Below are 72,089 nucleotides of genomic sequence, written 5' to 3'. Positions count from 1 at the left end.
GACCAAGAGGAGTCCTAACCCACCACTACACACTCAACCCGAGAGGATGGAGTAATGAGGCTCACGCCTCGGTATCCAAAAATCACCGCTGATGGATAAAATCTATCAGCAAGAAGAACAAGCGCTCCGAGCAAGTGGTCCTCAAGTGGTCCTGTTTGCTGCTCACTGCCGGGGGGCTGTATTTAGAGGTCGTCTTCATTCCATCTGCACAAATTCCTGATTTGTGCAGTGTTTGCTGTGTGAGGGCTTCATTGCGTAAGGATCCACTGGCAGTCCGGTAAATGTAAGTCCAACAATCGTGACCTTTTACGGTAGTTGCCTTTAGCGCTTGATGGGCGGATCGTAATATTATTGTTTCACTTTCAATCACACTTTGAGAGGGATACTAACTTTTTTCTTTGACATTCAAAGCCTGTATTATTACTGTGCCGAGTGGGCGAAATCTCCTGGAGTTTCACGCGTACCGCAAGTCCTGCATTCTCGCCTTGTTTTTTTTTTTTTTACCTGCAACTAAGAATTGTCCTCTAGCTTTTACCACACCTATTGCGCACAGACAAAGGGCAAGGGGAGGAAAAAAAAATAGTTACGCGACACCCAGCAAAAAAAAAGAACAAAAAAAGATATTGGAAAGAGAATAAGCACTAACCGTATATGAGCACTGTGCAACGCGTAATTTGCTGTGTGCCGTGCTCTTGAGTTCCGCTGATATTTGTAGTCTATTTTCTTTTGCTCACACCAACAAAAGACTGTGTCCAGCTCTGAGGCTGAAGGCGGCCGAGAACAGCCCGCGCAGGCCCTATACCCACATCCCCTGCGTGCATGCCTGACACTACCAGACCAGCTGCTCCTCGAACGCTTCCTTTTGCTCCTACCTAATATTTCTCATCTGCCAGTTCTTGGCTTGCTCCTGACAGCTCGTGGGCAGCCTAGTAGGGTTAAGAAAAATCACTGCTTCCTCGCAGCACTCCTCCAAAATATGGCTGGTCCTTTGAGGAGTGGAAAAGTGAGATCTACAATAATGAACAATAAAGATGTAATGACAAACATTCACGAAGATGGCTGCACAGAAGGCAATCAAGGCAGCTTTTTAGACAACAGTGGGGAATCGGAGCACGTTGTGTCCATTCCTATAAGCTCCCAAAAACCCGATGCTCAAATCCCAGAGACTTACGGTGATAGAGAGACTGGAATTGAGAATAAACTGCCCAACGTATTTCCACTTAAGGCTGTTCTTGATCCTGAACTCTCTATTCAACAAAGCTTTTTAAGCATAAAAGATTGCCCTCACGCCCTTAGCTGGTCCCCCTCGAAAGGAAATTGCCCACCCATTCCACACTTTGACACATCTGTGATGGGCTCATTGGTGAGCACTGAGCTGGATAAACGCATCGGCATATCTCTTGATCCTTCGACCCCCAACCAGCCAAGGGGGGAGGTATTGACAAAGTCCATTTTCACAAACTTTTTCTTGAAAGTCCTTTAGATCCCGATGCAGAGTTTCTCCAGCCCCGTCGACTAGACCGACCTTCTGATAAACCTTTTGTCCCTTCCCCAAAGAGCAGGAGTTCCACTAAATATGAAGTGGATGAACCTGATTTTAGGCAAAAGATGCGATCATGTTGTAGCCCTTGCCCTTCACCCCCGCCTGGAAATTTCAACTTTCCACTCAGGTCGGTCCCTCCTTTGAACTCTTCATTCCTCTAAGAACACCAGGAAGCAGAAGCCTCCTTTCCAATCCTAACACGGATCATAAAGGGCATGAGCGCACACATCAGGACATAAAGATCGTAAACAACAGGCTAATAGATGTATTTACAATAGTAAACAAACTTACTAAGGACCGTCTGAATATTAACAAAATTGATCTAATTTCTGACCGTCGCCAAACATATAAACCATCAAAAGGCTCTCAGACCACTGAAAGTTTCTCACACGAAATGTCCACCCAAACAGAGCCTCTTGTAGACTCGTTAAACAAATTTGTTCAACCAGAGGCCTTGCATTCTACTTTTAATCGACCTTGCAAAACCTCTGAAGATGTTGCTCTGATGGAAAAATTGGCCAATCAAAATTTAGCTCAATCAACAATATTGGAAGCGATTTATACTCAATTAGAAGCTTTTGCTACAAAATCAATTCCCACTGACTACCCATTAAAGATCAAATCACAAAGTCGAGATAAACCTGACAGCCCCTCTACATTGATAGATAGAATAGAAGAAGATGCTTGAGAATTTCCCAAAAGGCTGACATGAATACAAACACACAGGATACAAATGGTGACAGTAATCCCAAATACTCTAAAATGAAAACCCAAAAAAGTTTGTCTACCTGAAATAGAAATCATTTTGGCTCCCAAGAATAAGGAAAAAGTAAACCTGGGAACGCCCCGGAGGAGGCAGACCTCCGAGAAGAGGTTACGTTGGACCTATCCCAATTAAACGAAGCAAGTAAAAAAGCTTTGGGGATGGACAATAACATAAATAAACTCAAATCCCCCATAGCCACCATTCAGAATATAACAAAGGAAGAGGCCGAGGGCGTTTTTACATGCCCAAGGAAGGGTGGACAATTGGCTACTGCCACCCTTTCCTCTTTCTTGAAGTCAAAGACTTATTCTAAAAACTCAAAGGGAAAACAAAAAACCTTACAGGTAGAACAGATATCAGATATCTCTCAAAAAAATGTACTCTACTTTTTTTTTGAAAAAGTTAAAAAGCAACCCCATTGAAAAAGAACAATCCAATGATCAAACATTGCTAAGAAACACTGTATTTGAGGACAGGGAAATGGTATGTCCTCTCACGGACTACCCCTTACATGGATCTTTGCCATCTAATCTTGTCTCCTTACCTTCAAAAATTTTGAAATTAGAAAGTCTAAAAAGCCCTTGTCGAAATTTGGAGGACAACAGTGCTCACCAGATTATTGCTGGTAACCTCCCCAACACATTGGACTCTAACCACCATCATAGCCCTTCCCCTGACACTCGGACTGAGCAAACTCCACTTTTAGAAGTTAATGAAGAAGGAGAAAACAACAGGAAGATTTCCCACATCATAACCTCCGCACAAAAAGATTTTCCGAAGTTGGAACAGCCTGGTGAGTCATCAATTGAGCTGGCAATGAATGGATCAGGATTGTCAAGAACTCTTAAAGTTTGGACTGACAAAGAAACTGAAACTATGTTAAAAACAATCCTGCAATCGTTACTCCATGAACAAGAGACATCAAGAAATACTAAGGAACTGCCGACCCACACGATAAGGTCACTGAAACACGAGCCGCCAGTCAAACTAGGTGAAAGGTTCCCAGACCACCCAAGACCTCCCAAAAATCTCATTGTAATAGAAACTGAAATCATGATAACAACAATCGTGCAGTCGTTACTTCAAGAACAAGAGACAACTAGAAATATTAAAGAAGGGTCAACCCACTCGACAAATGTTTTAAGACACGGGTTGCCTGACAATTTAGGAGCAAAGTCCCCAAGCTATCCAACAAACATTTCTCAACCAATTAATAATCCAACGGGGAGAGAAGGTCTAGATAAGGACCATTTTACAAATCGGCCTCCTTCCCAAGTTTCCACGCGCGAGAGAGGGTGAGCTCTTCCACAAGCTCAAATAGTTAGTAACCTATCCAAAGTCAACATGGACCAGACACAATGGAGAAAACCTATTCACCACGAGTATCCAAGTGTCATCCTATATTACTTATTTGAGCATGATGGTCTGTCCTCCTTAACGAGGAGTAGAGTCCTTTCACTCTGTAATGAGAACGATCTCTTCGGCAGACATCAAACTGATGAACTTTATTCACCGAGAATTACTTGACTGTGTCCGTTTGGTTCTATACACTAGAACCATGTATGAAACATTCTTGGCAGCCACTGATGAATTTAATACGATGGGTTATGATTTGATATCCTTTCTCAAAGACACTAGACCGACTTATCAAAGTGAAAACTCGAGTAACGGCATGAATCGACCAAGCCAAAAAGTCAACCAACCTAACCTCACCGCACCAAATAATGAGGAAACAAGTTGGAGATGGTTAGCCTTATCCCTGAGAGACTCTACTGCCCAATTAAGGGACATGAAGGCCCCTCCTTTTTAAAGTTAGAACTTTCTCAGTGCTCTCCTGGAATTCCAGGGGGCACATGAATCTTTTACATTTGCATGAAATCTGTAAAAAGCTTTCTCAATAATCGGTAATCTGTCTCCAGGAGGCCTGGATGACAAGATCCTTCATATTAGACGGCTATCAATGTCATCAGGATATGGCCTTGCAAGGCCCTATGGGCCGCCCCTACGGGGGTTTACTTACGCCAGTACTGACTAAGGACAATTTAAAACTTTGTAAATGCAAATTGGTTGCGACAGGTATTTTATCCATACTTTTGAATATTGTGTCTCCCAAAGACACAGTCTCTCTACTAATCATTAACATCTATTGGCCTGCTAAAGCCAATCTAGAAGATGCCTTATTACTTCTACAGGAACATGTATCAGATGAAATGTCCTACTGGGCTGGTCTGCAAATAATGATTGTCGGCGACCTAAACGTGGACCTCACTCCTTACATATACTCAGAACAGGAATCGGACTCCTTCCATAACTTGTCATTCATTGATATAGGGAATGACACCAGAAAACTAAAGCAACGCAAGCAATGGCTCACATTTTTACGGACTGAGGCCTTTCCTCACCCTGTATAATCACAACTAAGGGCTGCGCCGTTCCCACCTGGTCAAACAGGACCCTCTCCTCAACAATAGATTATATATTTATCTTGCAATACTTACTGGACTCAGTCGTTAATTGTGAGACGCTCAAATCTAAATACAGTGACCATAGCATGCTCGGGATACCCATACTGTTAAGGGCACATTACCCAGAAGAGCAGAGAATTTCTACAAATTTTGAAGTTAATCCGTCAAGAACAAGAGTAAAATGGCATGAGGGTAACATCAAGCTAGCCTACAGGCTCTTTCTAAAACTTTTAGATAAAACCACAATTAAAGAAAAACAGATATTTTTGGATAACAACAATTTTCAGATCTTAGTAGGATCCACCTTAGAGACAATTCTAACTAAAAACTCCAAGAAAGTTCCAGCAACGACTGGCAAGCACCATCATATCTACGATGAGGTTGTTGGACAAAATAAATCCAGTCTTCAAAAAGAGATTAGGCTACTTAATAGACTATCCCCTGACTTAAGCCTTTGTAAAGTCAAAATCAAAAAATTGAAACAGAAATATCAAAATTGGTTAAGAGGTTATAAACAGTCTCTTTACCAAACTGACAACGAAGGAATGATTTCTGCCCTAAAAGACAACTCCTCGTGACAGTTCTGGCTAGCTATCAACAATTTGGAAATGCCACAATCCCGAGTACAAGCTAGCCCAATTTCTGAACAGGGTTGGAAGGGCCATTTTGGTCTGATTTATAATAAAAACAGACCCAAGCAATAATTGCTCCAAGTTACTATCTGCTCCATGGCAATTATGTTTTGGTGTTACAGACATCGAGACCCGAATAAAGTCATCAAACTCCTCAAGAGCAGCAGGACCAAATGGCCTTTCAAATGCAGTTTTCAAATCCAACTCGACGAACTTGGCAAAGGCCCATCATTTTTTATTTAAAGACATTATTGCAACAAGAACCATCCCAACAACTTGGCATTTATCGTATATTATTCCGATTTTCAAAAAAGGCGATAGGAACTTTCCTAAAAACTACCGCCCAATCGCCATACTTGATGCAGACTCTAATTTTTTTCGCGGGTTTAGTACTTTTAGAAATAAACCAATGGATGAATATCAACTCCATCTTAAGTCCCTTTCAATATGGATTTAGAAAAGAAATTGGACAGAAGCCGGCGGCATCATCTTAACAACCCTCCAACTTCAAAGTCAGAAAAAGATGCCACTCCTGTATATTTAGTGGCCATGGACCCAAGTATGGCATTTGATAGTGTTGATAGAAATATACTCTGGGGGAAAACTAAATTCTTTGAACATCCCCAAAAACCTCTTATCGATTCTAATCCAGCTTCATTTCCATTCTCGAGTCCAAATAAGACTAAAAATGGATCGTCTTCTCTCGAATTCGATAGAAATTCAGAATGGCCTAAGACAGGGTTGCCTTTTTGCATCAACCTTATTCAACCTCTATGTATTGGACGTGGGGAACACTCTGGACAACAGTGCTTTTATTCCCCCTAAAATAGGCCACACGAAAGTCGCATGGATAGCTTATGCCGACGACTTCCTCCTTTTAGACCAGTGCCTGATAACATCTTCCTACACATTTACATGAGCCAACAAACCTACCATTAATGGAGCCAAAACTATTATCATGACCCTATCAAACAAAAAGGGCACTCAATCTGGGAAAAAAACACTCCTGGGTTCTGAACAATGAAAAACTGTGCGTACACTCAGCAATGATATACCTGGGCTGTCCAATTATTGACAAACATAGCCAACTGTTGTATCGAGAACATCTTATAAAGAAAGCAGGGCCTGTTACAGCACAACTAAAAAAAGTGGATAATACATTTGGTAAATTTTCTATTATTCCTTTGCTGCACTATTTTAAACTAAAAGTGACCCCTAAATTGGTCAATGGGACAGACATTTTCTCAGAGGAAGCTGTGAAAGAACTGACCAAAGTTGAGTCAAAAATATTAAAAAGAATCATGTACGGCTTCCTAAATCAGTTCCAGTAGAAGTTATACAGTACGAGTTAGGCCTACTGACTTGGTCTTTCTGGGTGTCATGGCGAAAACTATCTTTATATAGAAGATTAATCGGCAACCCAGGTGATAACCTATATAGAATTGTAGGCAAAAGCCTAAATAGCGGCCAACCAGGATTAGACCATTTAATAAATCTGGAAGCAACGTGTGAGAAACTTTTCCAAAAACTAGGAGTGGAAAAGGAGACCATGTTAACGAATCCGATGCATGTAAAGAAACTGCTACAGAATGCAGATTGGGCTAACGCCTCCGCAAAGGTGGCTGGCTTTAAACTCTATGGTTACTTAGTAACACACCAGAAAGCACAGGACCATTTGGAAACATACCTAGTGAAGTACTCCTCTCGTGCTATGCGCAACGAGACAATGCGTTTCCGCTTTAACGTGTGCCCCACCGGCGAGATCTTAGAAATACAATTTGGCAGATCCCTGAAAGATGTGGGAAAAGTTGACTTTTCCTGCAGGTTCTGGCACCATTTAAAAAACAAAGAAACATTACATCACCTGCTCATATATTGTAAGTCTCTAATGACAGCAAGAATTGAATATTTTTCTAAGTTTGTTAATTCAATGGAGTTGGTTATATCTGACATACTATGGTGGGAGATGCTCCATGGATCTGTGATTTCGCTTAAGATAGCAGTCATTCCTTTTTTAAAAAAATGTTTGCAATATTTTATAACTCATTATTGTTTTGTCATTCTGGACTCCCAAATAATCTATCTCTGTGGAAACGGTGTGTTTAGCGCCCTTTGATAATAACTAAATGATGAGGTTTCTCCAGGACTTGGAAGAAAGGAAACACTGCAATGAGGAGTTTATGTTTATGTCATTTTAAGTCATAAATGCTGTATTTTATGTCTCTTATACTTTTGTAAAGATTTGTTTACAAGCCAAAACAATAAAATAAAATATATATCTCTGCCTTTTATTTAGGTAAAGTGCACACATGCACTCATATTGAGCTCCTCATAAACTCTTTGCACTTTGGCACAGCCAGGCTCCCACTGCCAGTGTGAAAGCGGAGGGCAAAAGGGAGCACTGCGCCACACACACAGCAAACGTGGAGCCCGCCTGCTCTTTGCTGCTTCATAAAGCCAACAGAATCCATATGGATCAGCGGCGTGAAAGTGCATGATGCATGCCGGCGTAAACGCTGGAGCATGTGCATGGCATGCTGGCGCAAAAGCTGGAGCGTGTGTATGGCATTCCGGCGCAAATGCTGGAGCGTGTGCATGCATGCCGGAGCAAACGCCGGAGCGTGTGTATGGCATGCCGACACACACACTGGAGCATGTGTATGGCATGCCAGTGCAAGCGCTGGAGCGTGTGTATGGCATGCCGGCGCACTCGCTGGAGCATGTGCAGGGCATGTTGGCGCACACACTGGAGCATGTGCAGGGCATGTCGGCGCAAACGCTGGAGCATGTGTATGGCATACCGGTGCAAACGCTGGAGCATGTGCATGGCATGCCGGCGCAAAAGCTGGAGCGTGTGTATGGCATTCCAGCACAAATGCTGGAGCGTGTGCATGCATGCCGGAGCAAACGCCGGAGCGTGTGTATGGCATGCCGACACACACACTGGAGCATGTGTATGGCATGCCAGTGCAAGCGCTGGAGCGTGTGTATGGCATGCCGGCGCACTCGCTGGAGCATGTGTATGGCATGCTGGAGCAAACGCTGGAGCATGTGTATGGCATGCCGGCGCAAACGGCGGAGTGTGTGTATGGCATTCCAGCGCAAACGCCGGAGCGTGTGTATGGCATGCCGGCGCACCCACTAGGGTGTGTGTATGGCATGCCGGTGCACACGCTGGAGCGTGCGCATGGCATGCCGGCGTAAACGCTGGAGCATGTGCATGGCATGCTGGTGCCAACACTGGAGCATGTGCATGGCATGCCGGCGCAAAAGCTGGAGCGTGTGTATGGCATTCCGGCGCAAATGCTGGAGCGTGTGCATGCATGCCGGAGCAAACGCCGGAGCGTGTGTATGGCATGCCGACACACACACTGGAGCATGTGTATGGCATGCCAGTGCAAGCGCTGGAGCGTGTGTATGGCATGCCGGCGCACTCGCTGGAGCATGTGCAGGGCATGTTGGCGCACACACTGGAGCATGTGCAGGGCATGTCGGCGCAAACGCTGGAGCATGTGTATGGCATACCGGTGCAAACGCTGGAGCATGTGCATGGCATGCCGGCGCAAAAGCTGGAGCGTGTGTATGGCATTCCGGCACAAATGCTGGAGTGTGTGCATGCATGCCGGAGCAAACGCCGGAGCGTGTGTATGGCATGCCGACACACACACTGGAGCATGTGTATGGCATGCCAGTGCAAGCGCTGGAGCGTATGTATGGCATGCCGGCGCACTCGCTGGAGCATGTGTATGGCATGCTGGAGCAAACGCTGGAGCATGTGTATGGCATGCCGGCGCAAACGGCGGAGCGTGTGTATGGCATTCCAGCGCAAACGCCGGAGCGTGTGTATGGCATGCCGGCGCACCCACTAGGGTGTGTGTATGGCATGCCGGTGCACACGCTGGAGCGTGTGTATGGTATGCTGGGGCAAGCGTTGGAGCGTGTGTATGGCATGCCGGCGCAAACGCTGGAGCATGTGTATTGCATGCCGGAGCAAACGCTGGAGGGTGTGTATGGCAGGCCGGCGCAAACGCTGGAGCGTGTGTATGGCATGCCAGCGCAAATGCTGGAGCGTGTGTATGGCATGCCAGCGCAAACACTGGCACGTGTGTATTGCATGTCGGTGCAAACGCTGGAGCATGTGTATGGCATGCCGGCGCACACACTGGAGCATGTGCAGGGCATGTTGGCGCACACACTGGAGCATGTGCAGGGCATGTCGGCGCAAAAGCTGGAGCATGTGCATGGCATGCCGGTGCAAACGCTGGAGCATGTGTATGGCATGCCGGCGCACACACTGGAGCATGTGCAGGGCATGTTGGCGCACACACTGGAGCATGTGCAGGGCATGTCAGCGCAAAAGCTGGAGCATGTGCATGGCATGCCGGCAAAAACGCTGGAGCATGTGCAGGGCATGTTGGCACACACACTCGAGCATGTGCAGGGCATGTCGGCGCAAAAGCTGGAGCATGTGCATGGCATGCCGGTGCAAACGCTGGAGCATGTGTATGGCATGCCGGCGCACACACTGGAGCATGTGCAGGGCATGTTGGCGCACACACTGGAGCATGTGCAGGGCATGTCGGCGCAAAAGCTGGAGCATGTGCATGGCATGCCGGCAAAAACGCTGGAGCATGTGCAGGGCATGTTGGTGCACACACTGGAGCATGTGCAGGGCATGTCGGCGCAAAAGCTGGAGCATGTGCATAGCATGCCGGTGCAAACGCTGGAGCATGTGTATGGCATGCCGGCGCACACACTGGAGCATGTGCAGGGCATGTTGGCGCACACACTGGAGCATGTGCAGGGCATGTCGGCGCAAAAGCTGGAGCATGTGCATGGCATGCCGGCAAAAACGCTGGAGCATGTGTATGGCATGCCGACGCAAACGCTGGAGCATGTGTATGGCAGACAGAAACGGAGCAGCGGAGACGCAAGTTCGTTTTGCCCCTCCTCCTCCCATACAAATGGAGTGAAAGGACGAAAAGCTTACGCCTGGCACAAGGCTTTTACACACCTGAAATGAGCGCCATGCCCGCTGCCACAACAATGGATCCAAGAGACATCACTGGGGTCTAGCAGTGGAGGTCTTAAGAAAGGAGGGGTCTGGAGACTAAGGAAGGGGTGGACCTGCACTGGGGACAAGAATTGAATGAATTCAAACCTCTGTGATGGCCGGGGAAGCAGGTAGTGAGGATGAGGAGGGGAAGCGAGGATGAGGGGAAGCAGGTAGTGAGGATTAGGAGGGGAAGCGAGGATGAGGAGGGGAAGCAGGTGGTGAGGATGGGGAGGTGAAGCAGGTAGTGAGGATGACGAGACGAAGCAGGTAGTGAGGATGAGGAGGGGAAGCAGGTAGTGAGGATGAGGAGGGAAGCAGGTAGTGAAGATGAGGAGGTGAAGCAGGTAGTGAGGATGAGGATGGGAAGTAGGTAGTGAAGATGAGGAGGTGATGCAGGTAGTGAGGATGAGGAGGGGAAGCAGGTAGTGAGGATGAGGAGGGGAAGCAGGTAGTGAGGATGAGGAGGGGAAGCAGGTAGTGAGGATGAGGGGAAGCAGGTAGTGAGGATAAGGATGGGAAGTAGGTAGTGAAGATGAGGAGGTGAAGCAGGTAGTGAGGATGAGGAGGGGAAGCAGGTAGTGAGGATGAGGGGAAGCAGGTAGTGAGGATGAGGAGGTGAAGTAGGTAGTGAAGATGAGGAGGTGAAGCAGGTAGTGAGGATGAGGATGGGAAGTAGGTAGTGAAGATGAGGTGAAGCAGGTAGTGAGGATGAGGAGGGGAAGCAGGTAGTGAGGATGAGGAGGTGAAGCAGGTAGTGAGGATGAGGAGGGGAAGCAGGTAGTGAGGATGAGGGGAAGCAGGTAGTGAGGATAAGGATGGGAAGCAGGTAGTGAGGATGAGGAGGGGAAGCAGGTGGTGAGGATGAGGAGGGGAAGCAGGTAGTGAGGATGAGGAAGGGAAGTAGGTACTAGGATGAGGAGGGGAATCGTGCAGTGAGGATGAGGAGGGGAAGCAGGTAATGAGGATAGGGAGGGGAAGCAGGTAGTGAGGATGGGGAGGGGAAGCAGAATACCAATGGTTCAGAATAACAAGAGTCAAAAGGTTTGGGGGAATATCGGAAGAGGGGGTAGGGGTCACACAGATAGAGGATGAGGGAGGTCTGGAGTGGAAAGGGGGAGGGGAGATGTGATGATGGGAGGGGGAGGAGCGATGACTGGCGGGGAATGTTTACTCCATGGAACTGATGAGGGTGTTTCTATCACCTGTTATGAGACCTGGTATGTTATGCTTTCGAAAATCAATAAAAAGAATTTTAAAATAAGTGAGCGCCACAGAGTCATGTGGAAGGTGGGAATGGCCTGCTGTGTGCGCAGGCGCAGGGGAAAGGCAGCTGAGCTGCCCAGCAGCCCCACCCCCTGCACCCCGGCTAAATAGGGCAGAGAGCTACACTTCTTCCAGGCAACACTGACAACAGCACCCAGTGTGCGGCTGTTGAAGAGGAAAGCAACGCCCGACAGGTTTGTATATTCATGTCCTCTAAAATATCAGATTTCCTGCATCATTTATTTGTGTACTTTGTAAGACAAGCACATCATACAGTGTGGCTTTTTCTAGGACTTAATAGGGTGACCTAAAACTAGGATTGCGGTACTACTACTAACATACTTGGTGGTGAAATCCGGGATTCCCCATTTGAACAACTTGTGTGGGCATGGGCATAACCTGGGCATTTGTCCGTCTTTGCACCAACATACATTACTCTTGCTCATTCTTTATGCCCCTTTCCTCTCCCCCGATAAGGAGCAGAATGAGACATGTCTTCTTTTTGGCATAAAAAGGCAGCAGATTTATTTTCACAATATCATAGATTCCAAAACACTGCACACAAATTAGTGAAAATAATTCTGAAGGTGCAGTGACTGCTCTGTGTCCAAAACATGCTTCCCCCTTTTCCCAACAAAGTCCACAGTAGGCTAGAGCTCCCCCCACCCTTCTCCTGGGCTGGGGGAGTGCCATTTATTCGGGGGAAGCTGAGCCCTTATTGCTACGACCAGACGCCCCCACCGCTTGGGCTCCCAAGAGGCGCTGGTCCAGAGAAGAGCGAAGACCATTCCGGCTTTGCAATTGCTCATTCGGAGTTTGTCTCTTGTCATTGGTCGCCCAAACACTCCCACGCCGAAGGTGGTTTACCACCCACGCGACTCCCCCCTTTCCCACTTCATATTTCCTGGAGTTTCGTGCAAACATTTCAATAAACAGATCCATCCCTGATGCCGACAAATGCACTCCATCCTTCAAGTAATACTCTAGGGATTTCAAGTTGATCAGGCCATGTCTGATCTGTGGAAAACCTCTGCCCCTGCAGAATTTGGCCATTGCGCAATTCAATTTTCTCCTTGATTTTTCTACAGCTGAGTGGCTCTCAGCACCCCTCCATTCCTGCCTTGGAATGATTTCTGACCACACGATCTCAGTCTCATGCAGCTTTGAGGACAACTACTGTATCATATCCCTCATCAAAGCCCCCCTCCCCTGGCTCATAAAATCATTGCCCCCCAGGTGTACGATGAAGACATCCAGCTTTTGCTGCTTACCCAGCAATATGTGAACGTGCCCATGCAGCTGGGCCCATCTCATCGCGGGCACCCCGTGCCACCATTTCCGGTATTTGCCAGCGGTCAGCTCCTCTCGCTCTGCCGTCCAGCTTGCCCCGGCCATTGACACAAAGGAATGCCCTACTACCCAGACAGACCGTCTTCTCCTCTGTGCTGCTTCTAGTAGGAAGGAGATGACAAGGAAGCTGTTAACGCTACATTTCTTCAGGTCTGATGTATCTTCTGAAACACCTGGACCTCCATCCCCCTATTTGTTTGATTGCCTCTGGACCCAGGCCCACCTCAGCCGCTGGTGTGGCTGCCCCTATCCTAAAGGAATGGGTCTCGCACACCCCTTCTGTTATACCCATCTTCTCCAGTGCCATGTCCATGACCCTCCTGAATTGGAAATGGCTTAAGGCCGACCTGTCACTGTGCACGAGAAGAGGAGACTCCATACCCGTAGGCCGCCGCTGTTGGAGATAAGCTGCCAAGCCCGCTACCGGGCTCACTATGCTTGTTTGGATGCCCAGGAGTGTGACCATTCTCCCTTTCCCCTTCTGGTCTTTCTCAGACCTTCTTAGAAAAATGCCCACCCAACCCTCTGTCAAGTGAACATCTCCCAACCTTAAAAACCTGGAACCCCTGCCATCCCTATTCTCCGGCACCAGGTCACTCACTCTGAATGCTCCAAAGAAAGCTAATGTGAAAGCTGCCGTGAATAAAACCTTCTCAGACTCGTTATGGCATACCCCCATAAGCATTCAATCAGACTGTGAAATTTTACAACCTCAATGGCCCGGCTAGCATCTGGCTTCCTCTAAGCCTGCATGGCCCAGCCTCTCATTGCCATCACAATGTAATGCTCTTTCGTGGTGTCTGTTTTGCCCCCCAGCTTGAAATAATGGGATATTGCTGCCAAATGATACGCCATCCAAGATCTGGTTTTCCCAGACCGCCAACACCATCCAACAAAGGCCTGTACTGGCAAATCCCTCTGCCCTTCTGTCAAAATCTCGTTCTGGAAGGCCAAGAACCGCTCCCAGCACACCTTGTATCTTCTCGCTGTGCCAGGCGCTAGTGTTGTGTGTATTAAAGGGCTCAGATCCCCCAATCATGCCCCACCACTGAGCCTTGAATGGGGTCATCATCTTTCTTGCTTCTGGACAGTTACCCCAAAACTTCTCCCACTGTAAACGAGAGAGTCAGTGGCCACGTTTTTCACCCCTGGAATATGCCGTGCCCTCACCTCGGTGTTCAATGTCAGCAGGCGTTTTGTGAGCTCTCTAAGCAGAACCCTGGGATTGCTAGACGTCCCATGATTGATGATCTTAGTCTCAGGAGGACAGCTCAGTAGGCAACGTGCTTGCCTGGGAAGCAAGACGATACGGAGCACCACAGGTTTGATCCCTGGGTCCGCGCTTAGAAAACTCTGGGTATTAAGCGCGTTATAAATAACCTATCATATCATATCATATCTGGACCACTGCCAAGTTGTCTGACCAGAGCAACACCTTTTTGTTCCTCAATTGCTTGCCCCACAATTTAAATGCCACCACGATGGGGAATAGCTCTAGCAGAGTGGGGTCACCAGTAATCCCCTCATGATGCACCACACCTATTGCTCCCCAAAATGGCCTTGAAACCGTGGGAACCTGAGGAGTCAGTGAATAGTTTGAGTCTATTGCTGCTGGCTCACTCCTCTCCTTGGCTGCGACGGGCGTCCTTCTGCTGGGGGCTGGATGCTTCCTGCAGCAGGACACCCGCCAGTATATATTGCTCTCGCCACGCCCCCCTCCGAGGGCTTTGGCGTGCTCTGCTGTGACCCTCCCCCCTTACCCAGGGGGGAGGGAGGAGGAGGACCCTGCCCGGGTTATCAGGGTGACTCCTCCATTTTGTCCTCTGTCGTCACCTTCAAATGCTTCTGTGCCTTTTTTTGCATAAATGGAAACATTTGGAACACCTGGAAGTTTTCCAGTCATCACTCGGCACTGTGTCCTTCAGGTAAAAAAGTTTGACTCGCAAACAGGTTATTCGGCCACAAGGTTAGTACATATATAATTAGCTAGACGCGTGTAAACTTGTAGAAATCACAAACGTCGGGCCCCGTCATACAGACAGCCATTGTGAAGGCCCATTCCGGATCACACGAGACTTCAGCTGTAGTTCACGCTATTACACTGCCCTGTCACTTTAGGAGTTCCTATACGTGGTTTAATTGTTTCTGCTTTTCCCCATACCTCCAGAAGTTCTTCATTTCTACTTTCGACCCTGAGTCCATCCGGATCTCCATTTGATGATGAGAAGAACCAGAAGATTGGACTCCCCAGTGTTCAGAGTAAAGAGTTTTTTTCAGTGAGTAAGTGGTTCTCATGGTGGGCACCTCATTTGAGACACATGTACTTTCTTTTGGCCCCCCTTCAGATCAGATTTTTATTTATTTTATATTTGTATAGCGCACAACAGCCCATGGGCATCATGGTGCTGTTCCAGAGATGGGTAAGGTCCTTAGTTACAGTGCGACACCAGTACAGCTCCTCTGTGTGGGGAGTGCTGCAGTGCAGTGGGCCCTTAGATGCAGTGGGACACTAGTAAAGCTCCTCTGTGTGGGAAGCGCTGCAGTGCAGTGGGTCCTTAGATGCAGTGGGACACTAGTACAGCTCCTTTGTGTAGGAAGCGCTGCAGTGCAGTGCAGGGGGTCCTTAGATGCAGTGGTACACTATAAAGCTCCTCTGTGTAGGAAGCGCTGCAGTGTAGGGGGTCCTTAGTTGCAGTGGGACACTAGTACAGCTCCTCTGTGTGGGAAGAGCTGCAGTGCAGTGCAGGGGGTCCTTAGTTACAGTGGGACACTAGTAAAGCTCCTCTGTGTGGGAAGTGTTGCAGTGCAATGCAGGGGGTCCTTAGTTACAGTGGGACACTAGTAAAGCTCATCTGTGTAGGAAGCCTTGCAGTGCAGGGGATCCTTAGATGCAGTTGGGCACTAGTACAGCTCCTCTGTGTAGGAAGCCTCGCGGTGCAGTGCAGGGGGTCCATAGATGCAGTGGGACACTAGTAAAGCTCCTCTGTGTGGGAAGCGCTGCAGTGCAGTGGGTCCTTAGATGCAGTGGGACACTAGTACAGCTCCTTTGTGTAGGAAGCGCTGCAGTGCAGTGCAGAGGGTCCTTAGATGCAGTGGTACACTATAAAGCTCCTCTGTGTAGGAAGCGCTGCAGTGTAGGGGGTCCTTAGTTGCAGTGGGACACTAGTACAGCTCCTCCGTGTGGGAAGAGCTGCAGTGCAGTGCAGGGGGTCCTTAGTTACAGTGGGACACTAGTACAGCTCCTCTGTGTGGGAAGTGTTGCAGTGCAATGCAGGGGGTCCTTAGTTAGAGTGGGACACTAGTAAAGCTCCTCTGTGTGGGAAGCCTTGCAGTGCAGTGAAGGGGGTCCTTAGATGCAGTGTGACACTAGTAAAGCTCCTCCGTGCAGGAAGCCTGGCAGTGGAGGGGGTCTTTAGATGCAGTGGGACACTAGTACAGCTCCTCTGTGTGGGAAGCCTTGCAGTGCAGTGCAGGGGGTCCATAGATGCAGTGGGACACTAGTAAAGCTCCTCTGTGTGGGAAGCCTTGCAGTGCAGTGAAGGGGGTCCTTAGATGCAGTGTGACACTAGTAAAGCTCCTCCGTGTAGGAAGCCTGGCAGTGGAGGGGGTCTTTAGATGCAGTGGTACACTAGTCAGCTCCTCTGTGTGGGAAGCCTTGCAGTGCAGTGCAGGGGGTCCATAGATGCAGTGGGACACTAGTAAAGCTCCTCTGTGTAGGAGGCCTTGCAGTGCAGTGCAGGGGGTCTTTAGATGAAGTGTGACACTAGTAAAGCTCCTCTGTGTACAACGCCTTGCAGTGCAGGGCGTCCTTAGATGCAGCGGGACACTAGGACAGCTCCTCTGTGTGGGAAGCGCTGCAGTGCAGGGAGTCCTTAGTTACAGTGGAACACTAGTACAGCTCCTCTGTGTAGGAAGCCTTGTAGTGCAGTGCAGGGGGTCCTTAGTTACAGTGGGACACTAGTACAGCTCCTCTGTGTAGGAAGCCTTGCAGTGCAGGGGGTCCTTAGTTACAGTGGGACACTAGTACAGCTCCTCTGTGTAGGAAGCCTTGCAGTGCAGTGCAGGGGGTCCTTAGTTACAGTGAGAAACTAGTACAGCTCCTCTGTGTGGGAAGTGCTGCAGTGCAATGAGGGGGTCCTTAGTTACAGTGGGAAACTAGTAAAGCTCCTCTGTGTAGGAAGCCTTGCAGTGCAGTGCAGGGGGTCCTTAGATGCAGTGTGACACTAGTAAAGCTCCTCTGTGTACAAAGCCTTGCAGTGCAGTGCAGGGGGTCCTTAGTTACAGTGGTACACTAGTAAAGATCCTCTGTGTGGGAAGTGATGCAGTGCAATGCAGGGGGTCCTTAGTTACAGTGGGACACTAGTACAGCTCCTCTTTGTGGGAAGCCTTGCAGTGCAGTGCAGGGGGTCCTTAGATGCAGTGGGACACTAGTACAGCACCTCTGTGTGGGAAACGCTGCAGTGCAGGGGGTAATTAGTTACAGTGGGGCACTAGTACAGCTCCTCTTTGTGGGAAGCGCTGCAGTGCAGTGCAGTGCAGGGGGTCCTTAGATGCAGTGGGACACTAGGACAGCTCATCTGTGTGGGAAGCGCTGCAGTGCACGGGGTCCTTAGATGCAGTGGGACACTAGTAAAGCTCCTCTGTGTAGGAAACGCTGCAGTGTAGGGGGTCCTTAGTTGCAGTGCGACACTAGTACAGCTCCTCTGTGTGGGAAGAGTAGCAGTACAGTGCAGGGGGTCCTTAGTTACAGTGGGACACTAGTACAGCTCCTTTGTGTAGGAAGTGCTGCAGTGCAGTGCAGGGGGTCCTTAGATGCAGTGGTACACTATAAAGCTCCTCTGTGTAGGAAGCGCTGCAGTGTAGGGGGTCCTTAGTTGCAGTGGGACACTAGTACAGCTCCTCTGTGTGGGAAGAGCTGCAGTGCAGTGCAGGGGGTCCTTAGTTACAGTGGGACACTAGTACAGCTCCTCTGTGTGGGAAGTGTTGCAGTGCAATGCAGGGGGTCCTTAGTTACAGTGGGACACTAGTAAAGCTCATCTGTGTAGGAAGCCTTGCATTGCAGGGGGTACTTAGATGCAGTTGAGCACTAGTACAGCTCCTCTGTGTAGGAAGCCTCGCGGTGCAGTGCAGGGGGTCCTTAGGTACAGTGGGACACTAGTAAAGCTCCTCTGTGTAGGAAGCCTGGCAGTGAAGGGGGTCTTTAGATGCAGTGGGGCACTTGTACAGCTCCTCTGTGTGGGAAGCCTTGCAGTACAGTGCAGGCAGTCCATAGATGCAGTGGGGCACTAGTAAAGCTCCTCTGGGTAGGAGGCCTTGCAGTGCAGTGCAGGTGGTCCTTAGATGCAGTGGGACACTAGTAAAGCTCCTCTGTGTAGGAAGCCTGGCAGTGGAGGGGGTCTTTAGATGCAGTGGGACACTTGTACAGCTCCTCTGTGTGGGAAGCCTTGCAGTGCAGTGCAGGCGGTCCATAGATGCAGTGGGACACTAGTAAAGCTCCCCTGTGTAGGAGGCCTTGCAGTGCAGTGCAGGGGGTCCTTAGATGCAGTGTGACACTAGTAAAGCTCCTCTGTGTACAACGCCTTGCAGTGCAGGGCGTCCTTAGATGCAGCGGGACACTAGGACAGCTCCTCTGTGTAGGAAGCCTTGCATTGCAGGGGGTCCTTAGTTACAGTGGGACACTAGTACAACTCCTCTGTGTAGGAAGCCTTGCAGTGCAGTGCAGGGGGTCCTTAGTTACAGTGAGACACTAGTACAGCTACTCTGTGTGGGAAGTGCTGCACTGCAATGCAGGGGGTCCTTAGTTACAGTGGGACACTAGTAAAGCTCCTCTGTGTAGGAAGCCTTGCAGTGCAGTGCAGGGGGTCCTTAGATGCAGTGTGACACTAGTAAAGCTCCTCTGTGTACAAAGCCTTGCAGTGCAGTGCAGGGGGTCCTTAGATGCAGTGGAACACTAGTAAAGCTCCTCTGTGTTGGAAGCGCTGCAGTGCAGGGCGTCCTTAGATGCAGCGGGACACTAGTACAGCTCCTCTGTGTGGGAAGCGCTGCAGTGCAGGGGATCCTTAGTTACAGTGGAACACTAGTACAGCTCCTCTGTGTAGGAAGCCTTGTAGTGCAGTGCAGGGGTCTTTAGTTACAGTGGGACACTAGTACAGCTCCTCTGTGTAGGAAGCCTTGCAGTGCAGGGGGTCCTTAATTACAGTGGGACACTAGTACAGCTCCTCTGTGTAGGAAGCCTTGCAGTGCAGTGCAGGGGGTCCTTAGTTACAGTGAGACACTAGTAAAGCTCCTCTGTGTAGGAAGCCTTGCAGTGCAGTGCAGGGGGTCCTTAGATGCAGTGTGACACTAGTAAAGCTCCTCTGTGTACAAAGCCTTGCAGTGCAGTGCAGGGGGTCCTTAGATGCAGTGGAACACTAGTACAGCTCCTCTGTGTAGGAAGCCTTGTAGTGCAGTGCAGGGGGTCCTTAGTTACAGTGGGACACTAGTACAGCTCCTCTGTGTAGGAAGCCTTGCAGTGCAGGGGGTCCTTAATTACAGTGGGACACTAGTACAGCTCCTCTGTGTAGGAAGCCTTGCAGTGCAGTGCAGGGGGTCCTTAGTTACAGTGAGACACTAGTACAGCTCCTCTGTGTGGGAAGTGCTGCAGTGCAATGCAGGGGGTCCTTAGTTATAGTGGGACACTAGTAAAGCTCCTCTGTGTAGGAAGCCTTGCAGTGCAGTGCAGGGGGTCCTTAGATGCAGTGTGACACTAGTAAAGCTCCTCTGTGTACAAAGCCTTGCAGTGCAGTGCAGGGGGTCCTTAGATGCAGTGGAACACTAGTAAAGCTCCTCTGTGTTGGAAGCGCTGCAGTGCAGGGGGTCCTTAGTTACAGTGGGACACTAGTACGTACAGCTGCTCTGTGTAGGAAGCCTTGCAGTGCATGCAGAGGGTCCTTTGTTACAGTGGGACACTAGTACAACTCCTCTGTGAGGGAAGCGCTGCAGTGCAGGGGGTCCTTAGTTACAGTGGTACACTAGTACAGCTCCTCTTTGTGGGAAGCCTTGCAGTGCAGTGCAGGGGGTCCTTAGATGCAGTGGGACACTAGTACAGCACCTCTGTGTAGGAAGCGCTGCAGTGTAGGGGGTCCTTAGTTGCAGTGCGACACTAGTACAGCTCCTCTTTGTGGGAAGCGCTGCAGTGCAGTGCAGGGGGTCCTTAGATGCAGTGGGACACTAGGACAGCTCCTCTGTGTGGGAAGAGTAGCAGTACAGTTCAGGGGGCCCTTAGTTATAGTGGGACACTAATACAGCTCCTCTGTGTGGGAAGTGTTGCAGTGCAATGCATGGGGTCCTTAGTTACAGTGTTGCTCTAGGAGGCTTGTACATCCATGGGTTCAAGGGAACTCGACACTTGAAAGGTAGGCCACAGGTTTGGTTCTTGTCGGTCTACGGCTCCGGATCTGCAGGGTCATGGCTTGTATTTTGGGGTGGTCTGTAGACTTCCCTGCTCACACTATCACTGCTTCTGGATCGCATGCAAGACCTCATGTTTTTGCTGAGATGGGATGGGCTATTGAATTCTCCTGCAGATTAGGAAGGGAGCTTCAGCTGCCACTCTGCATGGGGTGCCCACACCTTGCTACTCCTATGTATGCACCGCCTCTATAAAGTGGCTATCCAAGCGTCGCTTCCACTGACCTTTGCTCTCTGGCGCACACAGCAGTCAGTGTCTGCACGCCCCCATGTGGGCTCTTTGGTGGTCACGTTGTGCATGTGGGCTGCGAGTGATGCACTAGAAGGAGGACCACTGATGGTGCTGCCTCCGGGCTGGTGCCTTTCTCCATCTGTTCACACTCCTGCATCTTCACACAGTGCACCCTCTGGTGCTTCCTCAGCTGTGTGGTGTACAGAAAGCTTTTCTCGCACTCTGAGCACTGGTGCAGCCCCTCCCCGGTGTGTAATCTCCGATGCAGCCTTAGGCTCACAGCATGACCAAAGCGCTGATCGCACTCTATGCACACAAAGGGCTTCTCCCCAGTGTGGGTGCTGACATGTCTCTGCAGCGTTGAGCTCTGAGTAAAGCTTTTCTCACACATTGTGCACCTGTAGGGCTTCTCTCCTGTGTGGATCCTCTGATGCCGCTTCAGCTGAGACCTACAAATGAAGCTTTTCTCACACTCTGTGCAAGGGTACAGTCTCTCTCCAGTGTGGGATCTATAGTGGCGCCGCAGGTTTGGCTCAGCCCTAAAGTGCCTAGCACACACTGTACAGCAGTATGTTTTCTTTTCTGTATCTGTGATCTGATTGGTCATTGGAGGTGAGGGGCTTAATGTATGGATACTCTGATGTGGGCACAGGCCTGGCAGCCAGCAGAAGCTACTCTCACACTGCGCACACTGGTACGGTTTCTCCACAGAATGTATCATCTCATGCATTCGCAGAGAGGACTGGCTAAAGAAGCTTTTCTCGCACTGCGTGCACTTGTGAAGCTTCTCCACTGTGTGGGATCTGTAATGTTGCCTCAGGTTTGACTCGGTTCTAAAGTGCTTTCCACACTCTGTACACTCAAAGGGCTTCTCGCCAGTGTGGATCCTCTGATGGTTGTATAGTGCGGTTTGTCCAGCAAAGCTTTTCTCGCACTCTGAGCACTGGTGCAGTCCCTGCCCAGTGTGGGATCTCTGATGCAGCCTTAAGCTTGCAGCATGACTGAAGTGCTGGTCACATACTGTGCACAGATACGGCTTGGCATCAGTGTGGGTACTCTGATGTCTTTGTAGTGTTGAGCTCTGAGCAAAGCTTTTCTCACACTTGGAACATTTGTAGGGTCTCTCCTCTGTATGGATCCTCTGATGCCTCTTGAGTAGCGAGCTGCAAATGAATGTTTTCTCGCACTCTGTGCAATGGTACGGCCTCTCTCCAGTATGAGATCTGTGATGTCTCCTCAGGTTTGCATCGTTCCTGAAGTGCTTACCGCACTCTGCACAGCTGTAGGGTTTCTCTCCTGTATGCATCATCTGATGGGTGAGCAGGCCGGAGGAGCGACTGAAGCTTTTCTCGCAGTGTGTGCACTTGTAGGTCTTCTTACACGTAAGGATACTCTGATGGGTGCACAGGTCCGATAGCTGTCTCACGCACTCTGTACCCTTGCGCAGTTTCTCCACACTCAGGCTCCGCTGCTGCATGCTTTTGGTAATAGCCCTGTTATCTGTTGAAAGAATCAGAGGTTACAGGTATTATGTTATGCCATCAGACAGCATAAAGGTTTAAGCAGAGCTCTGAATTCTTTGGATTCCATGTCCATTATGACACTGGAAAAGAATAGCAGAATCTTGAAACTTGCATAAATCAAAAATAACATTAAGTGTTTGATGACATCCAAAAATAACCCTATACAGTCGAGTTTGCTTTTTCAAGCAGTAACTTCAAACTTTGATATAGGTGTAATAAATATTCTATATATAGTATAAATAGATGCTGAGATGATTGCCCTACACGGTTGATGGCGGCAAACAATAACCCTATCATTTTGTGTGTTTCCCAGTCCCTACACAAAAGCTGAGCTATTGGCCTTGACAATGTTTGTCCTTGCAGGTATGCACCAGCATTTTAAAACCAACCTGGCATTTGAGTTCGCTTTATATGGAAAGTGGCTTCATCAACCTTACACAAAAGTCTGAGCGGAAAATGCATGTTTCTTTTAAATAATTAAATTAGCCTGCACCATGAAGCTTTGCCATGCATGCGCCTATACAAAAGCCGAAACTATTGACTTTGGAAATGATTGTCCTTGAAGGAAAGGGCTGGCGAAGGGTGAATTTTCTGGGAGTGTGAAACTGATGTAGATTGTCTGTGAAGCTGGCTGGTGTTTCAAAGTTTCAGAGGCACAGACCTGTTTCCTTATCGCTCAATGACTCTGCATCAGTCCTGCTGCTGTTTTCCAGATCCACTGAGGCCTATGTCCCTTCAGCAGACAGATACAAATACAAATGATGGAGCTCATCTATTGCAGCGCAAGAAGTGTTTGCTTTTGCGGCAAATGTTTCAGGAGCATGTGAGGCAGTTTAGGCCGAAGCCTACCTTGCTCTGCGTTATCTTCGGAATTCCCATGTAATTTAGTTTTAGCTGGCTATTTGCAGCATCTGATGCAATACAGTGACTCAGGAAGCCAGATATTTCATAATCTGTTATATAATGTGCATTTTTGCTGCATCAGCAACAGGAGGCCTGGGGTTGGCTGATAAGAAGGGCTTTATTTTGCTAAGTTGGCTCTGCATGACGCGACTGTGACTTCTGCAAAATTAAGGCCCAATTGTGTAAACACCGGCCCGAGGACAATACACACAGGGGCTGCTTATCTACAGTCATCAGGGGTGACCGGGCTATTTATATCTTCTAATACATGACTCAGGAAGCCAGTGATTTTATAATCTACTAGTGGAGAAGCCTGTGTACAGGGGCCAAAGTGGGTAAAGAAAGCAATTTTCAGGGTGTTGACATGTTATGTGGCATATTTCAATGTAATGTCATTTATGTTCATAGAAATATAACATGAACACAGCAGGACCACTATATATCCTAAGGCAATAGCTAGTGATTTATTTTGTCATATCAGAGAAATAGTGCATCAAATGAATGTTTGTTTATGTATATTTTTTTACATGTTTATGGTGTATAAGTTTAATGTTTTCACTGTCGTAAAATGTTAAGGTAACATCTCCCTCTAGCGGTGACAACAGGCAAAGCTGTGTCAGTCTCTACTGTGCACGACTGCATCATACAAACATACATCTGGCCTTTTATTATAGGTAGTTGCGGCATGATCAAGAAATGTACGGGGCAGGATAACCGTGTTTTGTTGATAATTGTACAGGCCTACTGCTTCTGGGCCCAGGAAGCAGCAGGAGATGGAATGCTGGCCTTTACCCTGTAGCGCTGCTGGGCCCAGGAAGCAGCAGGAGATGGGAGGCTGGCCTTTACCCTGTAGCGCTTCTGGGCCCAGGAAGCAGCAGGAGATGGGATGCTGGCCTTTACCCTGTAGTGCTTCTGGGTCCAAGAAGCAGCAGGGGATGGGATACTGGCCTTTACCCTGTAGCGCAATGGGGCTAGCCGTCTTTTGACTATTAAATGTGGGACTGTTGTTTAAACTGCATTGTGACTTGTGAAATCTTTAGAATGCATGTATTGTAAAGAGAGAAAAGAAACGTTTGATACTGCAAAGGGTTGTCAGACAGACATGTTTCCATATCCTTTTTGAGGCAGTTTGGTTTGGTTTGTTCATGGTGTTTAGAAGTCGGTCGCAGGCACTACCCTGTGTTCAGTCTGTGGATTTTCATGTCGGCTAGGATAACTCATAGGTGATTGTGCTGAATCCTACAGATCCCTCACTAAAACCCTGCCCAAAGTCTCCTCCGAGGTTGCCAGGGAAAGGTAGATGCTTCCTGATACTGACATTGGGGGTGGTGTACTGCGGGAGGATCACCTGGGAGGCGACAAGGCCCAGGGCGGCGAGGAGATCCTGTGGGATGAGACGCAGTATTTGTCCTCTAAATGGGACAACCTTTTAGAGTTGCCAAAACAGTGGCTTATTGTTATTATGATGCATCTAAACCACATATAAAATCTGTGACTCTGCTTACAAATGCCATACAACCTAAACAGGCCTTAACAACAGAAAGACTATTCAAGGTACTTCAGGATAGAAATCCTTCTTACTCCGAAAGGTATAATGGAAAGGAATTTAAACTGTTGTCCTCTATAAGAGTTGACTTCTAATGGTTCATCCTTAAATGACTCTAGGGGAAACAAATATACCCTTAAAACCAAGAAGTTATTAAAAAGAACTAATTTTGTTGTTAGGGACTACATGTCCCATAATCCCATGAGTACTGGGACAAGCAAGAGAACTGATGAGTCGTGCTGTAGTAGTAGTCAGGCAATTACGCCTAATAACCCACACCTGAGGGAAGCTTGTTGGGGTGGCCAAAAAGACTCCCATCATTAACGAGGGATTGCTTTTGCAAGCACCATATTGATGACTGGGGGTGCGGCAAACTGAGTAGGGTCTACTTCTTTCTCAGAACTGATCAAAATATTAGCTTGCACGCATGCAGAATAATGAAGTATCAAATAGACCAAATGTAAAAACATACATTTACCTTAATATAAATACACGCACCCAAGAGCCTAGTAGCTAGCCAGAACCACCACAGCATAATACAATCATGCACCCAAGAATCTGCCTAGTGGCCACAAACATAAGATTGCCGCCTGAGGCCCTGTCCACTACTGTACAAATACTATTACAGTACTTGCAACTTTGCCTCCGGCCATGCACGCAAGAGTCTAGGGGCTTTGCACAAGCACCACAGCATAATACAGTCTATACAAACATCCCCATATCATCTACATTCCACTCCCCTACCCTAATGAAGCCTGCCTGCAGTAACCAGATAAGCTGCTCGCCTGAGGACCTATCTGTGAACTGCTGCGGTGTCTGCAAACTGCCACGGACACCACACAGTCTTCTTCCACCTAAACAAATACATCATATGAACCATCTTTCACTCCCCCGCCCTTTCCAGCTCCTCTTCCCAACACCAGATGCTCCAACACATGTTTTCCAGCGCTGTCCACAGCGGATACAACATGGCGGGCATTTCGGGAAAATGTGACGCACATCACGCTTCCATCCAGCCAAACAGCGGGTGCGTTGGATGTCGCGGAGTGAACAGAGAAATGGGTCCGAAATGGGCAAAGCGGACCCAGATATCATACATTTTTTGGCACCTCCATTTTGCCTGTTTTAAAAAAAACTACTGGACAGATTTACATCAAATTTACAAATCACGCTTTCGGGACCAAGCCGCCGCTCCTACCGCAAATTTGGTGAAATTCCAGCCAGCGGTTCAGGCTGTACAGATTTCTTCCATAGCGTCTATGGAAAAAAAATGTTTTGGGACCCCTGCTATAACTTTGCCCCCCTTGACGAAACCTCACCAAACTTACCAAAGAAATTCAGAACAGGCCATATACATTTTTTGCAAAGTTTGGTGATGATTCGTCTGGAGGGAGCAAAGTTATAAGCCGCCCAAAAAGTGTTCTTCCTATGAGTTGAGCAACTTAGCCATAACTACACAGCCGCTTTTGTAGGCTGTGTAATATACATAAAGCACCAATGCAAAATTGAGATGAGAGGGAAAGTTTAAAAGTGAGGCAGAACACAACCAGCAACTGTAAATAACAAATACCCTCTCCCAGAGGGGAATAGACTGTTTCCTAGCAACAAAAGTGTTCACAATTGAAACCTATGTAGGAGCCAGCATTGCCAAAGCCAATGGGATCAGAAGATGAACCTCTGGGAAACAGTTCTGATGAAGATATTCAGAGGAAAAGTTAGTTAACCAGTCAGCGGTTCTTGAAGAAATACAGGAGCTCAAGAGGAGCCTACCTAATAGTGCAGAGGCTGCAAGGCCTGCACAGAGGAGTTGAGGTCGACTCTGAGGTGACGAAAACAACACTTCCCTTGCCAGGAAGCATCGGAAATGGCACAAAGTAATTACAACCCAAGCCCGACAGTACCTTGAGAGTGAAGAAGAATTTGTAGCTGGCTTCATTCTTGTGCAGCTTTGCAGACGCTGATTCCTCCTCCTTGGTTGTGGTGACGAATGGGGCCCCTCTTGTGGGCTTCTGCGGCAGCACTAGAGAGAAGGGGGTGGCAGCAATGAATTCAGCTAACTCCATCGGTTCTTTCTGGTTTTGAACCTTTTTCTTAGAGCCATGAAGAAATGAATATCGCCGGTCAGATTCTCTTCGATTACTAAGTCCTGAACTCTGGTGAGGGGACATTTCCTACCCCTGGGGGCCCACACGGATGTCTGCAAAGTTTCAGTCTGATGCGGTCTTCAGAAGATGATCCACTCGATGAGGGTCCAGGTACCCCGGGTTGTGGGATTCTGCAGCCCAGGAAAGTCACAAGGCCCAAAATGAAGAAAGTCTTGAAGCTAGTTGGTCCCACCAGCCTAAGGGAGGAAGTCGTCCTTGGAGGATCTTCCCTGGCGATGTGTAAACGGGGCAGCACACCTGCAAGGCTTCACCTGTGTATTTGTGATCCTGGAAGGTGCTGCTGGCGTCTCTGCTCGTCTTCTGCTTCAAATGCCTTGTTCCAGTGGTGGACTCTGTCTGTAGTCCCCAAATCCTTGCCTTTTATGCGTGATCCCATTCATTCACAGTCATGAAGCTGTCAATCACCTAGGGGGGTGGCTTTCTTCCAGGACAGCCAACTGCCCAGTTAGAACTGGTTTCAGCCAGGCATACATACAGACAAAGGATAGTGAAGTTTCAAGCTCCTCCCTCACTTTCTGCCTTCTCAGACACACTGGATCCTGGGCAGGCTTCCGGGTTGAAGCCTGCCAAAGGCAAAACTCACAAAGGACTCAAATCTACTCTAAACGATAGAAGAAAAGCCCAGAAGGAACTGACAATCGAAAAAGTGAGAAAAAAGAAGACAGGGGCCTTTTGGAGAAAATGGTCACCCGTGGGTGCTGTACTGCAGCTGAGAAATCAGCCTGCTAGTAAGTAACCAGCACACAAGGTAGTAAAAAGTAACCCCTGCCACTGCCATTTAAGTTAGTCAGTGTAACAAAAAGTTACATGAGGAGTGGGAGAAGGAGTTACAATGTAACCTCTCAGCCCCCCACATAGGGTGTTGTGTGCTGGACCCACAAAAGAAAAAGTAATATAAAAGTGATCTTACTATTCTTGAGAACTGTAGTTCTCACAAGAACATGTATTTAAACATCAAGAGAAGTACAAGGGACTCTTCAGTGACGCTGCACACAGGGTGCTGGTGTCGCAAAGCACAATGCAGATGCCCGTATTACATATATGGAGTTTACCAGACTCCACAAATCAGTTAAAATAAAAATCCCAGTCAGAGAAAAAGAATGAGTGAGTGCTAAAAAGTTCCACTCACTCAGGAGTTTAAAATCAAAAAAGGTCCAGAGTCCAGCAAAAGTGCTGGGGGTCTCGCAGGTTAAAGGGAATTAGCACAGAAACTGAAAATTCTCTCTAACAGGAACAAGAGAAGCCTTACCGTCAGAGGGGTGTGTTTTTACAGTAGCTTGGTGGAAGACTAAAATTGGCCCAAAATAATGATTCTCCCAAAATGTAAGCTATGCTGTAGCATGCGACCTGTTCCCAGCCGAGAGAAAATCGCATTGGAGTTTGGAGGAAATAAATGACAAAGGGACTCATTACGACTTTGGAGGCAGCCATGGTGCTATTAGCACCATGGCGCCTCCAAAATCGTGTCCGGGTCCTGGTTCCTTGAATGGGGAAATACCGGGCCATTCCGACTTTGGAGGGCCCGGTATTTCCTCCTTCAGGGAACCTGGGCCCGGTCCTTCCCCATTCCCATTCGAGCCCCCACAGGGCTCAATGGGAATGGAGCGGGAGCTAACAACGGGCCCGTTAATTACGGGCCCGTTGTTAGCTCCCTGGTCCGCTCGTGGGGTCCGCTATGGACGTCTGGAAAAACCAGGCATCCAGAGCGGGTCCCGCGAGGGGGCCTCGTAATAATGCGGAGTGGGTTTAACGGCGCCAGCACCATTACCGGCACCGTTAAACCCATTCCGCACTAGTCGTAATGAGGCCCAAAGTCTTGAACTAAAGCTCTAAATCAGATACGGTCAAATGTACATTTCAGAAAGCGATTCAACTAGAACTATGCTTGTTTATGATGTCAACGCGAAGACGATTCATGCGATAATAATAATCATCATATGTTGTTCGGATGCGCAATATAAGATGGCACCCATCGAAAGAAGGAAGGGTCTTAGGAATCTGATGCACTTCCCACATTGATGTATTTACCACCTAGTTTGGCTTACCACATTCATCTATTTGCCACAGTACTCAATTACGTGATGCCACTTTACCACCCATTGTGACCTACAGGCTTTAACTAATTTACTGTTGGATTTAGTTTCAAAGGGTTAGGAGTTTGGTGTCGGGACGGCCGGTCCCCTGCGCTACACGTTCAATTGGAGGTAAGGGTCTTGCCTGCAGCCTGGCACATGGTTTGTCTGGGAACCAACTCCAGGGTTCCCGAGAGGTTTGGTACTGGGTGGGGTGACAAAACCTTGTTTGGTGTGGGCGCTGCCGGTTATTGCTGGTCGAATTTTTGAAACTCTTGATGTTTGTTGGAAATTATCAACAAATCAGTCTTGGATTAATGTTGTACAAGGTGTATTAATTATCTGATACAACATGACAGTTGTGGCATCTGGTGCCAATTGTGGTGAAACAAAAAAGCTGACGTGCGTTTCGACCGTAGTCTTTATCAAGGCAAAGAAGGTTATAGGGCGGGCTCCTGGTGGAGTCGAAGGCAGAGCACCCTGAATAGGGTGCTGAGTTGAAGCTTGTGTAGCTTATCTGAATCTGGATGTGTGAGTCAGATCCATGTGGTTACAGTTACTGTTGTATTTATATAACAATTATCAGCTTTCATTTTATTAGCTGGCCACATTTCTGACAATGAATTGCGCAAGTTGTGCACAGTCTTCACCCTACATAGTCCTACTTATTGATTGGCAATAATATCCTGCCTCCATCTATTTTGTTGCTTGATTTAATGAATCCCGACTGAGAATGAGGAGCGGCCATGTTTCCCTCGCTCTGCCTCACGTGACCACTCACCAGATTTTCTGAAACACTGCATTACTGTAATTTGTTTCATGCTCAAGTTAATTACATGACTTGAGGGTCCACCAATGTACTCCTTACCTGAGAATGGGCGTTCAATCCTTCTTTGTATGCTGGGGCTCTGAGGATCCCTGGGAATTGGCTCCTCCACCTCCTCATCGTCATCTTCCTCTTTCACCTTCATACATATGATTAAGTCCTCAGGGTTTTCAAGAGCGGGTGCCACAGACATCTCGTTCACAGAGTCCGTCCAATTGCTAACAGAGGACACTTTGCCTTCTTCATCTATAACGATGCGACTCCAGTCTTGGTAAACCTGTAACAATGGCTGCTCCCCCATTTCAGTCTTCGCCAGGTCAAGGTCCTGAGGAGTCTCAGCAGGTGAATCATCCCCAGCTTCAATCTTTATCCGGTCTGTGCAGAGCTGGTCACTGCAGACAGAAGGTTCCTGCTTTACTTTAAACTTCTTTCTCTCCATGGAGTTCTCCTGATATCTGACAGAAAGTTCTTCATCAATATCGCTCTTCACCTGGTCCATGGAGTCCTCGTGATAACGGGCAGAAGGTTCCTCATCAATGTCGTTCTTCACCTGGTCCATGGAGTCCTCGTGATAACGGGCAGAAGGTTCCTCATCAATGTCCATGGAGTCCTCACAGTGCCTGTTAGAAAGTTCCTCGTCAATATCGCTCTTCACCTGGTCCATGGAGTCCTCGTGATAACGGGCAGAAGGTTCCTCATCAATGTCGTTCTTCACCTGGTCCATGGAGTCCTCGTGATAACGGGCAGAAGGTTCCTCATCAATGTCCATGGAGTCCTCACAGTGCCTGTTAGAAAGTTCCTTGTCAATGTCGTTCTTCACCTGGGCTATGGAGGCATGGCAATCCTTAGTAGATGGTTCTACCTCCTCTTCAATTTTCACTGTCGGGAGATGAGGTTTCCTCACTGAGATGGTCTCTAATTCTTCACTCTGTTCTCGATCGCACAATGTTCTTTCAATTTGTGGAAGTCAGATATTCCCTTTCTCTCTCTCTGGAAACTGTTCTGCTCAATGATGCAGACCCTGGTCAGGGAGAGGGATACAGATAAACACACGATATTATAATATATTCTCACATATATGTAACGTGAAGTCATCTGACAAATGATGGCATTCAGCAGGAATTAATCTAGACACAAAGTACACATGCTTTCACCATAGAATGAAACCTCGGTCTATCGGCTGGTACTGAATGTGTGCAGAGAGGTTCAACGCGAGCTATGTATGAATGTCATCCCTCCCATGAGACCACGAGCATCACCACCGCAGCACTGTAGATTTCACCAGATGATCAATGCAACCTATGTATGAATGTCATCCCTCCAATGAGACCACTAGCTGCACCACCTCAGTGCTGTAGATTTCACCAGAGGGGATCAACGCAACCTATGTATGAATGCCATCCCTCCCATGAGGCCACGAGCATCACCAGCGCAGTGCTGTAGATTTCACCAGAGAGGATCAACGCAACCTATGTATGAATGCAATCCCACCCATGAGACCAACAGCTGCTCCACCGGAGCGCTGTAGATTTCACCAGAGAGGATCAACGCGACCTATGTATGAATGCCATCCCTTGCATGAGACCACGAGCATCGCCACTGCAGTGCTGTAGAGTTCACCAGAGAATATCAACGCGACCTATGTATGAATGCCATCCCTTACATGAGACCACAAGTACCACCACTGCAGTGCTGTAGATTTCACCAGAGAGCATCAACATGACCTATGTATGAACGCCATCCCTCCCTTGAGGCCACGAGCATCGCCACTGCAGTGCTGTAGATTTCACCAGAGAGGATCAACACGACCTATGTATGAATGCCATCCCTTGCATGAGGCCACGAGCATCACCACTGCAGTGCTGTAGACTTCACCAGAGAGGATCAACGCGACCTATGTATGAATGCCATCCCCTGCATGAGACCACGAGCATCACCACTGCAGTGCTGTTGATTTCACCAGAGAGGATCAACGCGACCTATGTATGAATGCCATCCCCTGCATGAGACCACGAGCATCACCACTGCAGTGCTGTTGATTTCACCAGAGAGGATCAACGCAACCTATGTATGAATGCCATCCCTTGCATGAGACCACGAGCATCGCCACTGCAGTGCTGTAGAGTTCACCAGAGAGGATCAACCCAACCTATGTATGAATGCCATCCCTTACATGAGACCACAAGTATCACCACTGCAGTGCTGTAGATTTCACCAGAGAGCATCAACATGACCTATGTATGAACGCCATCCCTCCCTTGAGGCCACGAGCATCGCCAATGCAGTGCTGTAGATTTCACCAGAGAGGATCAACACGACCTATGTATGAATGCCATCCCTTGCATGAGATTAGGAGCATCACCACTGCAGTGCTGTTGATTTCACCAGGGAGGATCAACACGACCTACGTATGAATTCCATCCCTTTCGTTAGACCACAAGCAGCACCACCGCAGCGGTGTAGATTTTACCAGAGAGGATCAACACAACATATGTATGAATGCCATCCCTTGCATGAGACCACGAGCATCACCACTCCAGTGGTGTAGATTTCACCAGAGAGGATCAACGCAACCTATGTATGAATGCCATCCCTTGCATGAGACCACGAGCATCACCACTGCAGTGGTGTAGATTTCACCAGAGAGGATCAACGCGACCTATGTATGAATGCCATCCCTTGCATGAGACCACGAGCATCACTACTGCGGCGGTTTAGATTTCACCAGAGAGGATCAACGCGACCTATGTATGAATGCCATCCCTTGCATGAGACCACGAGCATCACCACTGCAGTGTTGTAGATTTCACCAGAGAGGATCAACGCGACCTATGTATGAATGCCATCCCTTGCATGAGACCACGAGCATCACTACTGCAGCGGTTTAGATTTCACCAGAGAGGATCAATGCGACCTATGTATCAATGCTATCCCTTGCATGAGGCCACGAGCAGCACCAATGCAGCGCTGTAGATTTCACCAGAGAGGATCAACACGACCTATGTATGAATGCCATCCCTTGCATGAGACCATGAGCATCACCACTGCAGTGCTGTAGATTTCACCAGAGAGGATCAACGCGACCTATGTATAAATGCTATCCCTTGCATGAGACCACGAGCATCACCACTGTAGTGCTGTAGATTTCAAAGAGAGGATCAACGCGACCTACGTATCAATGCTATCCCTTGCATGAGACCACGAGCATCACCACTGCAGTGCTGTACATTTCACCAGAGAGGATCAACGCGACCTATGTATCAATGCTATCCCTTGCATGAGATCACGAGCATAACCACTGCAGTGCTGTAGATTTCACCAGAGAGGATCAACGCGACCTATGTATGAATGCCATCCTTTGCATGAGACCACGAGCATTCCCACTGCAGTGCTGTAGATTTCACCAGAGAGGATCAACGCGACCTATGTATGAATGCCGTCCATTGTATGAGACCACGAGCATCACCACTGCAGTGCTGTAGATTTCACCAGAGAGGATCAACGTGTCATATGTATGAATGCCATCACTTGCATGAGCCATCACTCGCATGAGACCACAAGCATCACCACTGCAGTGCTGTAGATTTCACCAGAGAGGATCAATGCAACCTATGTATGAATGCCATCCCTTGCATGAGACCACTAGCATCACCACCGCAGTGCTGTAGATTTCACCAGGGAGGATCAACGTGACCTATGTATGAATGCCATCCCTTGCATGAGACCACGAGCATCACCACGGCAGCGCTGTAGATTTCACCAGAAAGCATCAACGTGACCTATGTGTGAATGCCATCCCTTGCATGAGACCACAAGTATCACCACTGCAGTTCTGTAGATTTCACCAGAGAGCATCAACATGACCTATGTATGAATCCCATCCCTTGCATGAGACCACGAGCATCACCGCTGCAATGCTGTACATTTCACCAGAGAGGTTCAACATAACCTATGCATGAATGCCATTCCTCCCATGAGACGACGAGCTGCACCACCGCAGTGCTGTAGATTTCACCAGAGAGGATCAAAGCAGCCTATGTATGAATGGAATCCCTTGCATGAGACCACGAGCATCACCACTGCAGCGCTGTAGATTTCACCAGAGAGGATCAACGCGACCTATGTATGAATGCCATCCCTTGCATGAGACCACAAGCATCACCACTGCAGCGCTGTAGATTTCACCAGAGAGGGTCAACGCGACCTATGTATGAATGCCATCCCTTGCATGAGACCAGAAGCATCACCACTGCAGCGCTGTAGATTTCACCAGAGAGGATCAACGCAACCTATGTATGAATGCCATCCCTTGCATGAGATTATGAGCATCACCACCGCAGCGTTGTAGATTTCACCAGAGAGAATCAACACCACCTATGTATGAATGCCATCGCTCCCATGGGGCTACGAGCAGCACCGCTGCAGTGCTGTAGATTTCACCAGAGAGGATCAACGCGACCTATGTATGAATGCTATCCCTTGAATGAGACCACGAGCAACACCACTGTAGTGGTGTAGATTTCACCAGTGAGGATCAACGCGACCTATATATGAATGCCATCCCTTGCATGAGACCACGAGTATCACCACCGCAGCGCTGTAGATTTCACCAGAGAGGATCAACGCGACCTATGTATGAATGCCATCCCTCCCATGGGACCACCCCATGGGACCACCAGCTGCACCACTGCAGCGCTGTAGATTTCACCAGAGAGAATCAACGTGACCTAATTATGAATGCCATAGCTCCCATGGGACTACCCCATGGGACCACCAGCTGCACAACTGCAGCGCTGTAGATTTCACCAGAGAGGATCAACATGTCATATGTATGAATGCCATCACTTGCATGAGCCATCACTTGCATGAGACCACGAGCATCACCACTGCAGTGCTGTTGATTTCACCAGAGAGGATCAACGCGACCTATGTATGAATGCCATCCCTTGCATGAGACCACGAGCATCACCACCGCAGCGCTGTAGATTTCACCAGAGAGGATCAAATCGACCTATGTATGAATGCCATCCCTTGCATGAGATTAGGAGCATCACCACTGCAGTGCGGTAGATTTCACCAGAGAGGATCAATGCGACCTATGTATGAATGCCATCCCTTTCGTTAGACCACAAGCAGCACCACCGCAGCGGTGTAGATTTTACCAGAGAGGATTAACACGACCTATGTATGAATGCCATCCCTTGCATGAGACCACGAGCATCACCACTGCAGTGGTGTAGATTTCACCATAGAGGATCAACGCGACCTATGTATGAATGCCATGCCTTGCATGAGGCCACGAGCATCACCACTGCAGTGGTGTAGATTTCACCATAGAGGATCAACGCGACCTATGTATGAATGCCATGCCTTGTATGAGACCACGAGCATCACCACTGCAGCGCTGTAGATTTCACCAGAGAGGATCAACGCAACCTATGTATGAATGCCATCCCTTGCATGAGACCACGAGCATCATTACTGCAGCGGTGTAGATTTCCCCAGAGAGGATCAACGCGACCTATGTATGAATGCCATCCATTGCATGAGACCACGAGTATCACCACTGCAGCGCTGTAGATTTCACCAGAGAGGATCAACGCGACCTATGTATGAATGCCATCCCTTGCATGAGACCACGAGCATTATTACTGCAGTGCTGTACATTTCACCAGAGAGGATCAACGCGACCTATGTATCAATACTATCCCTTGCATGAGACCACGAGCAACACCACTGTAGTGCTGTAGATTTCACCAGAGAGGATCAACGCAACCTACGTATCAATGCTATCCCTTGCATGAGACCACGAGCAACACCACTGTAGTGCTGTAGATTTCACCAGTGAGGATCAACGCGACCTATATATGAATGCCATCCCTTGCATGAGATTACGAGCATCACCACCGCAGCACTGTAGATTTCACCAGAGAGGATCCCTTGCATGAGATTACGAGCATCACCACTGCAGCGCTGTAGATTTCACCAGATAGGATCAATGCAACCTATGTATGAATGCCATCCCTCCCATGGGACCACCCCATGGGACCACCAGCTGCACCACTGTAGTGCTGTAGATTTCACCAGTGAGGATCAACGCGACCTATATATGAATGCCATCCCTTGCATGAGACCACGAGTATCACCACCGCAGAGCTGTAGATTTCACCAGAGAGGATCAACGCGACCTATGTATGAATGCCATCCCTTGCATGAGATTACGAGCATCACCACCGCAGCACTGTAGATTTCACCAGAGAGGATCCCTTGCATGAGATTACGAGCATCACCACTGCAGCGCTGTAGATTTCACCAGATAGGATCAATGCAACCTATGTATGAATGCCATCCCTCCCATGGGACTACCCCTTGGGACCACCAGCTGCACCACTGCAGCGCTGTAGATTTCACCAGAGAGGATCAACACAACCTATGTATGAATGCCATCCCTTGCATGAGACCACGAGCATCACCACTGCAGTGCTGTGATTTCACCAGAGAGGATCAATGCGAGCTATGTATGAATGCCATCCCTTGCATGAGGCCACAAGCAACACCAATGCAGCACTGTAGATTTCACCAGTGAGGATCAACGTGACCTATGTATGAATGCCATCCCTTGCATGAGCCCACGAGCATCACCACTGCAGTGCTGTAGACTTCACTAGAGAGGATCAACGCGACCTATGTATGAATGCCATCCCCTGCATGAGACCACGAGCATCACCACTGCAGTGCTGTGATTTCACCAGAGAGGATCAATGCGAGCTATGTATGAATGCCATCCCTTGCATGAGGCCACAAGCAACACCAATGCAGCACTGTAGATTTCACCAGTGAGGATCAACGTGACCTATGTATGAATGCCATCCCTTAAATGACCCCCGAGCATCACCACCGCAGCGGTGTAGAATTCACTGGTTCCACAGCTCTGTCTGTGTAGACAACCAACATACTAAAGGAAGGTGCTAAGGGTACCTGCAGGCTTCATATTTCAAGCAGCCCTTTCGCAGAACCGAAAGGGCTTAAGTCCCATAATCCTTAGCATGTAGATTATGGTAATGAGTGGGGTATTAGGACTGCCCACTCACACATCTCTCAACTCATAGATCTTTGTTGCTTATGAGCTATAAATTATCTGCGAGACAGAGACAGTTGAATTGACAGTGGGACGCGTCTACAAGAGGCCAATGGCAGAAGGGCATGATGAACATGGGAGGAGTCCAGGGAACTCGTCACTTCTCACCAAAGGGAGCAACCCGCTTTGAGACTAAGATGGGGAGCCTGCTATGTAACACCCTGTCTAGGGGACGGGGCAGGGCACCTGGGGAGACCCAAGGTTTCACACAAAGAATGTTCTCACCCACACATGAAAAAGGATGCATCCTAGATTGGATAGCTGACACTAACTGCATCACAGACATCCCCTCCAACAACCCTACGCCCTGGTCTGATCACAACACTATTGTCGTCACCACTACCATCACCACCAGAACTGCTAAACACCCCATACTAGCACCCACGGCACCGTCTCAAAGTATGAAAAACATTAACCGACACAACATGTTACCACACCTTTACTAGACATGGCACACTCTGATAAGGACCTTTCGATATTGGTCAGCAATTACAATAAAGTCATGTTTGCAGCCATAGAAAATGTAGCCCCTCAGAAAACTAAAAAAAGCTAAACCCAGAGCACATACCAATTCTTGGTTTACCCCCGAACTCCATGCCCAGGTGCATGACTAAAGGATCTGGCAAACAATCACAAGAAGGAAAAGATTAAAGCAAAGAGTGAGATCTACAACCTAAGAATTTCGAATGCCCAGTCCAACACCAGAGAATTATTTACAATTCTCTGAAAATTAGAATCACCAGCACCCACCCCTGACCACACCATCAAAAATGAACAATGGTGCTCCAATATTCAAAACGCCTTAGCAGATTACGTTTTGTCACTACAACAAAAAATAACTGAAAAAAATTTGAAAATCAATCTTAATCCCCTTTTCCCAATGACACTCCTTTCAACGGAACCCCTCAAGGATAATAAATTCATCTTAAATCCACTTTGCATCCCAGACACCATTAATATTATCAAAGGCCTAAAACCTTCCAGATGCAAGGGCGACATCTGCCCTGCAACCCTGATAAAAGATTGTGAAACTGAACTTGCAACTTTGCACCGTTCATGACATGCCTGATCAATAGTTAATTTGCCACTAACACAATCCCAGATGACCTAAAAACAGTCTGGTCTTACCATTACTTAAAAACCCTGCACTAGACCCTAAGATCCCTACTAACTTCTGCCCTATCACCACTGTACTGTTCTTATTAAAAATTCTAGACCGTGCAGCCTATCTGCAGATCCAAGAATTTCTGTAATGTAACAAGCTGTTGGGGCTAAAACAATCAGGTTTCAGACCAGGCCACAGACCCGAAACAGCTCTACTAGATTTCAAGCTGCAAATGGACCAATACAAAGACAAAGGCGACCTGTGTATCCTCCTTCTGCTAAACCTCTCTGCAGCTTTTCATTTGGTCAATCACAAGATTCTGTGCCAACACCTTGAAACTGTGCCCCACTTTTCTCCTGAAGCCTTTAAATGGATCCAATTGTTTCTTTCCAATCGGACCATGAGGGTCTTTTCTGACACCTCAGCAGCCCCCACCGCCCCCTGTCTCCGTGACCTGCGGCGTCCCTCAAGGATCCTGCGTGTCAGCCACACTATCTAATGCATTCACCAAGCTGTTATTCGGCAAGTTGAACAATATCGGTATCACGCAGACAAATTATGTGGATGAGACACAAATACTAATTCCAATTACTGGATGCGACGACACAGATTCCAAAAATCTAAACAAAATCTACCTTGCAATCCAGGCCTGGGTGGCTATCAACGAATTGTGTCTCAATGACGACAAGACTGAGTTGATTCTAAATCGGAAAGAAAACTAAACTAAGTAATCGCCCACAAGAATATAAAGCATTCAACATCGATGGCAACACTATTCTGGTCGCCAATGAAATAAAAACTCTTGGGGTCTACATCGACTCCTCCCTGACCTTAAACAGACAGGTCAACGCTATAGTTTCATCCCCTGCCTACACAGCCTACACAGCCAAACTGATAAGAGCCAGCAGACCATTCCTTTGCCCGGACAACTCCATCACCCTGGCCAGAGCCCTGATACTCTCCAGGAATGATTATTGCAACTCTCTATTTGCTGGAACCAGCAACAGAAATATCAAAAAACTACAAATTGTCCAAAACAACGCCATTAGAACAGCTCTGAATATCCCCTCAAATGAACACATCTCATCCACTAGGAGGAACTTCCACAGGCTCCCCGTCCATGAGAGGATCACATTTAAAATTCCCACGCTCACACACAAATGTATCTCTAGTAAGGCACCTGCCTATCTTAGTAACCTGATCAGCAAAACCCAATCTAATAGACCAACCCGGTCATCTTACACCAATCTACTCATCACCCCTAGAGTTAGAAGGCAGAAAGCGGGAGGTTTAAGGTTCCCAGTGATTGCACCCCAACTGTGGTACGCACTCCATACACAACTAAGAAATGACACATCTTTTTGGTCATACAGGAAAAACCTAAAAAAGCGTGAGCTGAGGGTGAGCAGTCGTCTGCAGTCAGCAGTCTTTCTACCCTGTTCTTTTTTCTACTGGAGCTTAAAAACACCCATTCCACCGCGGAGCGGTGAGCGGAGCGTGAGCTGAGGGTGAGCAGTCGTCTGCAGTCAGCAGTCTTTCTACCCTGTTCTTTTTTCTACTGGAGCTTAAAAACACCCATTCCACCGCAGAGCGGTGAGCGGAGCGTGAGCTGAGGGTGAGCAGTCGTCTGCAGTCAGCAGTCTTTCTACCCTGTTATTTTTTCTACTGGAGCTTAAAAACACCCATTCCACCACGGAGCGGTGAGCGGAGCGTGAGCTGAGGGTGAGCAGTCGTCTGCAGTCTGCTGCAGGCGCCATGGAGCCCCCCGGCACAAGCGTAATCCTTCCTGTACAGTCCGAAACATATTTCACTTCAGAGGCCTCTTTGCGAGTACTACGGAGTTCCTCAAAAACATCTGATGGTAAGAACGCCAAATTAATACCATGCACAAATAAATTAAAGGAGCCCAGGCCCTCTTCGATGGCAATTAACAACACCTCTTTGTGCACTCTGGTCACAGCGCCCACGGCGAACACGGCCGACTCCGCACCTCCTTCGAGTCGGCCTCTAAACCACACAAACCGAAAGGTCCAAAATTTCGTAGACCTCCCCGGCGCCACGATCCCAGTATCTAACGCCGTACTTCATTCATCAAACGATCCCCAAAACCCCACAAATCCTGTGAATGGTTCTACACCCACCCCAGCAAACGAAGTGCCCAACCTCGGGCGGACTAAAACAACACGGACCGGTGCCACGGTTGAACCTTCACCCTCTTCCTTCCCCGTGCCCTCCCCCGCACTAAGGACTTAAGGTCTGTTGTCATCCGCTGCAGCGTTTCAACAAACGGAGACCCGCCAGACCTCTTGCCCTATCGACACGGCGCCCCGCTCCAGTTCCTTCTGCGACCCATCCCCCGCCTGGCGGGCGTTGCCCCACCGTCTCGTAAATGAGACGAGGGACCCCCTGGCTTCGGCTGTCGGAGGACGGCAAGGCCAGGCTCCTGCACCGCCCGCCAGCGGCGAGGGCTTTGGGACCCGCTTCTCTAGGAGCAAGTCGATTTCGGCTGAGGCAGGGCCTTCAAATGAGCGCGGCAGCTCTTTGACACAGGAGCTCGCCAAGCCGCACCTGAACATCATTACGGCGTCAGCTCCCGGCGCTCAGTCAGACCAATCCTCCGCCCCAACCATGTGTGCTGCTCCGGAGGGTGCTACTAAGTTCCTTTCTACGGACGAAACCTCAGCTACGATCACAGCGACAATTGAAGTGGAGGCACTAGTCCATGCCCCACCCCTAGCGCAAAGTAACAGTGCCTCTCTCCGGACCACTTGGGCCCCCTCACCGGCCGACTGGGATTCCATACCTACACAGTTCAATGTGGAAACAGTCGACGCAGCGTTGTACGTCACCAGCAAATCCCCTTCTCTGAAACCGGGGGTTACTTCCATTATTCTCACCCCGGAAAGGCGGTCAGACAACCCCAACATCCTTCTAGAGACCGACTCTACGCCCGATCCTAAAACTCCCGATCCGAAAAAAGTTTGCAAACAAACTAATAAAAGAAACAAAAAGTCTAAAATAAGCGCGAACAAAAAAACAAGTAAAGAAACGAAAACAGGGAAGCGGACTCTACCCGCCCCCCTTTTGTCCAGTGCACTGAAAGACTTCATAAATAAACAATTCAAAAGGAAACTGGACCAGTCGAAAGAACTCTCTGATGCTGAAATTTTGGAGGCCATTCAGGACCTCCAACCCATGAACAAAGCAAGAAAATTAATGCCGGGGACTCCAACCCACGGCCAGTACAAATTACCATTTCAAAACCAACGAATGGATCAAAGTGACCCAACTAGTCCGCCCAGCTGCGAACCAACGCCGAAAAAGATTCCGACCAACTTAAACAACGAGGTCCCCCAACGTAAAGAAGCGAATGCTGTTCTAGATCCACACAAAGTGACCCTCGACCCTCAAAGGCAAACATCAAACGGCTCTAACGAAGTGCTCTCAGGCGTCCCCGTGAACAAAGACTCCGAACCAAAGGGAGCGACCACTGATCCAACGAGCCCGAATCCAAGGGGCACCCACCCCTCCTCAGCCATGGAATACAACATCATTGAAGTAAGCAAGTACCCTTCCCCTAAACCCCCGGGTCCTCAGGCTAACGAAACCTCTTCTTCCCCCATACAAGTGCACAAATTGGGAAACAATACACCGCCGACGTCCTGTGCAACTCGACCTCTGGCTGATCACTTTCTCATTCCAGACGAGGTCTCTCCTCAAACAGATGACCTCCAACAACCATCAGACACATTGCCTCACTCTACCCCACGATCCAGATCCCCGCCAAAAAATAGAAGATTGAGCGAAATCACAATTTCGGAAGCAAAGTCATCACCTTCGAAAAAACCTGACCTCCCAGTCATCATGTCTGCAATCACAATAGCTTTAGCCCCATTTGGAAAGCTTTACGAAGCCATCAACGACTCACTGAAGGACAGCAACGTTCTTACTGCAATGATGCATACCAAAATGATATTTATCGAAGGCTTCATAACAGCCCTTGAACAACGAAACAGAGAACAGAGCGCGATGTTGGACTCAAAGCTGAGGAGATTAGAAGAGCTCTCAAACCGTCCCAAAGCAACCTCGCCAGTAGCATTAGATAAAAAGTCCCAAACAGAAATTGTGGCACCTTCTCCACAACCAGCCCTGATTTTCAAAAGTCAAACGGAAAAGCATACACAATCAAACCGAGCAGCGCCCAAATATCAGAGACCAGAGGAAAACCAACAAAAGACAACACAGAGCATAAACAGTAAACCATTGCTAAAAATCTCTGCGACAAACGCAACGTTCTCCCCCGCGGCTCAAACAGTATCGGCCCTTGACCCGTTGATGGCAGGAAGAACAAAACAAAAAGAATCTTCAAAAGACATACCAACCACACCACAGCAAAAACCTAGCTCAAACAATTCAGTCATCTGTATTTCCTCCTCCCCAAAATCTGTCGACGAATTCTTGGCCCAGAGTTCATTGATGAACATAAGCCAACATCTGGACCAAACTGACGGTCCCTCACCGAGCCAAGCCACCAGAACTGAAAAGATCTCATTCACCACGTCAATCCCAATCGTCCACAAAATTAACAAGCCTCCTTTGGCCATTACGATCTCGAACCATTCAACAGCATCATCTCCTGAATCAAACCGTACCAACCTGAATCCGAGCATATTGAGACAGGGATTGGAAAACCACGTCACTTCGAGTAGGAAGACCTTTCCTCCAACTCGTCTGTTCAAAATCGAACAAAAAACGTCCGACGACCGGTACATGATTTTAAACCGTAACACGGTCTTGAGAACACTAAAAAAGGTGAAAACTCTTCAGCATTTACAATCAGCCGACTTCACACTAATCGAACCATACCACAGAAAGAATCAAGCGAAGGCTTACTTACACATCAAAAAATCTGCACTGGACAATCTACAACATGACATATTTGCCGAACTAGCCCTACTGGGCTTCAACCTCTACGAGATCCCCTCCTTGATCCCCAAAGATCCACTAAAAGATAGCTACAGAATGTCTCCGAAAAAAAATTATAGATTCAAGTCACGCACTGAAGATCTCTATCGATCAGCAAGAAGGGGAAGAAGCCCAATATCACCATCCAAAAAGCGCTCGTCAAATAACAGATCACCTTCAGATGGTCGCCTTACAACAACACGCCGAAGATTAACTTCAAGGAGAGAGGAGAGAGTGGAGCACAGTGAAGACCGTAGACAAAAACACAATTCTGAACGGCATCATGGTCACTCCGCAACTACAAGGCCGAGATACCACGCCAGCAAAGAGGCTCCTTCGATCGACAGAACCTCGAGAAATACCACAAAGCAGACCCGAAACGAGCCCGAAAAGTCAGCCAAGGTAAACAAATGGAACTGGTTCCGCAACGTCCTGACTCCAGGGGTGAAGAAATAGCAACCATTGGGCGACGCTGTAGAGACGTCACCCACATCCAAATCTTTGCAGCAACTATCGTCGAGAACAAACATAAGCATTGCCTCATGGAACACTAGAGGCCACGTCCACCTTACTAAGTCTGACAGTCAAGATCTGAGTCCGTACGACATCATTTGCCTTCAAGAAACGCGGCTATGCGAAAAACCGGCCCTTGACGGTTACCGCATTGAAATATCCCCAGCCTCTAAAGGACCATTGGGTCGCCCTTCGTCGGGACTACTAACAGCAACCCGCATTGGATCTGGTATAACCATCACAAAAGTCCTTGCCCGCAGTTATGAAATTCTGGCCATTTTGACTACTTGGAACACCGAAAATTCATCAATCAAACCTATAACCCAGGACTCGGTAGCAATTATTAACGTCTATTGGAACCCCCAAAAGACCTCTTCAGCGACCATGTGTGAAAAGGTGTCCAACACAATCGACGAAATCACTATCAAATATAAATCTTCGAACATTGTGATTTGCGGTGACCTTAATGCGAACTGCTCTACAGCCAACGTCACAACCAGACGTGATCTTACCAATTGTTCTGCATCAGATAGAGGTTCCGCTTGGAACGCCATTATGAAATCTAGAAACCTTCTTAACTCAGCCGTTAAATCAGACCCCGACACCCTGATACCAACCTGGGAACGTGGCTCGTCATCAGCCACCCTGGACTATATCTTCGTCTCTGATCCTGTGTATTCCAACCTAGTGTCATTCAACGTCATTAAAACAAAGCACAGTGATCACAATCTACTAAACCTGATTTTCAGAAATAAAGAGACCTTTGCGCAACTCTATGAAACTCAAATCGAGACCAATTCGCAACGAACCCGTCTTCGATTGATTGCTCCAGACATCCGCAAACTAACAGATCAATTTGCCAGCCTGACCTCAGAACCCGCATCTCACAACGGAGTGGCCAGATTAAGCTACATTCCCCTTCTGTTGGCCTTCAAAAAACCGGGGAAGATCTCTAAAATTCAAAATAAACAACACACCCATAAATACAATCCTACCCTTGTAGCTAAACGGAAATTCCTCAGAAAATTGAAAAGAGTGGCAGCATCATCAAACCTACCAAAAGATTGGGAAGCCCTCAACGTAGAAACGAGGAACTTCAGGCAATGGCTAAGAAATGAAAGAAGCGGCCTTTATCAACGGGATGCCGAAGACATGCTGAAGGCTCTCACCAACAAAAAATCTCGCGATTTTCGGTCACTCATCAACAAATCTAGCAAGTTTCCAAACTCGCACATGATAAATCCAATCCCAGAAGAAAAATGGGCATCCCACTTTATGAACCTATTTCATCCAACAGAAGGCTATGTTGAAGAAACAAAGCGTACAGAGCTCCCAACCTGGGTGGACCTGACTGACATTAGCGACATCAAGTCCATAATTTTAAAATTAAAGTCATCAAGAGCGCCCGGGCCCGATGGCCTAGCGAACCTCGATCTAAAACAACATCCGGATGAATGGTCAATCCTCATTAGCTCAATCTTCAAACTTTGTCAGGTTACAAGAACGATTCCGGACTCATGGACGACTGCTGTGGTCGTCCCGATCTTCAAGAAAGGAGCAAGAGAGGACCCCTTGAACTATCGGCCAATAGCCCTTCTCGACGTCATCGGGAAAGTGTTCGCTTCACTCCTCCTTCTACACTTCCAGAAATGGACCTCTACCTCGACGTGCTTCGATTTCCTGCAAACAGGATTTCAAAAAAATGCAGGTACGAGCATCAACATAATGTGTTTGAATATACTAAAGGAAAGAGTTTTAGCAGGAGCCCCTCAAATCTTCCTAGCTTTCGTCGACCTGTCCCAAGCGTTTGACAGAGTGGACAGGCCCAAGTTGTGGTCGAAACTGAGATCTTGGCATTGCCCGGATAACATCTTGGAACCCATAATCAGTCTCCACGCGAACACTAGCATAAAGGTTCGGCTAAACAATCAAGGTCTCACCTCGAAGCCTATACCAACATCTCGCGGAGTGAAGCAAGGTTGTCCGCTGGCCCCCGCCCTGTTTATATCCTTCCTCAGTGATTTTAAAGACAGCCAGGAACAGATACGGTCGTTTCCGCCCAAAATAGGCTCTACAAGGGTCCCCAGACTCCTGTACGCGGACGACCTGATCTTACTCGACCAAACTCAGGTCGGTCTGCAACGTCAACTAAATAATCTCACAACTTACATCATCAACAATAACCTCGAGATCAACAAATCCAAAACAAAAATAATGATCCTGCAAAAACCAGGGAGCAAAAAGACAGATCGTTTTTGCTGGCATCTAAGCGAGACAAAAATCGAAGTGGTTGACTCATTTAAATATCTAGGAGTCCAACTCGAAACTACAAAGAAGGCCCTGAATATGCAAGCAACCCTTTGGGCTAAGGCAAAGAACCTAGCCGCCCAACTAAAAGCAGTCGATCGAAAATATGGCAAATTCTCACTTCAGCCAGCAATCAATTTTTACAAAGCAAAAATTATCCCTTCTCTAACGTACGGCATGGAAGCCACACCAGCAATTCCTTCTCATCTTTGGCTTAGACTCGAAGGTCTAATTTGGAGAGCAGTCCTAGGACTTCCCAATTTGACACCAGTAGCGCCGATAAGACGAGAACTTGGCCTTATATCCCTCAAAGCAATGGTAGATCACAGTACGTTGCAGCTCTACAGGAAAGTCATCCACCCAGACAGCCTGGAAATCTACCACATGATAGCCGAAGAAATTGAAATAGGCAAAAACCACTTCATGAACAAGTGGGCTATGGAACAAAAACAAAAACTCCACTTAATTGCTTGTACGGAAGAGGATCTGAAGAACAACCCTACCAGGGTCAAAACCAAACTAGACTGTTGGGACTGGATCTCTACCATCGACAAAGCGACTTCATATAAACTTCTAGCCAACCTGCCAGCGAATACAAACAAGCTGAAAGAGCCAATGGCTTACTGCAAAAGATATCCCAGCAAATCACTCATGAGAATCTTTTTGAAAGCTCGTTTGAACGTGTTACCGACACAAGAAATTCTAGCCATTAGATCGAGATCTAAAGAAAAATTTTGCAGACTCTGCCAAAACTCTGAAGAGACTGAATCAATAAAGCATCTAGTAATGTGCTGCCCTGCCTTGCACCAACCCGGAATCGCCTACTTTAGCTCTCTGACAGCCACCTCTTTCGCAGGAAACGAAGATATTTGGTGGAATCGAATCATCAATGGCGAAAAGACCCGATGGCACACGGCAGCCGCCAAACTTCTAAAACTTGCAATCAAAAAGACAAGAATCATCACTGTCGCTGATCCACCAACGAGAGAAACTTGAATCCGTGGCTTATACTGCTGACAAACCTCTTCAAACTGCAAACGAGATTTGCTTCACCTGAAATCAGTCCTTGTAAAAATCTGTTTCTGGATTATATACAAGTAAATAAAAAAATAAAAAAAATAAAAAAAAAAAAAAGCTACTATTTAGGTCTGCCCTTACATCACAGTCACTGTACCAGTCGTAATGCCTTAGTTGACCACCCCACTGCCACTACGACAAACACCAAGTATACTTTACCAATGTAACTGTAGCTAATCTCTGAATCTATTTTCTTGGATGTGTAATGGACCTGTGTTTTACTATGTCAATGTATTTTTTATGGAAGCTTCTTAAGTGTTTGCGCCTAGTTGCCTTTGTGCGCTCTACAAATGTACAAATAATTGAAGGCTGTTTGGCATCTAGTGACTGGGTTGGAGGCAGTGGCAGATCCTGGGTGCAGAGTTGGGCAGTGTGCAGCTCAGGGTGGGGGTGTGGCAGTGAGGGGTGATGTGTGCAGAGGATGGGAGAAGCTGTGTGACTAGGCTATACGGCATCTGGTGACTGGGGTTGGAGCAGAGTCCAGATCCTGGGTGCAGAGTGGGGCAATGTCCAGGAGCGGGTGGAGTGTGGCAGTCAGGGGTGATGTGTGCAGAGGATAGCAGAAGCTGTGAGAGAAGGCTGTTTGGCATCTAGAGACTGAGTTGGGGGCAGTATCAGATCTTGGGTGCAGAGTGGGGCAGTGTGTAGCAGCAGGGTGGGGGAGTGGCAGTCAGGGGTGATGTGTGCAGAGGATGGGAGAAGCTGCGTGACTAGGCTATACGGCATCTGGTGACTGGGGTTGGAGCAGAGTCCAGATCCTAGGTGCAGAGTGGGGCAATGTCCAGGAGCAGGGTGGAGTGTAGCAGTCAGGGGTGATGTGTGCAGAGGATAGGAGTATCTGTGTGAGTAGTCTGGCATCTGGTGAATGGGGTAGGTGCAGAATGGTGCAGTGTGCAGGCCCTAGCTGCATGTGTGGCAGTCAGGGGTGATGTGTGCAGAGGATAGGGGGAGCTGAGTGAGTAGGCTGTGTGGCCTCTGGTGACTGGGATGAAGGCATGGTTTGGGAGCAGAGCCTGGGCGAAGGTGTGGGGGAGACAGCAGGAGTGGGTGCAGAGTAGGGCAGTGTGCAGCAGCATGGAGGTGTGGCAGTCAGGGGTGATGTGTACAGAGGATGGAAGAAGCTGAGTGAGTAGGCTTTGTGGCATTTGGTGATTGGGTGAGGGCATGGGTTGGGATCAGAGTCTGGGAGCAGGTGTGGGGAATGGGCAGGTGTGGGTGCAGAGTGGGGCAGCGTGCAGCAGCAGGGTGGAGGTGTGGCAGTCAGGGGTGATGTGTGCAGAGGATGGAAGAAGCTGAGTGAGTAGGCTTTGTGGCATTTGGTGATTGGGTGAGGGCATGGGTGGGGATCAGAGCCTGGGTGCAGGTTCGGGGGAGAGGGCAGGAGTGGGTGCAGAGGGGGCAGTGTGCAGCAGCGTGGAGGTGTGGCAGTCAGGGGTGATGTGTGCAGAGGATGGGAGAAGCTGAGTGAGTAGGCTTTGTGGCATCTGGTGACTAGGATGAGGGCATGGGTTGGGATCAGAGTCTGGGTGCAGGTGTGGGTGCGGGTGCACAGTGGGGCATTGTGCATCAGCAGGGGGGAGATGTGGCAGTCAGGGATGATGTGTGCAGAGCATAGGAGTAGCTGTGCGAGTAGTCTGGGTGGCATCTGGTGACTGGGGTAGGTGCAGAGTGGTGCATTGTGCAGGCCCTAGCTGCATGTGTGGCAGTCAGAGATGATGTGTGAAGAGGATGGGAGGAGCTGAGTGAGCAGGCTGTGTGGCCTCTGGTGACTAGGATGAAGGCATGGGTTGGGAGCCAGCCTGGGTGAAGGTGTGGGGGAGAGGGCAGGAATGGGTGCAGAGTGGGGCAGTGTGCAGCAGCGTGGAGGTGTGGCAGTCAGGGGTGATGTGTGCAGAGGATAGGAGAAGCTGAGTGAGTAGGCTTTGTGGCATCTGGTGACTGGGGTGAGGGCATGGGTTCAGATCAGAGACTGGGTGCAGGTGTGGGGTGTGGGCAGGTGTGGTGCACAGTGGGGCACTGTGCATCAGCAGGGTGGAGATCTGGCAGTCAGGGGTGATGTGTGCAGAGGATGGGACAAGCTGAGTGAGTAGGCTGTGTGGCATCTGATGACTGGGGTGAGGGCATTGGTTGGGATGAGAGTCTGGGTGCAGGTGTGGGGAGGGGGCAGGTGTGGGTGCAGAGTGGGGCAGTGTGCAGCAGCAGGGTGGAGATGTGGCAGTCAGGGGTGATGTGTGCAGAGGATGGGAGAAGCTGAGTGAGTAGGCTTTGTGGCATCTGGTGACTGGGGTGGGGGCCTGGTTGGGATCAGAATCTGGGCGCAGGTGTGAGGAGGGGACAGGTGTGGATGCACAGTGGGGCAGTGTGCGGCAGCAGGGATTGAGGTGTGGCAGTCAGGGGTGATGTGTGCAGAGGATGGGAGGAGCTGGGTGAGTAGGCAGTGTGGCTTCTGGTGACTGGGATGAAGGCATGGGTTGGGAGCAGAGCCTAGGTGAAGGTGTGGGGGAGAGGGCAGGAGTGGGTGCAGAGTGGGGCGGTGTGCAGCAGCATGGAGGTGTGGGAGTCAAGGCTGATGTGTGCAGAGGATGGGAGAAGCTGCGTGACTAGGCTATACAGCATCTGGTGACTGGGGTTGGAGCAGAGTCCAGATCCTAGGTGCAGAGTGGGGCAATGTCCAGGAGCATGGTGGAGTGTAGCAGTCAGGGGTGATGTGTGCAGAGGATAGGAGTATCTGTGTGAGTAGTCTGGCATCTGGTGAATGGGGTAGGTGCAGAATGGTGCAGTGTGCAGGCCCTAGCTGCATGTGTGGCAGTCAGGGGTGATGTGTGCAGAGGATAGGGGGAGCTGAGTGAGTAGGCTGTGTGGCCTCTGGTGACTGGGATGAAGGCATGGTTTGGGAGCAGAGCCTGGGCGAAGGTGTGGGGGGGAGAGCAGGAGTGGGTGCAAAGTAGGGCAGTGTGCAGCAGCATGGAGGTGTGGCAGTCAGGGGTGATGTGTACAGAGGATGGAAGAAGCTGAGTGAGTAGGCTTTGTGGCATTTGGTGATTGGGTGAGGGCATGGGTTGGGATCAGAGTCTGGGTGCAGGTGTGGGGAATGTGCAGGTGTGGGTGCAGAGTGGGGCAGCGTGCAGCAGCAGGGTGGAGGTGTGGCAGTCAGGGGTGATGTGTGCAGAGGATGGAAGAAGCTGAGTGAGTAGGCTTTGTGGCATTTGGTGATTGGGTGAGGGCATGGGTGGGGATCAGAGCCTGGGTGCAGGTTCGGGGGAGAGGGCAGGAGTGGGTGCAGAGGGGGCAGTGTGCAGCAGCGTGGAGGTGTGGCAGTCAGGGGTGATGTGTGCAGAGGATGGGAGAAGCTGAGTGAGTAGGCTTTGTGGCATCTGGTGACTAGGATGAGGGCATGGGTTGGGATCAGAGTCTGGGTGCAGGTGTGGGTGCGGGTGCACAGTGGGGCATTGTGCATCAGCAGGGGGGAGATCTGGCAGTCAGGGGTGATGTGTGAAGAGGATGGGAGGAGCTGAGTGAGCAGGCTGTGTGGCCTCTGGTGACTGGGATGAAGGCATGGGTTGGGAGCCAGCCTGGGTGAAGGTGTGGGGGAGAGGGCAGCAGTGGGTGCAGAGTGGGGCAGTGTGCAGCAGCGTGGAGGTGTGGCAGTCAGGGGTGATGTGTGCAGAGGATAGGAGAAGCTGAGTGAGTAGGCTTTGTGGCATCTGGTGACTGGGGTGAGGGCATGGGTTCAGATCAGAGACTGGGTGCAGGTGTGGGGTGTGGGCAGGTGTGGTGCACAGTGGGGCACTGTGCATCAGCAGGGTGGAGATCTGGCAGTCAGGGGTGATGTGTGCAGAGGATGGGAGAAGCTGAGTGAGTAGGCTGTGTGGCATCTGATGACTGGGGTGAGGGCATTGGTTGGGATGAGAGTCTGGGTGCAGGTGTGGGGAGGGGGCAGGTGTGGGTGCAGAGTGGGGCAGTGTGCAGCAGCAGGGTGGAGATGTGGCAGTCAGGGGTGATGTGTGCAGAGGATGGGAGAAGCTGAGTGAGTAGGCTTTGTGGCATCTGGTGACTGGGGTGGGGGCCTGGTTGGGATCAGAATCTGGGCGCAGGTGTGAGGAGGGGGCAGGTGTGGGTGCACAGTGGGGCAGTGTGCGGCAGCAGGGATTGAGGTGTGGCAGTCAGGGGTGATGTGTGCAGAGGATGGGAGGAGCTGGGTGAGTAGGCCGTGTGGCCTCTGGTGACTGGGATGAAGGCATGGGTTGGGAGTAGAGCCTGGGTGAAGGTGTGGGGGAGAGAGCAGGAGTGGGTGCAGAGTGGGGCGGTGTGCAGCAGCATGGAGGTGTGGCAGTCAAGGCTGATGTATGCAGAGGATGGGAGAAGCTGAGTGAGTACGCTTTGTGGCATCTGGTGACTGGGGTGAGGGCATGGGCTGGGATCAGAGTCTGGGTGCAGGTGTGGGGAGTGGGCAGGCGTGGGTGCACAGTGCGGCAGTGTGCAGCAGCAGGGTGGAGATGTGGCAGTCAGGGGTGATGTGTGCAGAGGATAGGAGAAGATGAGTGAGTAGTCTGTGTGGCATCTGGTGACTGGGTGAGTAGTCTGTGTGGCATCTGGTGACTGGGTGAGGTCATGGGGTGGGATCAGAGTCTGGGTGCAGGTGTGGGGATGGGGCATGCGCGGGTGCAGAGTGGGACACTGTGCAGCAGCCGGGTGGAGGAGTGGCAGTCAGGGGTGATGTGTGCAGAGGATGGGAAAAGCTGAGTGAGTAGGCTTTGTGGCATCTGGTGACTGGGGTGAGGGCATGGGTTGGGATCAGAGTCTGGGTGCAGGTGTGGGGATGGGGCATGCGTGGGTGCAGAGTGGGGCACTGTGCAGCAGCCGGGTGGAGGAGTGGCAGTCAGGGGTGATGTGTGCAGAGGATGGGAGAAGCTGAGTGAGTAGGCTTTGTGGCATCTGGTGACTGGGGTGAGGGCATGGGTTGGGATCACAGTCTGGGTGCAGGTGTGGGTGCACGGTGCAGCAGTGTGCAGCAGCAGGGTGGAGATGTGGCAGTCAGGGGTGATGTGTGCAGAGGATGGGAGAAGTTGAGTAAGTAGGCTTTGTGGCATCTGGTGACTGGGGTGAGGGTATGGGTTGGGATCAGAGTCTGGGTGGAGGTGTGCGGAGGGGGCAGGTGTCGGTGCACAGTGGGGCAGTGTGCAGCAGCAGGGTGGAGCTGTGGTAGTCAGGGGTGATGTGTGCAGAAGATGGGAGAAGCTGATTGAGTAGGCTGTGTGGCATCTGGTGACTAGGGTGAGGGCATGGGTTGGGATGAGAGTGTGGGTGCAGGTGTGGGGAGGGAGCAGGTGTGGGTGCACAGTGCGGCAGTGTGCAGCAGCAGGGTGGAGGTGTGGCAGGCACGGGTGATGTGTGTAGAGGATGGGAGAAGCTAAGTCAGTAGGCTGTGTGGCATCTGGTGACTGGGGTGAGGGCATGGGTTGGGATCAGAGTCTGGGTGCAGGTGTGGGGAGGGGGCAGGTGGTGCACAGTGGGGCAGTGTGCAGCAGCAGGGTGGAGATGTGACAGTCAGGGGTGATGTGTGTAGAGGATGGGAGAAGCTGAGTGAGTAGGCTGTGTGGCATCTGGTGACTGGGGTGAGGGCATGGGTTGGGATCAGAGTCTGGGAGCAGGTGTGGGGAGGGGGAAGGTGTGTGTGCAGAGTGGGCAGTGTGCAGCACCAGGGTGGAGGTGTGGCAGTCAGGGGTGATGTGTGCAGAGGATGGGAGAAGCTGAGTGAGTAGGCTGTGTGGCATCTGGTGACTGGGGTGAGGGCATGGGTTGGGATCAGAGTCTGGGAGCAGGTGTGGGGATGGGGCAGGTGTGGGTGCAGAGTGGGCAGTGTGCAGCACCAGGGTGGAGGTGTGGCAGTCAGGGGTGATGTGTGTAGAGGATGGTAGAAGCTGAGTGAGTAGGCTCTGTGGCATCTGGTGCCTGGGGTGAGGGCATGGGTTGGGATCAGAGTCTGGGTGCAGGTGTGGGGATGGGGCAGGTGTGGGTGCACAGTGGGGCAGGATGCAGCAGCAGGGATGGAGGTGTGGCAGTCAGGGGTGATGTGTGCAGAGGATGGGAGAAGCTGAGTGAGTAGGCTCTGTGGCATCTGGTGCCTGGGTGAGGGCATGGGTTGGGATCAGAGTCTGGGTGCAGGTGTGGGGATGGGGCAGGTGTGGGTGCACAGTGGGGCAGGGTGCAGCAGCAGGGATGGAGGTGTGGCAGTCAGGGGTGATGTGTGCAGAGGATGGGAGAAGCTGAGTGAGTAGGCTCTGTGGCATCTGGTGACTGGGGTGAGGGCATGGGTTGGGATCAGAGTCTGGGTGCAGGTGTGGGGAGGGGGCAGGTGGTGCACAGTGGGGCAGTGTGCAGCAGCAGGGTGGAGGTGTGGCAATCAGGGGTGATGGCAGGGTGAGTGCGCTAGGTGGGGTGTGTTGTGGGGGCCCCACTCACCTGGACACCGCTCCAGATACACAGTATCCCGAGCATCGCTGCATCCCCCTCCCCAGCGCCCCCTGCAAGCCCCAGAAGGCAGCTCTGCTGACAAAGCAAGCCCAACGCGCCCTGGAAGAAAGACCAAAACAAGCTCGACCAATACAATGACGCGGACGGGCTACACATCGACCCCTGAATACATGCACAAGTATGGGCGTAATTGGGGGGACGGTGGGTTTTGCCCAACTTTCGTGTGAAGCCTTATTGTCCCACCCATCTTTTAGGCCACCTTGTGACCGTCGCCAGCTGCTGAGTTGTCCACACTCGGAGCCAGAAGCAGAAAACAAAACTCAGCTATGCACAAGGCCAGCAGATTCTGCTGAGCAGAACTGGGGCGTCCCTGGAAATCCGGCATTACTGGTCGCGCCCCAGTAGTGGGGGCTACTAGCCAGGGCCGGCTGGAGGGGCTGGGGGATGAACCATGACCACCAGGTACACCTGAGAGCTGTTATCTCAGCTACAGCTGCACAACCTGATGAGCTACTCCCCTATCATTTGAAAGAGGCAAAACAAATATGTGAAGGGATTACAACAGGGAGAGCAGAGCGTGGGGCTGCCACTAAAGCAGGAGGGTGCAGATTCCTGAGATGTATGCCCCGCCCACAGTCACACAAACCTCCGCCCATTTACACATGGCTCCGCCCACATGTCAAAAAGGTCAACTCTGTTGTAAAGTGATGTGACGTCAGAAATGTGCAGTCCAAATTGAAATATGCATATTTCATTAAATTTCCTTTTCTCAAACACCCAAATTGCATTCGCCTTCCATAAAATCAACACGTTAAAATGTGCACATGGAAACTCCAAGAACCAACAGAGGTTTTCCCAGAATTTTGCAGTGAGGAAATGGACATTTCACCTTAGTTGTTGTCATCAGGTTATGTAGTGCAGTGGTGAGTTGTCCAGCCTGCAAACTTGATGGCTGTGGTTCAATGGGGCTGAGTCCACCCTAACCTGGGCAAAAGAACGGAAGCAAAAGAAACTAGTCTGCAAAAAAGAATGAAAGGTGAAGGAAAGTAAACGCGCGTTATTTTGCTTCACCTGCATTCTTGTTGCCAATGTGCCGGAAGTGTTACAGTCATTGCTGCAGAGACAAAGCCATACTCGGCCAGGGACTCCGAGGCGGCACAGTCCTCCAAGCATAACAAAACAAAAAAAGGACTCAGTGAAAGCTGTTCCCCCACCAAAATTCCTGAGATTCCAGGGTTTTACCCGGAGACCCGGAGAAATGGTTAAAATTCCTGAGACTCCAGGAAAAATCCAGAGGTTCGGCAGGTATGGAAGGGTGATGCTGGTGGTGGGGGGCCGAGATGGGAAGGCCCAGTACATGCTGTGGTGCTATGGCGCATCCTGAAATAACACCCCCACAGCGGAATCATGGTGGCCACTGACTGTCCAGCAGCCTGACTTCTTCTCTCTGACAGAGATATTCTGCCAGTCTGCTTCCTTATTACTCCAGTGTAGCTGGTTGAGGTTTTAAGTTCCATTTAGGAATATTCCCTGCTCTGCATTAGATCTCTACATAGTGGGGAGGCAGTATGATATGATATGATATGGCATTCATAACACACCTATACACAAGTGTTTCAAGGCGCGATGCGGCAATGGAGGGAGAACAGAGGGAAGACAGAGACAACGATCCTACTAGGCCAAGTGTCATTCAGATCCTGCAAGTGCAGGGGAACAGGAAGGAGGAAAGTGCAGGGGGAAGAGGAAAAGGTCGGAGTGGGAGGGGGGTGTTGACAATGCAGTACATGGGATAATAGAATAAATACCAATATGTAAAGTACGGCCAGCTGGTGGCAAGTGCAAGGGTAAGTGCAGACATCAGGTGTCAAGTGCTGGTGGGGGACTGTAGGGCTACAGAAACAGTCCTCAAGTGCGGGGTTTGCCAGGGAGGCAGTGCAGGTGTGTAACTGGCGGGGAGAGAACCTGGGCCCGAGATCAGAGGGTGGCCACGTAACCAGTATGGTTTCAGCCAAGAATTCAACAGGGGAGAGGAGGAGAAAAAGCAGAAGCAAAGAGGAAGGTTTTGAGGTGTTTCCGGAGCCAGAGGTTGTTCTCCTCAAGTTTCAAGGAGGCAGGGACGCTGTTCCAGAGGGAGGTCCCAGCCGAAGAAAGAGATTTACCACCAACTTGTTGCTTGAAGAAATGACTGATCCTGAGGGAGTTGGAGGCGGATGAGCGAAGAGCTCGAGAAGGAAGATATTTAGGAAGAGAGTTAAAGGTATTGAGGCCCCAGAAGGCCTTGTGGACAATGCAGAGGGTTTTCAACTTAATCCTTGCAGCCACTGGGTGCCAGTGCAGCGATTTCAGTCCTGGAGAGATATGATCCCTGGGCTTCAAGCCGAAGGCAAGTCTTGCAGTCCTGTTCTGGATGAGTTGCAGAGGGCAGATCGTAGAGGCAGGCAGATTAGAAAGAGGCTGTTGCAATAGTCCAGCCTAGAGAGAACCAGAGCTCTGGAGACAGTGAACTTCTGGGGGAAGGAGAGGAAGGGAAGAATACCTCTGAAGAGGTGCAGATGGTAGTGTGACTTCTTAGACACGTCAGAGATCTGAGGAGAGAAGGAGAGTGTGGAGTCGAAGATGTCCCCAAGGTTTTTAGCCTCGCAGGTGGGAACAGGAAGAGGGCCAATAGAGGCCAGCCAGAGAGTGACAGGAAAGAAGGGAGTGGGTGTGCCGATGAGGCAAATCTTAGTCTTACTGGCATTGAGGTAGCGATCATTGGCGGCACACTACTCCTGGATAGCAGACAGGCAGTCAGAGATGAGAGACGGAGAAGAGGTGGACGAAGGTAGCCTGAAAATGAACTGAGTGTCAACCGCATAGCACTGAAAGTTGGAGCAGAGTGCTGCAATGCGGTGGGCAAGAAGTGCTAGGTATTGGTTGAACAGCCAGGGATAGATGTTAGACCCCTGGAGGACATCACAGGTAGAGATAGAGATAGAGTTAGAGGAGAAGAAGGACCCAATTTGGACCTGGGAGGGTCGGTCAGAGAGGAAAGAAGTCAGCCAAGCCAGGGCCTAACCAGTGATACCCAGGTTATCACAGAGGCGGTTGAGCAGGATGGCATGGTTGACCGTGTCAAAGGCAGAAGAGAGATCAAGTAAGATGAGGACACAGGGGGTGTTGGTATCAAGGTTAGAGAGCAGGTGTGCACAGATGTTCAGGAGAGCAGTTTCCGTGCTTGGCAGCTCTGAAGCCAGACTGATGGTCATGAAGACAACCAACAGATTCAGTGTGGAGATTAAGCTGGGAGATGGCCAGCTTTTCCAGGAGTTTGCCCAGGAAGGGAGTGATGGAGATCAGATGATAGTTAGCCAGGCAAGACGGGTCGGCAGAGGGTTTCTTAAGAAGAGGGTGCACAAGGAAGTGCTTCAAGGGGAAGAGAAGACTCCAGTTGCGAAGGAGTGATTGCAGAAGTCGGACAGAGCATGAGCCAGGGTGTCAATGTGGTCCTTGATGGTTTTGGAGGAGCAGGGATGAACCTGTTTTGATGAGACTTTCATAGATCGGACTTGTCTAGAAACCTTGTCAGGGGAGAACAGGGGAAAGGCAGAGGAGAGGTTGCCAAAGAAGGACCAGAGGAAGAGCAGGGAGTAGAGGGGGGAGGGGGAGAGGAAGAGAGAGGGGGCAGGATGTCCGGAATTGTAGAGATGAAATGAGAATCCAGAGCCATGCAGAGGGCCTGGGAGGGGACAGGAGAGGTAGAGACTGCAGAAGGATTTAACAGTTCCATGCAGATTTTAAAGAGTTTGGCCGAGTTGCTAGATGCTGCAGAGATGTGGGCTTGGATGTGAGCTCTCTTCTTAGTGCGGACAGAAAGCAGGTATTGCCTTTTGGGCAGGCGGCAGGCCAGTTTGTCGGAGGATGTACCAGAAGCACGCCATTTCCTCTCAGCCTCCCTGCACTTGCATTTGAAGGTGACGAGATCTGAGTCATACCAGGAACTACACTTGGCTTTGGGCTTCAAGTGGATCCTCATGACAGGGGCAAGAACATTGAGAGTATCGGAAATAGCAGAGTGGAGCATGGAAAGGGCTGTGTCAGGGTGTGAGCCAGCCAAAGGGGGAGGGAGGGGTGAGAAAGTGGCAGCAAAAGACTCAACTGACACACGCTTCATGGGTCGGATAACCAAGAAGGTAGGTGGCAGTGCTGGAGTTGGCTTAGCCTGGGGGCAGGAGAGGGAGAGCTGGGAGCAAAGGAGAAAGTGATCGCTCTAGGAGAGAGAATTGGTGAGAGGGATAGAAAGGGGAAGGTCTGAGAAGATCAGAACATCTAGAGTGTGCCCTGCAGAGTGAGTCGAGCCAGAGGGGAGAAAATAGAGTGAGAGAGAGAGTTGTAAAGGTCACAAAAGAGTCCAGAGGAAGGACAGAAAGCATCCAGGTGGATGTTGAAGTCTCCAAGAAGGAGGAGTTGAATGGTCGAGGCCAGGAGGGGAGAGGGGAGGTCCGCCTACTCAGAGTGGAAGGAGGAGATCTGACCAGGTGGCCGATAGATAGTAGCCACAGTAAGGGAATGGCTAGGAGAGAGACAGAGTCGGCAGACAAGGCATTCAAAGGATGAGGAGGTCTGCGTAGGAATGACAGAGGCAGGAATCCACTCGGGGAAGATCAGGGCTACACCCGCTCCTGAATGCTTGGATCTTGGCGCGGAGAGGATATTGTAGCTTCCTGGGAGGAGAGTGTCAAAGCTTGTGACAGAGCTGGCCATGAACCATGTCTCGGTGAGACTGAGGACATCGGGGTCAATTTCCTCCCAAAGGCGGCAGATGTCAGAGGAGTGTTTGACAGCAGAGCGAGAGTTTAGAGTGGCAAAATGGAGAAGGTTGCTGTCCTTGAAAGACTTCCGGGGATGGGAACAAATCAGAGGTACAGCCTGCGGAGATATAGAAGGAGCCCGAGGGGGGGGCAGAAGAGGAAGTAGGAGAGGGCAAGGTAGGCAAGGTGGAGGCAGAGGTGGGAGGCAAGGAAGCCAGAGAGGAGAGAGAGAGGTCACAGCAGGAGAAGGAAGGAAGTTGATGAGGTGCGGGAAGCATCTATCAAAGAGGAGAATGTTGGCTTGAGGGCCTCGGACCAAGATGGTACCATTCAGATAAACATTAATGATGACCTTTGAGGAGTGGAAGAAGGCCAGGAGGGCCTCCCACCAGGTGCCACCATTGATGGGAGAGGACGAAAAGGGAGAGAGCACAGAGACCCTATTTAGGGTCCATAGATCTGGTGAGGGAATGACAAAGAGGATGTTGGTGAAAGTTTGCCTGGATCAGACACTGGTATAGGTGTCAGCGAGTTCACAAGTTCAATGCTGCAATTGGCCGTCGGTAGTGGTCAAATGAGTTTCTGGTGATACCAGAAAGATTCCTGATCTGGGGATTTTCTTTCTGATTCATATATTGTCATGATTCCTGCCCCTCATGTCCCCAGCCCTCCAAGATGTCAGACTGGAGCCAAGCCACAATCACCTACATGGCACTCAAGGGCCTCTCCATCCCTCCAAAGACACACTTGGAGTCAGACTTGGCGCTTGTGGCACCAGACTCACTCACTCCCATAGGATAACATTGGGGATTGGACTTGTAGTGCATGGATGGGGACAAGATGGATGCCCCCACATATTTCGCTTCCCAGAACTGCATGTGCGGTCTAGTCTTTTGGGTGTGGTTCAGCCCAGAGGCACCTGGGATACCCAGAGACTATTTAAGCCACACCCAGGCAGAGAAACATGCTTTGCGTTTTCTGCACCTGCAGCGTGACACTCACCGTGTTCGGATCGGTCTCCAGTAGGCCTGCATCTTTCTTCTGCGCTCAGCTCCTGCAAGAACAAGAACACTGTTAGGAACAGCCTTACCTTGCAGCGCTTCTGCCCATCATTCATCGCTTCTTCTGTTCTGCGAGCATCTTCGGCGGTGTCATTCCCATCCCGGCACGCCGCTTCCTAAGGAAAAGGGAAAAGAACAGAAAAAAGGCATTAGTAAGCATTCAGAAAATCTTCGCTTATTTTTTAAAGACTGTACGAGCTTCAAACGCTTACCTGAATCCCAGCCGCTCTGGGGAACTCTGTCTCTGGAACTTGTCATCCATCTGCAAGAGGGAAAAGACACTCCAGGTTAGCGTGGAAACATCTAGAGGCGCCGCAACCGCGCTTACTCACCGCATTTCTTCTTCATAACCGGCATACACGCTGAAAACGTTGCGGCACCTAAAAGACACAGAAAAAGAACCCAGTTAAATACAAATACGAAAGGGCCGCATCACGCCTCATGCTCTCACTCACCTTCAGCGCTACTCATCTCAGCAGCACGTCGCCATCCCCAGACACCGGCCATCATCTAAGGAAGGAAAGGAACGAAGATAGAGAACTGTTCAAAAGACTCATTATACTTACCTGTCGGACTCTTGCCAGTGAAGTAACTAGGCAGCAATGAGCCCGCATCAATCAACGCGCCCCTGCGCTGAAAGCAGGACAGAGAGCACACTTTCTAAGAAAACAAGGTGAGCTGTGGACCAAAGGGAGGGGTTGGACCCCAGGGAAGAAGGGGTTCAAGCACACAGAGACAAAAGGGAGTTAAACTCTACCAATCCTGTGTTTCAGGCCCAGTCTCCAGTCGAGTGGACTCCAGGAAAGTGTTCGAGGTCGTAAGAGGTCAGAACAGGCTGATTGACGTCCCCATGGATACCAGGTGAGCGTTACAGATATTCATATAATTTTTTGTTCCGTTTTAGGAGATGTTTGTCGAGCATTTCCATACCCAGGTCGCGATGGAGATCTGCTCTCCTTATCCAGGGGGACACCCGCTGCAATTCTTATTGCCTTGTTTTGAACCCTTTGGAGAATACTGTGATGTCGCTCATTGCAGCCACTCCAGACTGGAGAGGTGTTGGTCCAGGTGGGCCTGATTATGGAGAGGTGCAGGCCAAGGTGGGCCTGATTGTCAAGTGAAATGAGGGATGAAAGGGTTTCAACCTCCTCTCCCGAACCACAGAAGCCGAATAGATCGACCCTCCCACCGTGGTTGGCACGGGCGTCTGAATGTAAATACACAGATAACCACGTGGCAGCCAATGGGGGGAAGACGGAGTTAGGGAAAGGGGGTGGAATGACAAAGGGAAGGTAGGGAAGAGAAAACATGCATTTCTTAACACAGCACTTAATACTGAAACTTCATAATCCTGCACTCCCTGCTTGATACTGCCTATCCTATACACCTCCTGAATATACTATGTAGCAGGGTTCCAAATTATACTCTACCATACCCATGACCATGTATGTATGTGTATAACATGTATAACACATAGCAAACATGAAGCAACATAAACTGTATGACACACACAAGGGAATCTTCCCTACATGGATTCAACATGACACATGGTCCCGTGGACTGACATTGAACATGAGCAAACATAAGCGATAACATAGATCATGACTTGTCTGTAGTGGGATGTCTGAATTAGTAAAGATTCCTCTCTTTACTGCGAGTATTTCCTCATACTCTGGGTATAAACAAAGTTACCAACCACCTACTGACCCAACGCCAGTAGCTCATGAAAATCGCTCAGAATTTAGCACTTAAACACCATGCTCGAGGCATTAACGTAAATACTTGAATGTACTTATCTTAGGGTCCGGGTGTCTCAAGAGTACACCCGGACATTAGGACATGCCGCTGTTGGAGCGCCGTAGCGGGAGCCACTGCCGCGCATAGTCTGGAGCTCAAAGCAGCAGCATGGAAGGTTCACTGCCGCGGCCAGGGAAAGCTGCCGAGTGACCCGCGTTGCCTCCAAGAGTCACTGCCATAGCCCACAAGGATCAACACACTCGGGCCAACAACTCTCTCTCACCGCCGTGATTGCCTGCAGCCCCCGCTCGCTGCTGTGATTGCCTGATTACCCAGATTGCCATCAGTTCGTCCAGAGCCCCATACACGCCGTCCTAACCGCCCGTGCTGCAAAACATCAATTATCAGCACCTGTGCACGGGCGGTCAACGGCTAAATACTCCCATGATGGGCTCCAGCTGTCTCACGGCACAAACTCCAGTGACTACAATTCGCCCTTAAGCATGCTGGGAACCGCAGTCTTTACCTCAATTTTTCCTATACTGTCTCCTGGGCTTGCCCCACACCCTATTCCTGACAGTACCTCCTCTCCCAGCGCTCTTCCGTGGCCCTGCCTTTTCCGGATGACCTAAATGAAATTGTTTTTATCAATTTCGGTGCATGCACTGAGCTGGCAGGTTCCCACAAACAATCCTCCAGTCCATAACCAGCCCATTAGATTAAGTACCACAAGTTCCGCTGTCTGCGTCTGGAATCCAATATCTTCTTTACTTCATACTCCGTTTGACCTTCTTTGGTGATGGCTGGCGGTCTCTGTACACGTGTTCCTGGAACTGCGGGTTTAAGGAGAGACACATGAAACGCAGGATGTATTTTTAACGTATCAGTAAATTTAAGTTTAACAGCCATTGGCGAAATATATGTCACCACTTCATAGGGCCCAATAAATCTGGGGACAAATTTACGATATCCTGCCAAGGGTAAATTACGTGTAGATAAGCATACTTTGTCTCCCACTTGATAATGAGGAGCTGCGCTAAATACTCCCCTGATGGGCTCCAGCTGTCTCACGGCGCAAACTCCAGTGACGACAATTCGCCCTTAAGCATACTGGGTACCGTAGTCTTTACCTACATTTCTCCTATACTGTCTCCTGGGCTTGCCCCACACCCTATTCCTGACACTGATTATGGAGAGGCATAAATCAAGGAGGGCCTGATTATGGAGAGGTAGCGGTCCAGGTGGGCTTGATTATGGAGATGTGCAGGTCAATGTGGGCCTGATTATGGAGAGGCATTGGGCAAGGAGGGCCTGATTATGGGGTGGATAACTTTTATCTTGCTCTGTATCAGCATAAATCTACTCTTCAAGACTGGGCATAGTGCCACTAGTTTTCCAGTTGCTTTTTGCTGATTTTTCCAGTTTAGTTTTGCATCCATTGTAACTCTAAGGCAGGAGCTGCTGCTTTCCCAAGTGATTGCCTCTCCATTAAGGTGGGTTGCTGCGTGCTCTTTCACGTTGTTTCTGGTAAATAGAGTTGCTGTAGTTGTACGTGAGTTGAGAGCCATCTGCCAGTCTAGATACCAGTCAGATAGCTTGTCAAGGGACGTCTGTACATTTTTTTACATTTTATGTGACTTCCTTTTCACTGAAGGACTGGGAAATCACTGCTAGATCGTCAGCATAAAGAGCAAGTTCTGTCTTTTTAATTTATTTTGGGATATTGTTAGTAAACAAGTTGAAGAGGGAGGGGCCCACAATAGATCCTGGTGGGACTGCTGCATGAATGCAACACGCTGTTGAGCGTTCCCCGAGACCAGATACGTGGAATTTGAGTTCATTCAGGTAGCTGCAGAGTAGGTTAACCCAGTAGTATGGAAACTTCAGGTTGATTACTTTCTGGACAAGTCTTGTGTGCCAGACTCTGTGGAAGGCTTTGCATACATCGAGAAAAACAATCCCAGTCGACTTGTTTACGTTGAAGCTGTGGCTGATTATGTCAACCACTCGGGTTGTTGAATGTTCCTCTCAAAATCCAAATTGCTCATTTGCGAGAATGTTTTCTCTTGTGGCATGTTCATTTAGACAGGCAAGTACAATCTTTACAAAGAGTTTTGATAGTCCAGAGAGCAGGCTTACTGGTCGATAGTTGGTAGGGTTTCTCAGTGACTTCCCAGGCTTAGGAAACACTATGACCTTTGCTTCTTTCCATTTTGCAAGGAAGTGTTGGAGGTGCAGGAAGACATTGAAGATTTTCACCAGGTACTCCATAGCATTAGGTGGAAGCACCTTGATGGCCTGGTTTGTGATTCCATCACTTCCTGGTGCTTTGCCATTTTGCAGACCTTGAGTGAGTCGCAGAACCTCATCCAGTTTGCATGTCTTCACATGTTCTGCTTCAGTTCCTGGCCGGTGCTCTTTGAAGTGGTTGGCAACATTCTGTTGTATTTCCTGTGATATCTTGCTGGCGAGCGGGAAGCCGATGGGCCTTCTATTGGGCTAATGACGCGCCCCTCACGTGTCATACGACACGTGGCTTCTACAGGAGCCAAGGAGGGGCATTAGTCACAACGTCCCATGCCAGTTCTGCATAACAAGAAAGCAATACACTTAATGACACTGCATTCAAATTGCATACTTCTGCAGTTGCTATTGCCCAGTCAGCTAGTGGGGCCATTGGGCACATACATTGATGTTTGCGCTTATTCTGTTATCGTCCTTGTGGGGAGGGTGGTCAACTTTACACACTGCTTTCGCAGGACACTTTAGACGTGGCCGCGCTACAGAAGCGGCCTGCAGTGTGCACAGTTCCATATGCTGTCATTTGCCTCCCCTGCCCACCAGTGGCAGTGGCAGATGACATTTTAAAACATACACAGCACACAAAAAAGGGTAGGACCATTATACATGCAGGACACTCACCTGTTAGAGCTCTGGTCAGGCCCTACGGTGCAAAATATAGGCAAATATGAAAATGCGGTTACACAGTGACTACATAAGTGACTTCCCAGAAAGAGCACTGCAAGAAGCATCACCAGTCTTTGCTATTTGGTGACACCAAGGGTAGTGACATTACAATAAGTTGCCAAGAGTAAACTGAGTGTCAAATAATGTTGTGGTGTGAACTACACATCTGGCACTATGATTATTGATGTTATATAGGTAACACCTCTATAGCTATTAAACCACGCGTGAGGATTTATTACAAACTCTGAACTGAATTGCAGGAACTCCAGATAAGACACTGTGAGATTCCATGATTTGCCCAGGATCACACACTTTGGTTAGAGAGTGAAAATGGGATGTGGGATATTTAAGCAGTTGACCACATATCTTTCATAGTTTACTTGATGTAGATACGTATTAAGGCTTTTTTTTAATAGAAATGCCTTGGAAAAATGCAGACAACACAAGAAAAACGAGCATCTCACAATAAATCAACCTTACTCTATATACATTGTCATGGAAACATGATGAGCAAAATGAGAATGACTTTAGCTTTATTTTCCGCATCCTGCATGAAAGGTCACAACAGCACCAGGTGCACTAATGTGAGACAAAACCTTCTCACTTGGGTTTTACAACCATAGCCTTACTTCAAACACAGCCTGCTGCATTATGCACCCTTCCCATTTCTAATCACCCTCAATTCACGTTTCTCCCCCCTACTGATGTCTAATTGCTGGCATTGTAATGCTCTCTTTACACAGAGTAAGGTGTTAGGATGCTGAGCACCCTGGGAGAGCCATTCTTCTGCCCTGAGCTTCAACTATCACACGGAAGTGTGAGCTCAGGGCAGAAAAGGCTTCGATCAGGCCACGGGTCGAGGCAAAGTCAGGACTTTTGGCGTCCCGCAGAGGGTGCCGACAAATCACAGGACAAAACCCTTCAATGCGGGTAGGTCCTGCAGAATACGGGTTGGTTGGCCACCCTACTTGTGGGAGGCAGGAAAAGCCACATCCGGGTATGCCAGGGGCCACATCTGCCACGTGGTGTCCAGTGGGGGTAATGGGGCAGATACATGGTCAGGAAGGTGGTGCCGTCATTGACGGCCTCTTTTAGGGAGTCACGTTAAGCTTGAGGGTTGCTCCCAGGATCACAGCTTCAGGGTGGCCCATCACTGTGGCACCCCCACGCAGGAACACAGCTTTCCAAAGTACATCATCAGTCTCTGGTCTGAGTGCAGCATGTGCAATCAGGAGCGCCGAGTACGGGGGGCTGTGAGGCCGCCCCCCCCCCTGCTGAATGAAGTCGGGGCTGAGCCCCCCCCCGCCCCACCGGCCAGAGACAAGAGACGCCGTATGGATGGCCCTTTGTTCCATCCATACTGTGTCTCTCTCTGGCAGCCCGGGTAAAAGTCGGGGGAAAACAATGTTTAGAAATTCTGTGCACCGGGGTGCACAGATGTAGAGGTACACCCAACCCAGAAGGATTTTTAGAAATGGAGGCACAGATGCAAAGCAAGTCTGTCCCTCAATTTCTAAAAATTCTAAAAATCGTTTTGCGTTGTACCGATGCAAAGCGAGGGAGGGGACAGGGAGTAGGGGCAGGGAGAGGGCAAATGAGACTGTTTGCATGTCCCTGAGTGTGCACCTGGTGAGGGTGAATACTATGGGCGGGGAGCGGAGGCGTATGAGCCAGCACTTTCTAGTAGAGCTTCCGTATTTGAAATGGGGCAATGCTGGTACTCCTCAGTTAGCTGGCTATACTCTTGATGGGATAGTACTGCTGTAACAGGGCTTCTATAATTGTTGAATCTTCTCAGCGTTAATACTATGCTTTTGTTGAGGCAATGCTAGTTCATCTTAGTGGGGCTGCTGTACTTTTGTTGGGGCAATGCTAGTTCATCTTAGCGGGGCTGCTATGCTTTTGTTGAGGCAATGCTAGTTCATCTTAGTGGGGCTGCTATACTTTTGATGGGACAACATTAGCACTTCTCAGTTGAGCTGCTACACTCTTATTGACAAGGCCCCAGCACTTCTCAACAGATGTATTTCTTTTTATTTTAATTGGTTATTTGTAATGCGTGTACTACCCAGAGGGTTCTAAGCGCGGACTGAAGGAGCGAACCTGTGTTTCGCGGACCGAGGGAGCGAACCTGTGTTGCGCGGACCGAGGGAGCGAACCTGTGTTGAGCGAACCGAGGGAGCGAACCTGTGTTGCTCTGTGTCGTCTTGCTTCCAAGACGAGCACGTTGCCCCTGAGCTATCCTTCCGATGCTCTGAAGATCTGAAGTACATTTAATGATACAGAACCAGAACTATTGAGCAAGTCTGTCATCATCAGAATAACTCAACACTGTAGTGGTTATACAAGAGCTCATATATTTAAAGGGATGGAATTACTAGGAATGTAGCAGTACTATTCAATAACCCAAAGTTCTTAAGCATAGTTAATGTGAAAATACTACACTTCTCACAGTTGGGCCAGTACTGCCACTTCTCACAGAGGCTTCTACAACTTTTATGGGGCAGCACTGATCCAGCCTCAGAATTGTCATTTCTCAGCAGGACTGCAACACTATACCATTGTGTTCTGTATGTTTAGTGCTTCTTCACCACCCATGTGTGTTCATGGCTCTCTCCCAGTGTCTAAATAGTAGATCTGTCTACATTCAATTGGCAACAGGCATGTCCGGAGCTGCCTGCTGTCCATAAGCTGCCGCTCAGGATGTTGGGAGCTGTGATGGGGCAAGGGATAGAAGGCTCGAGCCTGTCGGATAGCAGAATCAGCAGGGTCTTAAAACCTGCTCACTCCTGGAGGGGCCATGGGGCAAAATGAGCCTGATCCCACATACAGGGGGTTGTTGCCCCTTTATCTCTCCTGGATTAGAAGAATGAGCTCTCTCAGACACCAGTTATCACCCCTGCACACACATTGAATGAATATGGTATGGATCTATAGATCGAGAAAACTGGAGTGACAATTCAGAGTGTTTTAACAGAAATATAATTGTCTTCCCAGATGGGAGACTGACTCCATTAATATACATGGGGTCACTGAGGTGACCAAGAGTGAAACTGTACATTCAGTTGTGAGACTACCAGCAACGGTTGATACTATGCTCCAAGGAGTGAGGTGCCCACGCAATATATCACACTGTTTATAGGTGTGAGACCCATCCTGAATGCTTGCCCAAAGTGCCTTGGCCAGAGTTTCACACTGAAGAAGTGAACATGTGATCCGGGGTCTGCAGCCCACAACACGCAGGGGATTCCCATGCTCCCACTTGCGAGATTTGCACCAAATTAGTGAGATTGTGCTCCAAGGTAGGAGGCACATGCACAGTCTTTGCTCGGACGTTTGACACACTCACAGGATGGGACAGCATTTCTAGTTGTGTTGCATCCTTGTTGCATCCTTGTGTTGCTCTGCCTTTTGAGGGCTACTACAACCTGGATGATTATAGAGGGGTGGAGTAGGGGCAGTGATGGCCTACTGGAATGCAACTCGGAGGCTTAAATCGCGTGCCTGCACCCCCCCCTGCGCGCCGTTGCACCAAGTTGCCAACTACATGCAATGTTGCAGTCCTATAACTGCCAGTGATGTCACTTCCTGTTTTTGGCCCCCCCCCGGGGAAATTCATAAATCGGCTCCCCTGTGTGCAATAGTTCCTTGTCCGTTGCTGCTGGAGCAGAGGCTGTACCTGTTGAGCCCGGATGGGCCTCTAAAAGGAGGACAGACACGCCAAGGTTGTGCGTACGTCTTTCTTTATTAACAGCACAACGTTAACTAACTAGAACGTTCCCTCCCCCATACATTTCCCCATCACGTGACGCTACCCACGTGACACAGCGTCGGTCTCTTAAGGAGACACGAACACTGTGACATGACCCCCGGACAAAATGTCCTTACAAAGTTCTCAACATTCTTCAACCAGGTGTGCTGGTTTCTTCACGGCTCTTTGGGGCCGGCTGCTGGTTGCTTCTCCTGGATCTTCTTCTGGCCTCTCTGTTCTCTTTGTACCTGGACGAGGTGAGAATCTTGGAGGCGTCCATAGTGTATCTCGAGGATCTGGTGAGATTGGTTCTGGATCTGGGGGCTGAAGTCTCTCATTTCCCTTGGTTGCCGTGAGCTTGAACTGTGAACTGTTCCGGGTTATTTCTCGTTCTTCATTCTCGGCCGTTACCATGGTCCCTTTTACTGCCGTGACTTGTAGTGGCTGTGGGGCAAATCTTGAATCGGTCTTCTTGACTGTTGCCTGCTGTACTAACACTTAATCTCCCACTTGAAAGTCTTTTGGGCATGCTCCTCTTCTTTCATCTGCCTGGATGCGGGCTCGTTCTTTCCACTCTGCGGCTCTCTCTAGGATTTCCGGATCTGTTTCTGGTTTGTTTGTCGGGTGTCGTATGATTCGCGTTCGAACTTGGTACTTTACCATGAGTTCGGCCGGGCTCCTGTTCGTGGCCTCATGTTGTGTGTTACGAGAATCTCGAAGCATCCAGCATAGGGCCTAGTGTGGGTCGACATTTTCCAGTCTGGCTCTTTGTAATGCCTTTTTGATCCATGACATGAACCTCTCAGCCATCCCATTGGCTTGCGGCTATCGAGGTGTTATCTTTTGGTGCTTGAACCCCTACTGGGCTTGCGTCAACCACTATTTCAATGTGCCAGTCCGGGTTGAAATAGGCCAGTTTTCTGGCTTCTGCTAAGGATTGCTTGATTGTGTCAAATGCTTCCTGGCATTCCGCTGTCCAGGGAAAAAGCATGTCCTTCTGGAGAAGTTTTCGGAGTGGTTCGGTGATTGTGGCATAGTGTGGTATATACCTTGCGCAGTATCCTGCCATGCCTAGGAATGACCGTATGTCGGCTAATTGTCTCGGTTCCTGTAGGTTGAAGATTGTTGTGACTTTGTCAGGGTCGTGGGTCATTCCGTCTGCGGAGAATATGTGACCTGCGTCTTGGATGGCCTTGCATGTGGAACGAAGGGCGACATCATGTTCTTCTTTCGACCGCCCATACACAAGAATGTCATCACTGTAATTCAGTGCCCCTCTAACAGGCCGAATGATTTGTCTGATGGCCTACTGGAAAATTTCTGCGGCTGATGATATGCTGAAATTTAGGCGCTTGTAGCGGAATAGTCCGTCGTGCGTGGAAAAGGTGGTGATTCCTCTCGATTCTGGCTGAACTACCATCTGGTGGTACTCTTGATTCGGTCTAATTTGGAGAAGAGAGTGGACTTGAGTCTGAGTCGTCCTCCGTCCTTTGGCACTATTACCAATGGGGAGACCCACGGGGTCAGGCCGGACGCTGGTTCGATTATGCCGTCTTCCAGTAGTTGTCCAGAGTGGCTGATACTGCGGCTTGGAGGTGGAAGCCAACCCTTCTTGGATGCTGTGGAACGGGTCGGACAGAGGGATCAATGTGGAGTTTCACTGGGGGTCCTTTTAGTTTCCCTAGGCTCTTGCAAATGAGGGAGAATTCTTTCACGATGGTGTCTTTTGACATCAAGTCTGTATATGTGGGCATTGCTCGGATGTTGAACACGTTGTCTCTTGTCTCAAGTGTTGGTTCTGTCGAGTGGATTTTCTCGTCTTCTTGCACGTGTATGTCAATGAGTCCTAGGCAGGAGGAAGTTCTATAGCTGAGTAGGCATCTTCCTTTGGTCAGACTGCGAACAACGTGAATGCTCGTCGTGGTGGAGTGGTTGCCGTGGATAAGACGACGACCAAAGGAACCAATTGTTTGTAGAGGGGTAGCCGCGCCCCATTGATATATCTTGGACTCGGATGACGTCAGGGCTGGTTTGTTGGGAATCTGGTGGAACTCCTTCTCACCCATTATGTTGACGGTGGCTCCCGAGTCGATTAGGAAACAGAATTGCCTCCCTCCTATATCCACCGGTATCTTGGGTGCTTCACGTGCTTCTCCTTCATCCATGATAAGATTGACGTATTCGTCCTGCGAATATTGGTCATACTGATCGACTTCATATTCAATACTTTGGTGGATGTCTTCTTAGTGGGTATGATGTGTTGGGGGTCCATCATACTCTGTGGGATACTTGCTCGTAGCCTTCATTTCCCTGGGTCTCATCCGGCGGGTAGACATCTTCGACCACTCTGACGTACCTTCTTGGGGGTTGGTGATATGGCCGTGTTTGGTAGGCTTGAGCTTGTGGGTTTCTGTTGGGTATTTTGAACTGAGGAGCGACAGGTGGTCTTTGTGTCGGAAATGGTCTGCCTTCCCTGCATACTGACTGAAAGTGTCCCTCTCTGCCGCAGTTGCCACATCTCTGGGACAGTGCAGGGCAAGTTCCTGCATGAGGGAAAGCCATCCCACAGCGGTAGCATTGGCGTTGGGTTCTCGGCGTCATTGAATAGTTGGGATTGGGGGCTCTCTCCGTTGTTCTGGTGGCGTTGGACTGCATTGCCGCTACCGTTTCATTTTTGTCCTGTTTTGTCGCAGTGGTGCCTGATATCTGTGACACCTGTTTTTCGACCCCTTCTAAGATCCTAGCCATCTGACTGACTACTTCTATGGTAATCAGCTTTTTGAGGAGTTGCTTCTTTAGGGTCTGGGACACACATCCTTCGATTACTCTGAAACGTATGGCTTCATCAAGCGAGAAGGCATGGAATTGGCAGTTCACTCCTTTTATACGTAGGCGGGTTATGGATTCGTCAACGGTTTCGTCGATCCTTTGCGTGCACTGATTAAATATGTATCTTTCATAGTCCCTGTTGGGCTCCATTACCAGACTTCTATTCAGTGCCGCGATTAGTGCTGGAAAGTCATCTTGTTCAGCCGCTGGGATGGTTTTTAACAGGACTTTAATGTAATTTCCTGCTAGGTTTAGAAACATGCTGCGTAGCCTTGGTGAATTTTCTTCCCCCGCGACCTCTATGAAGGTATTAAAGTCTTCTAACCACTCAACCCACCTGGGTCCCTTGTCCACTTGTGGCATCATGGAGAAAGAAGGGGGGGCATGCGCCATGCCGTGGTTGCTGTGTTCCCTGGTGGGGCTGGAGCCTGCTGATCTTGGGGAGAGCTCATGGTGAGGTGGTGGTGGTGAGCGGGGTGTGCGTCACTGTTGGTTGTCGGTGCAAGGTATCACCCACCTCTCTCAGGAGTCTGCTGAGCCTGGTTGCGACTGCTGGAGGATTGCTGTGCAGTCGATGTGTGGGGTTACTTCACCTGCACCCTGGACGAGTTGTCTTCGCTGGTGTGGAATTGTCACAGGAGGCTGGGCCATGTGGAGTTGAAGTCTGGGCCTGGGCTCAGACGCGCTGCTGCGCACGTGGTTTGCACGTGTGCAAACGGAGGAGAAGGAGGAGAGCTGCCTCAGGCTTGGCCGGCCACCAGCGGCACACGTGTTATCATCCACGTGGCCGTGTGCACAGAGGAGGGGGGGCGGGCCTGGGATCAGGTATCTGCCGCCGAGGACCAGGATCTGGTTGCAGTGTGGAGGAGGAGGAGGGGCGGGTGTGGGATCACACACGCCTGCACTGCGGAGCGGGCCGGGATCGGTCCGATGTCTGAGGGAGGAGGAGGCGGGCCTGGGAAGCACCTCGTCGCCATTTGTTGAGCCCGGATGGGCCTCTAAAAGGAGGACAGGCACACCGAGGTTGTGCGTACATCTTTCTTTATTAACAGCACAACGTTAACTAACTAGAACGTTCCCTCCCCCATACATTTCCTCGTCACGTGACGCTACCCACGTGACATGGCGTTGGTCTCTTAAGGAGACACAAACACTGTGACAGCACCTCCCTCGTGCTCAGCCCGGCAGGAATAGTAGATCTTTTCCCTACGGGCTCCTTCCTGTAGCGCAGCCTCCCACCGCTTGTCCCGATGAGCCACGGCACCTTCCTTTACCCCTTCATATGTTCTGGGTGGCCTCGCACTACCTGTTCCCGCATGCCTGCGGCTGCTTCATTCACTCCTGCAGGGCGGGACCTTTCTCGTCCATCGATGTGTCGGCGTGCAGGGGAACCATTCGCCCTACCGCACAGGCACCCTCTGGGATGAGGGCCGCAACCAGGGAGATGTTGCTCTGCTGCCGCAGTGTGCACCATACTTTGCGCATCCTCACGCCACCTGTTCCAGCGTGGCTGCAGTACCGTCCTGATGACGCTCCTCCTTGTACCCACATGTGGGCACCTTTGTGGCATGGAGTGTGGCATCC

The 72,089-nt window shown here is 49.6% G+C and overlaps 1 protein-coding gene across 1 annotated transcript; it reads right to left on the bottom strand.

Moving 5' to 3' along the window:
• Window positions 1-11,922: 11,922 nt before the first annotated feature.
• Window positions 11,923-53,440, bottom strand: LOC138563989 (zinc finger protein 345-like). Its single transcript, XM_069642878.1, has 3 exons — window positions 53,359-53,440; window positions 29,834-30,812; window positions 11,923-22,256 (listed from the first exon to the last, which is right to left on the bottom strand). The coding sequence occupies exons 2-3, from the start codon at window positions 30,558-30,560 to the stop codon at window positions 20,812-20,814; spliced, it is 2,172 nt and encodes a 723-aa protein (XP_069498979.1). The 5' UTR covers window positions 30,561-30,812; window positions 53,359-53,440; the 3' UTR covers window positions 11,923-20,811.
• Between the last annotated feature and the right edge of the window lie 18,649 nt (window positions 53,441-72,089).

The sequence above is a fragment of the Ambystoma mexicanum genome, chromosome 1p, assembly GCF_040938575.1.
Source record: "Ambystoma mexicanum isolate Mex_15411 chromosome 1p, UKY_AmexF1_1, whole genome shotgun sequence".
Lineage (NCBI taxonomy): Eukaryota > Metazoa > Chordata > Amphibia > Caudata > Ambystomatidae > Ambystoma > Ambystoma mexicanum.
This window is presented reverse-complemented; position numbering and strand designations above follow the sequence as displayed.

Excerpts from the sequence above, each read along its gene's own strand:
- LOC138563989 (XM_069642878.1), bottom strand. The coding sequence starts at position 30,560 with ATGGACATTGATGAGGAACCTTCTGCCCGTTATCACGAGGACTCCATG. Across the intron at positions 22,257-29,833 it reads GATTGAACGCCCATTCTCAG|ATAACAGGGCTATTACCAAA; the intron begins GTAAGGAGTACA and ends TTCTTTCAACAG.